Source organism: Lactuca sativa, chromosome 3, assembly GCF_002870075.4.
Source record: "Lactuca sativa cultivar Salinas chromosome 3, Lsat_Salinas_v11, whole genome shotgun sequence".
Classification (NCBI taxonomy): Eukaryota; Viridiplantae; Streptophyta; class Magnoliopsida; order Asterales; family Asteraceae; genus Lactuca; species Lactuca sativa.
In genome coordinates, this window is record NC_056625.2 from 179,240,199 (window position 1) to 179,312,287 (window position 72,089).

The 72,089-nt window shown below is 36.1% G+C and overlaps 5 protein-coding genes across 7 annotated transcripts; 4 read left to right on the forward strand and 1 right to left on the reverse strand.

Moving 5' to 3' along the window:
• Positions 1–4,775: 4,775 nt before the first annotated feature.
• LOC111909961 (uridine kinase-like protein 5) lies at positions 4,776–16,188 on the forward strand. The gene is made up of 16 exons (XM_023905753.3): positions 4,776–4,853; positions 4,946–4,951; positions 7,142–7,265; positions 7,394–7,485; positions 7,656–7,725; positions 7,815–7,930; positions 8,017–8,113; positions 8,391–8,470; positions 13,722–13,916; positions 14,008–14,091; positions 14,175–14,235; positions 14,358–14,418; positions 14,530–14,620; positions 14,775–14,847; positions 14,940–15,022; positions 15,875–16,188. The coding sequence occupies exons 1-16, from the start codon at positions 4,776–4,778 to the stop codon at positions 16,055–16,057; spliced, it is 1,494 nt and encodes a 497-aa protein (XP_023761521.3). The 3' UTR covers positions 16,058–16,188.
• A 5,071-nt stretch (positions 16,189–21,259) lies between these two features.
• On the forward strand, positions 21,260–23,194 carry LOC111909950 (GDSL esterase/lipase At5g14450). Its single transcript, XM_023905743.2, has 5 exons — positions 21,260–21,509; positions 21,620–21,829; positions 21,903–22,075; positions 22,481–22,754; positions 22,871–23,194. The coding sequence occupies exons 1-5, from the start codon at positions 21,275–21,277 to the stop codon at positions 23,128–23,130; spliced, it is 1,152 nt and encodes a 383-aa protein (XP_023761511.1). The 5' UTR covers positions 21,260–21,274; the 3' UTR covers positions 23,131–23,194.
• Positions 23,195–24,583: 1,389 nt separating this feature from the next.
• On the forward strand, positions 24,584–28,551 carry LOC111909949 (uncharacterized). 3 transcript variants are annotated; one of them, XM_052769449.1, is made up of 16 exons: positions 24,584–24,861; positions 24,957–25,064; positions 25,267–25,434; positions 25,502–25,613; positions 25,684–25,833; positions 25,915–26,019; positions 26,117–26,200; positions 26,317–26,432; positions 26,534–26,635; positions 26,724–26,837; positions 26,917–26,973; positions 27,082–27,148; positions 27,822–27,875; positions 27,988–28,062; positions 28,172–28,207; positions 28,298–28,551. In XM_052769449.1, the coding sequence occupies exons 3-16, from the start codon at positions 25,415–25,417 to the stop codon at positions 28,409–28,411; spliced, it is 1,206 nt and encodes a 401-aa protein (XP_052625409.1). In that variant the 5' UTR covers positions 24,584–24,861; positions 24,957–25,064; positions 25,267–25,414; the 3' UTR covers positions 28,412–28,551. The 3 variants fall into 3 exon arrangements, with proteins under 3 accessions (XP_052625409.1, XP_023761507.1, XP_023761510.1); XM_023905739.3 differs by lacking the exon at positions 24,957–25,064; XM_023905742.3 differs by lacking the exon at positions 24,957–25,064 and having other exon boundaries at positions 25,350–25,434.
• Positions 28,552–60,105: 31,554 nt separating this feature from the next.
• LOC111909948 (uncharacterized) lies at positions 60,106–61,316 on the forward strand. Its single transcript, XM_023905738.3, has 2 exons — positions 60,106–60,652; positions 60,839–61,316. The coding sequence occupies exons 1-2, from the start codon at positions 60,296–60,298 to the stop codon at positions 61,001–61,003; spliced, it is 522 nt and encodes a 173-aa protein (XP_023761506.1). The 5' UTR covers positions 60,106–60,295; the 3' UTR covers positions 61,004–61,316.
• A 966-nt stretch (positions 61,317–62,282) lies between these two features.
• LOC111909947 (glucuronokinase 1) lies at positions 62,283–65,567 on the reverse strand. Its single transcript, XM_023905737.3, has 6 exons — positions 65,097–65,567; positions 64,404–64,553; positions 64,094–64,282; positions 63,905–64,021; positions 63,665–63,825; positions 62,283–62,650 (listed from the first exon to the last, which is right to left on the reverse strand). The coding sequence occupies exons 1-6, from the start codon at positions 65,322–65,324 to the stop codon at positions 62,401–62,403; spliced, it is 1,095 nt and encodes a 364-aa protein (XP_023761505.1). The 5' UTR covers positions 65,325–65,567; the 3' UTR covers positions 62,283–62,400.
• Positions 65,568–72,089: the final 6,522 nt, after the last annotated feature.

The following is a 72,089-nucleotide window of genomic DNA, read 5'->3' on the forward strand; positions in this document are numbered from 1 at the left end:
CCGCCGTCTGGTTCAGGGGTGTGACACCACTTGACCTTTATTAATGACAGGTACAACTCCTATGCACTGTGCCCTAAGCCTTACATTGTCATTTTTTTAAAGAATAGATTCCTTCTTGTTTCTAGTGCATGCACATCAATTAGCTCCTTTAGATCTTTTTTACTTTTAAACTTTTGTCCAACTGAGAATGATTGTATATGTATTGACCCAAGGCTGGACCTTTTTTCTTTTCCCAAAATTTTTATAAGAGCTCTTCTTTCTCTGTCTTGTTTTGATCCTTCGTCCAATGATTTGAACTCATTGTTGATCACTTCCATATCTTCAGGTTCATGACCATGAATACCATTAATACATGCTCCTTCAACATCACTTTCAACATTTAGACAGAAGTTTGCCATGTCTACATCAACATCTTGTATATTGTTCTCCTCATCCATTATGTCATCCACTTGATCTTCACTTTCAGATTGTTTCCCATCCTCATCATCACCTTCATCCTTTTCATAATCTTCATCACTCTCTTGAGATTCATCATCTCCTTCATACTCTTTAGCATCCTCTCACTTCCAAGTAAATTGTCCATAAGGTTATCAAAAAAGCTCATTATATTGTTCATCATCATTAACAGGTGGGGTGTTGTAGCGTCCTTCAATATGGTCATTATCTTGAACCCCAATCATCCCATCCCCCACATTAGCAATATTTGAAGTAAATGGCTTGTAGCATCCTTCAACAACAGTTGCAGCCTCCTGAACCTCCTTAACACCCTCATCAGTGTTTTCCTTCTCTTTTAAATCATCAATATCCTCTAAATTAAGCCTCTTGCTACAAGAACCTTCACCTCTTTTTGAATTTCCAACTCTACCCCTTTTATACTCTGGTGAGAAAGCATCACTTTTACTCCCAAAAAGAATCAAAGACATGTACTCACCAATTGGCTCATCATTGACATGGTTCATATTTCTCAATGGAGATTCTACATGAACTTCAGCCTCAGCTTTAACCCCTTGATCATCATTTTCTGGTAATTCCTCAATGATAACTTTACCTTTTGCATTTAGAGACATGAAGTAAGCGAGTAGATTTGTCTTCCCATGTTCTGTGTACACCTCAATCAACTTGTTATTTTGAATAAATTTAGAAAGATTGATAACATCCTGATCATTCCCTAAAGCTCTAAGACCAAATTGAAAGTCACCATTAGGTATCCTGAAATCATAGTATATCACTGGGGATTCATCAGTCAATTCATCCATCCATGGGTCTGGGTAACCTAGGTCAAGCATTATGGCATCAAGTTCATGTAGAGAAAACTCATCTATGTCCACATAATCAACATAACACATTTCACCTCCAGTGTACTTTATATCAGGTAACTTAGTAAACCTCCCACCGTGATGAAGCTTAATACTAAACCATGTAGGTGTACCCACTACAAGTCAAAACTGTACATGATAACAAAATCAAAATTTTGCAGATTTTAGTATAAATCAAGGGGAAAATGCAAAATAGGAAAGTTAAAGAAAATAGAGCAACTTACCATATATGGATGATACGTCCATAACTTCATTTTTTTGGTCTAATCTGCCACATTACGTACACCATTTCGACTTTAACGTATGACCTAGTCTCCTTTTGCTTCGATTAGGTTCTTTGGATAACGAACGAGGTTTTTTTTACAGGTTTAATGGAGTAGAAGAAAGAAGGAGGGAGGTGGGGAGCTGACAGGTATTTGGGAATGTAAATGAGGGATAAAAGGTAAAAGGAAGCGTTGACATTCTTATGCGAAAATGGTCCCTAGAAGTAAAAAGACAGAAATACCCTCACGTGGAAGGCGCATGAGGGGTTAACGGATTCCTTTTAACGGGAGTTAAGTACAAGGACCATTTTCACAAACAAACCAGTTCAAGAGGACTACGAAACCAAAAAACTCGTGGTTTGGACCTAAACCCCAAAAAAATGCATACCACAGGGACCATTTTTGCAATTTTGTCTATGTAAATTCTGGAAAATACCAACAACTTAATGGAAAATGGATTTGGGGTAAGTCTACCAAGAACCAAAAGTTCAGGGACCAAAGTGAAAATTTTGGGAATTAGGTTTACATAAACATACAGGAACGTATCCTCCCAGAATAGGTCGTATTCTCTACGTATTCAAGCCTTGATCGCATCCTATTCCAACACAAATTCCACACCTTATATAAACAACCGATACCATCGATATATATTACGCATCGGGAATTAGAGAGAAAGAGAGATACGAACGAGAGAGATATGGGAAAGAGAATCGGGATGGTACGTGTTGAATTGAAGCAGTAACACCACGAGACTTCCTGGTAAGTTCTTAACCATCTTCTTCCTTCTCATGTTTGACGATGCCTTTCTGCTCAATCCACTTCTTTCAGCCTTGAAATCAGAAGCATATACATGTAATACACACTTGTCTCTGCTTTCTTTCCTTCTTTTTATTTGGTCCGGCCATGTATCAGACACACACACACTTTCTTTTGTTAAAAGATTTGCTGTTATATACGTGTTGCTTCATTCCCTTATGATTTAGAGGTGTACAATCCATCTATTCCCTTCTCCATTTGTGAATTATTTAATTGCTGACCAAATCCATACCCTTCATCAGGGCTTCATGGCATGAATTGTAACCCAAATTAAGTTCAAGTTAGTGTACAGATTAATTCCATATTGCCCATACTATTGCTGCCAATATACATCGAGTTAGCATTGAACTATCATGCATGTAATACCCGATTGATGCTTCCTCACGTGGCCAATACATAACCTTGAACTTGTGATACCCTAGTCCACTTTAACAAGTAATTACCACATAAAGGACTTGTTTTATGAAACTAATAGTGGCTGGAAATTTGTGGACAATAATAACCCTATAAACTACATGAAATTGAATAAGAATACACGCGATACATGTACGTAGGGGTGTACAAAGGAGTTTGCTAAATACCTATTAATATATCTATATATATATATATATATATATATATATATATATATATATATATATATATATATATATATATATGTAGAAGTGTGTGTTTATGAAAATGAGTAAACAATTGCTTGTTAATCTATATTGACATAAGTATGTGAGGGTGAAAAGAAGTAGCAAATCATTATTAAGGTATTTATACATATGTGGGTGTAAAAAGAGATCAACAAAACATCTATTTGTATTAAATCGTTTATAACAATGTACAAAACTACAAATGTATGTGAATGTGAGAAAAGAAGCCAACAAATATTAATAATACATATATATATATATATATATATATATATATATATATATATATATATATATATATATATATAAGCTTAGGTATAGAACATTTTAAACGACGTAGTTTTAAACAAAACAAATCTAATTTCATTTTCTCTTAGTTTTGTTTTAATAGAATATCATTGAATTAAGTTCAATTCTTGAATAAAAAATATCAATTATATATATTTTATTGCAAATAATTATTGAAGTTTATAGAGAAAATAGAAAACAAATATTTTTAACAAATATAACTCAAACGTTTTGTCTTTCAATTGAAAAATTATATCCAATGATTTTGTGAAAAGTTTGATTAAGTTATGACATGTTTTTCTTTTATCTTTTATTCTATTAGTTTTCATTTATAATTTAGTAGCGTTGATTAAATGGTCACGACTTTTAATGTTTTAAGTTCTTAGATACAATGAAGAAAAAAAATATAAATTTGATTGATTTAGTAAGTCACATGATTAAGGAAGAATAGTAAAAGAGATATCGTGATTAGTTTGGATATAAATAAATCAAAACTACATTGTTTGGAGGGTTATATATATAAGCTTAGGTATATATATATATATATATATATATATATATATATATATATATATATATATATATATATATATATATATATATAATGGTAAATGTAATATATCCAATTAAGTGTATAAATTAATAAACGAGAAAGTGAAGAACAATATATAGGTAAATGTATGTCTAAGTAAAGAGGAGCCACCGTAGGACCATAGTAGCCCACGTCTACCCTCACATTTTCATTTTTTTTTTAAAGTAAAATATCATTTAGGTATTTATGATATATGTTATATTTTTCCTCAAGCATTTTTCCTCATTTGTATTCTTTTTCCTCATGTTAAATTGAGGAACACCTTAATTTTTTTTTTTTGGCTTCGCACCTATGTGTAAGAGAATAACAAATATATAAGTATGTATAAGTATGTGTCAATATGTGTTTGAATAAGTTATAAAGGGAAGTTTAATGATCAAAAGCATAGGCTATAAAGTAAAACCATATAAGTCAACTAACTATGTAATACATACAAAAGAGTGGGCATTAAGATGTCAAAAACAAAAGCTTAGGAATTTAGTAAAAGTGTAATATAGTTGCACAAATCTAAGAGACATCAACTATCCTTGATCTTCCATGCGATATAGCTTAGCAGTATCCGGTGTTGCCCTTTCTTTGAGGTTGAAGATTCAAGTCCCGTTGTGAACATAGGTGGATTTAAGAAATGGTTTAGGAATAGGTTAGATTTGCCGATTCAGCAAAAAAAAAAATAAGGACTGAATTGAAAAAAATAAAAATAAATAAATAAAATCAAAGATAAGAGTTATAGAAAATGTTGTCTCTTTCCGGAGCCACCGGAATCAACTCAATCAAAGTTATGGTTTATGAGTTATAACTTAACATTGAAGAGGGTCGGGGTAGGGATATTGTGGAATCTCATAAATATTGCACGCAAACAATGCATAATGATAAAGCTCAAATTATATTCTTGTTACACCTAAAACCAATTGGAAATATGGTTGTGCTTGTTAATATGGTTATTAAACATTATTGTGTTATGTTTTACATTAGTTTTGGTTGATATGTCATCAACTGACGGTTTATATTGTGTTTACCATATTTTGTTAGTTCATGGTAAGTAAAGTTATGAACTTGCAATGGCGATTTCTTTTAATTGGTAAATGTATTGATGAACACAAAAATGTATAGTTTTAACAAAACAACTTTTCTCCATCAAACCAAAATATGCCAATATTATAATATTCTCCAAACTAAACCTTTACATTACAAAATATAAATGACTAGATTGAAGAAGAACAAGAACAACACTTAACAGAGAGAATGTCACATCCTATAAAAAATAAATTATGAAAAATAAAAACCTAACTTGCAATCAACATCATATACTTTTTTTCTTATGACGTAGCTTTAATAATAAGAACTTAAATCACATTCTTTTGGTAAGGGAACATCCCTAACAAGGGTTTTCAGGCCAGCTTCAGCGTACCGACTAATCTTCCGCTGTAAACATGAGGCTTTGCCTCATGCCCTGGAGTTACTGCAGGCGAACCTTCATGGCCACGAGGGCTGAGTAATGTCAGGACTTGAACATGGGTCAATAGGTTATCCACCATATCTCTCACATGTCCTACCAAGTCACTACAACCGAAGTGGTTTAAATCACATTTTTTGACCTCAACAAACATGGAATGATGTCGATGGATCTAGGGCACAATGACAGTTTGATCCAACCAATAAATAGGCATACGGAGTTGGTTTTAGAACATCCATAGAAACAAAAACTAAGGTTTTTGCTCATATGAGAAGTATGATCATAGATCAGCCACAACTAAAAATCACCATTTTTTTTCTTTGGAAATGAATATGGCAAACGAGAAAAAAGATGTGCATGGTTGAGGGAACAAGGCGTGAAGGAGAGAAAGAAAGAGAGAGAGAGAGAGAGAGAGAGAGAGAGAGAGATCTTTTACACATTATTGATTAGTAGGTATGAGTCATGTAATACATGGATTGATTAAAAAAAGTTATATACGAAGATATAAATATTAAATATTTTTTTAAAGGAAATGTTAAATATCAAGGTGTAAACATTAAGTATTTTTTAAAATAAAACTTCAAAATATATACAAACAAAATGATGAATAAACAAACCAATTTTTACTAATAAAACAAACTACAGAGAAATAATTACATTTTTTCCATATAACCTTTTTTTTAGTTTTATCAATGAAAAACAACAAAGTTCGATTATTTTTCTTATATAGACCATTTTGTCTAAAATGACAATAAATTTTGAAAGAAACATGCCAATTTTGAATTATATTCATTGAAGGATATATATTAAAATTTGAAAATATAAGGAAACAAATTAATGACATATTAATTATTTTAATTACTTTTTATAACTTAAAAATTAGAATAGTTAATTAAGAAAATTAAAAATTACCACTAAATGATAAGTGAAAATTAATCACAAACTTGCATTTGTTAAAATACATAAAAATATGACAAATGATAGAAATGATTTTTATTTATTAAAGTAGATTTATTTATTAGAATAGATATGTCAATACAAAGATTCACAACTCACAAGAAAGAAGTAAAAAAAGAAAGACAAAAATGTCCCTCACATGCATGTAGGACGGGAGATAAAGGTTATCAGGCTCTCATTAACTATGTATGTCCATAGGACTATCGAGTGATCGTGCATGAAAAACAAAGAATGAGTGGTGCAAGTTATTTGATCCGCCAAACCACGACAGCCATTTATGTAATTTATTCTTTAAATAACCAAAAATAATTAGAAAATACTAAAAAGGAACAAAATATGAAATAGTCAACTATGGACCAAAATCAAAACAAAAACAAAAACAAAAGACAAGATGGTCCAAGTTAAAAAAAATAAATAAATAATAGGTACTAAGTACGTAATATACCCCCAAACTACATATACCATTCACCCAATTTACTCTGAAAAGAAATTAAAAAGGAAATCATGATTTTCCATGTAATAATGGGCTACGTCATCAACTCAAAGAACTGTGATTTTCCCGCTTGCTCTCTTTTCTTCTAAAACAACGAGATTTTATTCGATCAAAATATGTCTTGATATGTTCATCTACTTGTATATTTTCTATATCATCGTTATGTTGATTATTGTTTCAAAACTTTAAATCTAATTGGGTTGAACTTATGTTTGTGTGGAATGGAGTTTGACTTCGTATTGAACTAAGTGAACTCCATTGTTTCAAATCAATTTCGTTTAGTGAATTTAGTTACACAACTAACTGTTTTTATCGATATCAGATTTCCACACTTGTGATGGATGCCAAAAAGTCGGATAAATCGAGTAACATTGTTAAAGATCAATCTTCTTCTCAACAAGACAGTGCATGTGCACAAAAGCCAAACAAAGTGCCTTTCATCATTGGTAAATAATCTGTCTCAGAGTCTTGGATACTTCAAAACTTCACTTTTTTTTCAGAAAGTTGTGTTCACGTTGTGATGTTAATGCTTAATATTAACAAATTACTTCATTTTTTTGAAATGTAAACGAAGGTGTTGCTGGTGGAACTGCATCTGGAAAAACAACTGTTTGCAATGTGATCATATCAAGACTCCATGATCAAAGGGTTGCTCTTATCAATCAAGTAAGACACAAGCTCTATTCACATTGAAACCCTACAAAAGGTTGTAAAGTAACATGCATTAGATGCTACAACTACAAGCTACATGGTTTTGTATGATTATTGATTGAACTCTAATTCTAGCAATGCTTAACTTTAGTTCAAGTACTTTAATCAAGTTCAACTCTTTATAGGATTCATTTTATCGTTCTTTGAGTGATGAGCAATCAGCAAATGTACAAGATTACAATTTTGATCACCCTGGTAATTAACTTATTCATCTCAAAATTCCTAATGCTACAAATTCTTTAAACATTTAGAAACTTTACACTATGTCATGATGATTTATACAGATTCTTTCAACACTGAGCTTCTTTTATCATGCATGGAAACGTTAAAAAAGGGACAACCAGCTAACATTCCAGATTATGATTATAAGATCCATAAGAGCAGTGGATCAGGTCGCATGGTATGTGAAGTTGAACTAATTATGATGATCATGAACAAATTTAGTGTATGACAAATGAATAATTTTGATCTTTGAACTAAATGTAGGTAAACCCTTCGGATGTCATTATTCTTGAAGGAATTCTTGTCCTTCATGATAGCAAAGTTCGAGATATGATGAGCATGAAAATCTTTGTTGATTCAGGTTCATTACTTATCATAATTTATTTACATTGATTTTCATGTACTTTTAACTAAATTAAATTAAACCATTTAAAAATTCTATAACGAATGTTGGATTTCATATAGAGAATAGAAAATCAATGTGGGAAAAATAATATAATGGAAAATGAAGTGAAACGTACATGGCTAGATACTATATCATCTTTCATTTTACTATATAACTTACTTTTTTTTGGATTCACATGTTTATTATTAAATTTTCCATTATTTAATAATAACTTTAGAATTCATGAATATAGATTCTGATGTGCGATTGGGAAGGAGGATAAAGCGTGACACCGTTGAGAGAGGCAGAAATATTCAGTACGTGCTTGACCAAGTTAGTAGAGCTCTCTTTTTGCTTAATGAACTTTTATGAAATAACATGATCTACTATCTTAAGAAACTTTTTTTTTGAAAGGGTACTCTCTTAATAAACTTTATGAAGTAACAAAATTAACTTTATGAAAAATTGCATGAATTTTACAAGTAGTCTGTATAATTAGCTTAAGAGCTAGAAGATACCAACTTAGTGATTCTAGCTAATGTCACATTTGTTTGTACCTTTTTCAAAAAATATAAGGTAACCATTTATCAAAGGATTAAATGCAATATACTTTTGTTGATTTGCTTATTATAGCATTCTACTTTCATTTCTTCTTATTAAAGCAATATACTTTCAAAAACATATCCAATTATAGCAATATCTTCCATGTTCAAAGCAAATTTCATTGTTATAATTTAAAAGATAATTCAAAATATAATGTCCTAATAAAAAAATTGGAATTGTCATGTTATAATTGGTTTGATTTTTCAAAGTACAATGTCTTCAACAAGCTTTAATGTTATAATTTACTAAAGTAGTGCTCTTTAGTTCTTTTTGAAAACAATATTGGAATTTTTAGTTGATTTTATCATTTTATTATAGTTTTTTTATGGGACTTGGATTCGAGTACAGGCAAACTCCAATAACCAAAGGTTAACTTTTTTATTTCTTCCCCTAAAATAACTATGGATCGTTATAACGTCCTACTACTAACTGATCCTAAATAGCTGGAAAAGATAACTCTAACAAATTGAATACTAGATAATAACTAATTTTGTAGATTAAACCCAACTCCACTAATCCACATTATCCCCTCCAGCCGTACACCAGGCCAAACCTCTTTGAATTATTCCCGGATATAACATCACTCTCCGTCCAATTTTGAACCTTGTCCTCAAGGTTAAAGTCAGGAAATTGCACATTCAACACTTCAAACTCTTCCCAAGTCGCTTCATAATCATGTAAGTCCTTCCAACGAATCAACACTTCATACCCTTGACACCCTCTCAAACTCATTCCATGTCATCTGGTTGTAAGATAACCTCCATGTCTTCAGTAAGGGTAGCTGGCAAATGAGGACCAGCAATAAGGTTCCCAATGGCCCTTTTTAATTGGGACACGTGAAAAACAGCATGAATGCGAGCTGTTTCTGGCAACAACAGGAGATGATACACCACATGTCCGATATTCTCAATGACCTCATAAGGCCCAAAATACCTAGGTGCAAGTTTCTTGTTAACCCTTCTCGCCACAGTGCGTTGTTGATATAGGGGAAGCTTTAAGTACACCTGATCTCCAATATCAAAACTTTCCTCTCTCCTATGCGCATCCACATTTTTCTTCATCTGCTGTTAAGCTTTGAGCATATGGACTTTAAGTTCTTTTAGCACTCGATCCCGCTCTTCCAAATATTGCTCGACCGTGCCTACCACCATTTTTGCTTTCCTGTAATATACCAAATGAGGCGGATCCCTACCATACAATACCCGAAAAGGTATCGTCTTTGTTGAAGTATGAAATGAAGTGTTATACCAGTATTCTACCTACGGTAGCCATGTGACCCATTGTGACCCACTTCTTTGGCGTTTCCGCCGCAAAACAACACAGATACGTCTCCAAACAATGGTTGACCACCTCGGTTTGATCATCGATTTGAGGGTGGTAAGTCGTACTCCTTCTTAACTTGATGTCCATTGCTTTAAACAATTCCTTCCAAAAATTACTAAGAAATACCTTGTCACGGTCAGAAATAATGGACTCCGGTATCTCGTGAAGCTTCACGACCTCCCTCATAAATACATTTGCCACCGAACTGGTTGTGTATCGGTGTTTAAGGGGTATAAAATGCGTGTATTTGCTGAGAAGATCCACAACAACAAAAATGATGGTATTACCCTCCGACTTTGGTAGCCCGTCAATAAAATCCATCGTAAGCTCGGACCAAACTGTAGATGGCAACTCGAGTGGCTGCAACAACCCACTTAGGGCCATCGTTGAGTACTTGTGTTGTTGACACGTGTCACACTCGACCACCCTCTTCGCCACGTCACCTTTCATTCCCGCCCAGTACACTTCACGAGCAAGGCGTTGATACTTTTTTTATACCCTTGAATTCCCGCCAACCACACCTTCATGAAACTCCGTAAAAAGAACCGATACCCAATGCAACCCCTTAGGAATTACGAGTCGGCCTTTAAACAACAGTCGTTGTTGGTTCCCTCTTTTACTTTTTCTTTCATGGAACAAATCTCTTGATTTGACTGCAGGTCAGCCCATAATGTCCCCCAATCAAACCGACAGGCTGGAGCCATGACAGTACCCAGCTGCGCCTCGGGAGTAATTCTTGATAACATATCAGCCACGCTATTCTCGTGACCCGGTTTATAAACAATGTCAAAGTGTACCCCATAATTTTCGAGATCCATTTCTGGTAGTCTTCCATGACACCCCGTTGCTCGATTAAAAATTTCAAACTCCGTTGGTTGGTTCGAACAACAAACCTCCGACCCAGCAAATATGGTCTCCATTTCTGAATGGCTAACATAATTGCCATTAACTCTTTTTCGTAAACCAACTTGAGACGTGCTCATGTTCCCAAAACATGACTAAAATAAGCCAACAGTCTACCATCTCGCATGAGCACCGCCCCCAAACCGTACCCGGACGCATCCGTTTCGAGTGCAAATTTCTTAGAAAAATCTGACAACGCCAACACGGGTACCTGAGTCATTGCCACCATCAATATTTTAAATGCTTTGGTTGCTTCCGAGGTCCACTTGAAATTATCTTTCTTTAATTGCTCTGTCAGGGGCACACTATTTTACCATAATCCTTCACAAACTTATGGTAGTAACTGGTCAAACCCAAAACCCCTGGAGTTCCTTCAAAGTCTTTGGTACCGGCCATTGCAACATGGTTGAAAGCTTGGTTGGGTCAGCCGACACCCCTTCTTTGGCTACGATGTGACCAAGGTACTGCACCTGCTCCTAACTAAAAAAAATATTTTTTCTTGTTTCCATATAAGTTATTTTTTCTCAGAACCATGAGAACCCTGTCTAGATGTTCCAGGTCTTCCCTCTCAAACTTACTGTATACTAAAATGTCATCAAAAAACACAAGTACAAACTTCCTTAAAAATGGTTGGAATACCTTGTTTATGAGGGACTGAAAAGTCGTGGGCGTGTTCAATAAGCCCAAATGGCATTACCAAAAATTCGTAGTGGCACTCGTGTGTTCGGAAAGCTGTTTTCTGCACATCCCCCACCTTCATACGTATTTGATGGTAACCGGACTTAAGATCAAGCTTAGAAAATACAACCACCCCATGAAGCTCATCCAACAATTCATCGATCACAGGTATGGGAAACTTATCTAGCACCATCTCCTTATTAAGTGTGCGGTAATCCACGCAGAACTGGAAACTTCCATCTTTCTTCTTAACTAACAATATCGGGATTGAGAAAGGACTCATGCTCGGTTGAATCACTCTTGCCTTGAGCATCTCACAAACTAGTCTCTCAATCTCATCTTTCTGTGCATTCGGGTACCGATAAGGTCTGACACTAATCAGTCCCATACCCTCCCAAAGATTGATGGCATGTTCATGGCTCCTTTGCGAAGGTAGGTCGGCTGGCATGTGAAAAACATCGTCAAATGACTCCAGAACAGTGTGAACCAAATGTGATGTTCTTCCTAGTTTCCATTCCCCTTCGATGGTTCCCACGTGGATCATGTATCCTTCCACCTCCTTTTGTAGCATCCTACATAGAGATTTACACGAAACCAAAGTTTTGGCTAGGCTAGGATCACCCCGGACAGTGACCAATCTTTCACCATCCCAAAATTGCATCCATAACTCTCGCCAATTAACTATCATATCTCCCAAGGTTTGAAGCCATGACATGCCCAATAATATCAGGTCCAATTAACTATCCCTTCAACTCATCTTTGTCCTCGTCTTCATCACCTAAAATTAAGACCTGCAATGTCTTGCTCGAGCAGCGATGACCGGGTAAGAATTTTTCGTCACACTGGAAACATATCCCTTTGGCCCGTTTTTCTGCCAACTCAGTTGTTGTCAAACGCTTAAACGTCCCACACCCACTTCCTTTCTTTTAACTAACTTATGTGTTAGAGACGAGATCCCCTTAGAATCTACCCCGCTGTTCCAACATGTCAATCTGGTCCCTGTACCAACTTTAACGCCACCAATAGCCCTGGTCTCATCAATTTTGATAGCCATACGGATTGCCTGAACTAGGGATTCCGGTTCCGCAATCCGGACGGCTGAATGTATCTCTGCTTTGAGCCCCTTGATGAAAGTACTTTCTTGAACCGACTCGGGTACGCTCGCCAATTGGCCCGCAAAACCTTCAAGCCGATCCACGTAGTCACGAACGGACCCTTTCTGTTGTATATCTAAAAATTGCTCCTTAAAACGCTACCCTCATGGGAGGATTGGAAACGCTCCAGTAATTTCCGCTTAAACTTCCTCTAAGAGCGGAACAGTGTTTTTGAGTCATGCCAACGGAACCACGAGAGAGGAGCCCCCTCTAAACAAATTGCCACCGCCTTTAACTGATCCTTTTGACTGAATTCTTGAACTTCAAACTACCTTTTCGACAACCCTTGAGTGCGTTTCTTTTCCTGTTTCCTTTTTTGATTTCTTTGAACTTTGCGCGTTTCGATCAGAATCATCGGAGTCATCATTTTCATTCCCACGATCAGTTTCTGAATCAGAGGACGAACCACTGTTTTTCTTGGTGGGTTTCTTGATCGGCAGGGTTAAATCAACAATTGCCCCAGTGAATTCTTCCATTTGCACTGCCACCTCCACCCTATGAGCTTCCATGGAATCAAGGATTCGGTTGACAGATGATTCCAACGCCGCCAAACGCTCTCCATTGGTTCCCTTTCCCTCTAGCTTTTCCGCCATCAAAACCGTACAACTTTGATACAAAAATGATAGGACCTGGATTTGAGTACAGACAAACTCCAATAACAAGGTTAACTTTTTTATTTCTTCCCCTAAAATAACTATGGAGCGTTATATTTATAACGTCCTGCTACTAACAAATCCTAAATAACTAGAAAATATAACTCTAACAAATTGAATACTAGATAATTACTATATAATAACTAATTTTATAGATTAAACCCAACTCCACTAATCCACATTATCCCCTCCTGCCGTACACCAGGCCAAACCTCTTTGAATTATTCCCAGATATAACATTTTTTAATACATTTAAACTTTGATTTGCAGTATGATAAACATGTGAAACCTAGTTTTGAAGAATTCATTCTTCCATCAAAGAAGCATGCAGATATTATTATCCCTAGAGGATCAGATAATGATGTGGCCATTGACTTGATAGTCCAACATATCCGTACAAAGCTTGGCCAACATGATCTTTGTAAAATTTATCAAAACCTTTTCGTTATCCCCTCAACATTCCAGGTAACAAATAAAAACATTCTATCAAAATTTTTATTAATATGTATCCTTTAATTTATTTCAAATAATTTTATTTCACTCGTTGTTCTTTTAGATCCGTGGAATGCACACACTCATACGTGATGTGAAAACAAGAAAGCATGACTTTGTTTTTTATGCGGATCGGCTGATTCGCTTGGTATGATGACAATTTAAAATATTTAAAATATGATTTAAGATTATGATCTTATATTCATTTAAAATGTCGGAAATAATTTTTAGGTTGTGGAGCATGGATTAGGTCATCTTCCTTTTACAGAAAAACAAATCATTACTCCAACAGGTAAGTTACACAGGACAAGACAAAACATAACACATAGTACTGGGTTGTGTGTATTGATGTAAATGGGATAAAAATATAATTTTTTTTTCTCTCACCGGTCAAGTTATTTTTACCTTTTACAGGATCCATCTACACAGGAGTGGTATTCTGCAAAAGGTTATGTGGGGTGTCAGTCATTCGAAGGTATTTTTTTTCAACAACGTATTTTTCCACACAAAAGAACACAAGTCTCTCACTCTTCTTCATTTCATATTTATAAAAAATATAAAAAGTCTGAATTTCACAAATTTTTAGTGGGGAAAGCATGGAAAATGCGTTAAGAGCTTGTTGTAAAGGAATCAAAATCGGTAAAGTCCTTATTCAACGCGAAGGGAATGATCGACAGGTATAATTTCTCCTACAAAAACCATTAAATAATAATAATAATAATAATAATGTATGTTGTTATTTATAGATAGAAATAAAAAAAATAAAAAAAACTCGTATTCTTTATACTTTTTTAAATATTCTTATTAATCAAATTAAAGTTTTTGGTGCAGTTAATTTATGAGAAGCTACCTAAAGATATTGCAAGCCGACAAGTTTTATTACTTGATCCGGTGCTTGCTTCAGGTTTTATACAATTGATACACTTGAACTTATCATCAATTTTTTTAATAAAAAATAATGTTTATTCTTTAAACCTTTTTTGTATAATTAATCAGGTGATTCTGCTGTGGAGGCAATTTCCTTGTTGCTCAACAAGGGTGTATCTGAATCCAACATCATTTTTCTTAACCTTATTGCAGTAAGCTCAATTCGGAGTATGTTGCTGTTATTTGTAATAAGTAAAGTTTTGTGTGTTGCTATTATTGGTAAAAAATCAAGTATGTTTCTATTATGGATAATAATTTAAGTACATTGTTATTATTTGTATTAAGTACCTTTTACCTATAATAACAATGTATATATTTTCATATCCATAATAGCAAAGTACTTGCATTTTGAATAAAACATTAAATATGTTGTTATTATTTGTAATAAGTAAGCTACCTTTTACCTATTATAGGTATGTGATCATATTTCTTAAAGTCAGATTCCATAAAAGCCATCTAGTTTTTTTTTTTTTTTTAATAACCATTCAGAGTATTTTTTTTTTCTGCTTTGATCTCTGAAAGTTTGTTTTTTTTAAGAAAAAACACTGAGTTTTTTGGGTTAATGAATTTCAAAAAACAATCAGAAGATCAATTTTATGGTTAAAGATGTTTTTCTTAAATTCAATGTTATAATTGTTAAATCACAATAATAATAATAATAATAATAATAATAATAATAAAATCTGGTTATATTAAAAATAATTCCAAATTATAGTGGTTTTTATATAATTTAAAGTTTCATGTAATACTTTTTTTTTGAAAAATAATATAAAATCTCAATATAAAAAAAAATCTTTCTATGTTTAAACAAAAAAATAAAAAACCAAAGTAGAGTCCTTTCATAAATTCATCTCAATAATGTCATGATAATATTTTTTTTAAATTTTAGCTAACAACCATAATTTATTTTATTTTAACATTATCTTAAAATAAAATAATATCATTATCAATAAAAAGATAAATATAATGATGATTGTATTTTTATTTGGTAATGATATGTGAAGGCACCAGAAGGAATACATACAGTTTGTGGACAATATCCAAGACTGAAAATAGTGACGTCAGAGATAGATTCCGGTCTAAACGAGCATTCAAGAGTAATTCCAGGAATGGGTGAATTTGGAGATCGTTATTTTGGTACTGGTGGTAATGACTCTACACCTTTCTTACCAAAAAATAACAAATAATAAATCAAAAAAAAAAAAAAATCCTTCATAGTTTTTGTACGACGTATTAGAATTGCATGTTACCTTTTTTTTTGGCGCAATCTTGATTGTTACATATTAATTGAAGAGATTATATTTATCTGATTTGTAGATGTTAATTTTCATAAAAGTGTGACTCATTATAACAACTCTAATTTGCAAAAATACACATTTTTAAAAGGTTATGATCTCTATGAGTTAAATGTGGCCTATTTGTGTTGAAGATTGGTGAAGCATAACGGCATGTATACGTCAACATGACGCCAGATGTGTGTTTTAAAAGTAAAGAAAAGAGATACAGTACATTTATTGGTTTTCCATTCTAAAAAGTTATCTTTTGAACATTTAATATGAAGTATAATACATTCGTGAAATCCTTCTTTTTTCCGTAAAATTGTTTTTATAGGTAATTGCCCCTTACTTCTTTTCTTTGTATGAAAGAAGTGTCATGAGTTTGAACATCTATTTTTGTTTTTTATTTGGTGTTAGAAAGAAAATGAGATAGTTATGTGAATAAAAGAAACGGCTTATCAATTTGCAGTCTCATTTCCTATATAGAAGAGTTGAAGAAAAGTAAACATGAATTACCCAAGATTAATTGATTATGATAACTTGACGTATTTTGCTACAATACAAAATCTTTTAAAACATTCGTGATTTTTTCTCATACGAAATGCCAACATCATTTTGCGATTAATGATGTCATTTTGTGTAAAAATATATTATGCGAACGTATTTTGCAAATATTTTTTAATAGATATTTTAAGAATTGGACAAAATTGTAAAAATGGTCCCTGTTGTTAGCAAAATTATGTGATTTTTGTCCAAAAAAGTTTGGTGATGCATCGGTGGTCCAATTTCGGATACCATGTGTGGTTTTGGTCCCTATGGTTGGTATTTTTATGTGGTTTTGGTCCACATTCATCCTAAAATGACCAATATACCCTTAAAACAGTTTTTTCTATTTATTTTAATTAAATTCTTTTTCCTTTAATTAAAAAAACCAAAAACATATCACCCTCTCTCTTTTTCTCTTCTAGACGACATCCTCCCAACAACACCATTGGAGTACCATTTTCTGATGGAGCACCACCACCAGAACCCTAACTATAGTTGTGTCCGCCTCCATTCCAGCACCCACACAACCTTATTCCATAAAAGGTTCAAACCTGCACTATAGTTTACTATCGAGGGTTCGAATCCCTCTCTCTCTCCTTTTTTGCTTGTTAAATAAATTTGTTTCTTTATTGGATTGGTTTTGATCGGATGGTTTCATTATCATAAAGAAAGGGGAGTGGCTCGGCTATCCCGCCTAGCCAAACCAGAAAAATGGATTAAATTAAATATAAATGAGTTGAAAAAAAAAAAGAATATTTTTTTATGACATGATCCCTATATGTATGAAGGAACCGAAGTGACTCCTAGTTCAAGTCTTTGATCTCCTATCTCAATTAAGAGGGGTCACGGAAAGAACAAGTTCAAAATCACGATCAATTCCTTTTTTAAATCCTCAATCCTCAGGCCACAACGAGATCTAGAAACTTTAGATCTGACGATAAGTCTGACAAGATTTGGGTTTCAGATCTAAGAAGAAGAGGCGTGGTTGAAAATGGATGGAGGCAAGCAGTGAACAGATGGTGTAGCGAGTAATGGATGGGTATGGTGGTGAACGATATCTTCGACGAGATTCGAGTCTTAGTTATGGATTTCAGAGCTTTTCTTCGGAATGAGTGTAGGTGGTGTTCTGACAAGGCGGAAGTGGCCGGAAAAGATTGTGGTAGTTGGAGGTTCTGATGAAGGACTTCTCGTAGGTGGGTCAAAGCTTTTCGCTGGAGAGAGAGAGAGAGAGAGAGAGAGAGAGAGAGAGAAAGAGAGAGAGAGGGAGAGAGATGTGTTTTTTTGGCATTGAGAAGTATAGAAGTTGAATCCAGCAGTAGGAAGGGTAGATGTGGAGGGAGGTGGTAGCTGTAAAGAGATGATGAAGGAGACACTGGTGACAGTCTCCCAAAGCAGGTAGGTGAGAAGGGCTCGGCTCCATGCAGGTCTTTCACCAACGACTGGCACTGAATTAGCGCGATGCGAAAGAGTCTGGGCTTAGTCAATGTTAATGGTGGCATACAGTGTCGATAATCGGTGGTGATGGTGACGACAGTCGCTGGTGATAGTGGCAACAATCGATGGAGATGGTTTTTGTGCTCTTTAGTTTTCATCAAATACAAAGAGAGAGAGAGAGAGAGAGAGAGAGAGAGGTGGGTCTTTTCTCATTTTAAATTAATTAAAAACATTTATATAAATATAAAAAAAATTTAAAAAAACAAATATAAGGATCATTAAGGTCATTTTAAGTGTATAGGGACCAAAAACAATAAAAATATCCAAATTTGGACCATTGGTGTACCACCAAAACTTTTTGGACCAAATCCACAAAATTTTGCCAACCACGGGGACTATTTTTGCAATTTTGCCTAAGAATGGTTCTTAGAATTACTATGCATTTTGAATATTTTAATAATTAGCCTTCCCTTTAACAGATTAATAAACCTTTTAGAAGGTCTGACAAATCTCGACACGACCTGCAACATGATACGAAATAAATGAGTTTAGGTTGAGTTTTTCAACCCGCCAACCTGTCAACATGTTTATTAAACAGGTCATATATGTGTTTCTCAAAAAATATACGGGTTGACCTGTCAATCTGTTTATAATTTTAATAAAAAAAATTATATATTTTTTAAATGTATTAAGTATTATACATTATATAGTTTATACTTCGGTTCAAAAATATAGTTTATACTTTGTACAAGGATAGGAAACCCGATACCATTGACCATTTGACATGTGGGTAACCATTTGTTGATTTGCATTGCAACACATTTGATGTTTGCCCTAAATAATCTCAGTATCTCACGAAAATAATCGAATAAGCTCTCTCCTAGTCTCCTATCTATGATGAACGATAAAATGAACTTACGAAAAACGATAACATGAATGATTGAATCATTATCGAATGATATCGACATGTGCGATTGAATTTATCTATGTTTGTATTAATGTTTTAGTTTGAACATGTTTCCATGAATGTTTTACTTTCTATTTGGATGTTTAAGACTTAAGTTTCTAAAATTCTGATATGTTTGCATCGAGAATTTTTTCATGTTTAATTATCAATTTTATTTATGAAATTTGACATATGAACGCACGAACCCAAATCTGACCCACGAACTTGCCAACCTGTGAACCCGTATAAATAAGTGGGTTGACGGGTCATATATGAGTTTATGTTCCAAACCTGTCAACCTGTGACATGTATAGTTAAATAGGTCGTGTTCGGATTTGTATATTTTGACCCGCCAACCCGCGATCTGTCAACCCGAATACGACACGATTGTCGAACTTATTTTAGATGCAAGGGCTATACATATTGTATTATTTTGTATATTAAAATAATATCTTGATAATGATACTTTAGTATTGTTGTTATTTATCCACACTAGAAGAGTATTCAAAATATATTAATTTTTCTAACTTATGTATATTTTTTAATAATACTTTAGTTATTTATTTTATGTACATTTTTTTGCAAAAAAAAAAAAAGAAAAGAAAAGAAAAAAGAAACTTATTAAATAACACAACTAGTCAACTGTATGTAATTAAAAATTGAAATTATTAAATGCGTTCATAAAATAAAAAAATTCAATATTTATCAAAAATTAATATCAATTTAGCATATAATATAATATTAAAGTAACATCATAACATGTATTATAGTTAAAATATCGTTAGATACTGGAAAAACTATATAATTAACACCCAAACTTGAATGATAAAACTGTACACAAAAATTATGCATAGTAAAGTGCTAGATTTAGGTGTTGTTTGTTTTTTTTTTTAAATCTCTTCAAACCACTTTTTGCTGCGGGGCGCAGTATACGCAGAGCACTTTTCCTTTCGCAACAGTTTGTTTTTTGGAAGACTTCAGACTCCAAAACCTCTGCGCGTGTGCTGCGTGGCGCAGCACTTGACTTGCCTCTTCAAACCTCTTCAGCTTTCATTTTTTTGAAGTGTTTTTTTAGAACTTTGGTATAACTTATTTTTTTAAACTTTTTTTTTTTAAAACTTAGATTTTTTTAAACTTTTATTTACGGATTTGATACAATTTCTTATTATTGTTTTCACAAAATTTTTTTAACTTGATTTTTTTAAAAAAAGCTTTAATTTTTTTAATTTTTTACCGTTTCTGTTAATAATATTTTCAGTTTCAATTTCATCTTTTTTAACGTGTGTAATTTTTTACGAACTTTGTAGACATCGTTTGCAATTCTTTCTTATTTTTTTATTTTTTCTTATGTTTTCTAAAATTAGTTTTTTTTTCTAGAATAAAGTTGTTAGCTTCTTTTATATTTTTGTAAGTTTTTTTAAAAAGTTTTATATTTTTGTTGTTTACATGTTTTTTTAGTATTCTTTCAATGTTTTAAGACTAGAAATATTTAAATTTTGGTGTTGAAAACTATTTTCAGTTTATAAAATTAGTTTATTTAAACTTCAGTTTACTGCAGCAGTCAGCAGATGTTAAAAAACAAACATATTTCTTATTATGGGCTGAAGCCGTTTGTTCCACCTCTTCTACAGAGAATTGCAGAGGTGGTCCGCAGACTTCACGAATTTTCGCTTCGAAAACAAACAACACCTTAGTTTTTTTTAATCATTTACATCAAAATGGTATAACAATTATGTTAGGTTTGATAGACAGAACATTTAATTTGGTATAAAAAATTAGTTTTAATGTTTAGTTGGAGATACTCTTACATAAATATAATTATCAATTTGTCATAGCCATTTTACATTTTTTATCACAAATGTTTTTAGTCAGTCAATTACACAATCTTATTAAATTTTGAAAAAAAATGTACAAAAAATACAACTAAAACAAGAAGACGAGCGGAAAGCAAGTTAACGGAGACAACTCTTAAATAATTTGATTAAAACTAAACAATAATGATTTAATTAATATTATAAAAAGCTTAAATGTATAATTATTAAACATCTTTTATTAAAATATACGTAATTTAAAAATTTTGGTTGTTCAATATTCAAAATAGTTGGTGAAAGTAGAGGGGCTAAAGTGACACTTAAGCAAAGTGAAGGAAATGGTGCTCGTGTATATACATAAAGGACCACCGGAGTTTGCTTGAACTCATCATGGCAGCTATCATATTCTTACTCTCAATGGCTGTCGGAGTAGTCACCAGTCAGCCATCTCCACCGCCTTCCGGTAACTGCCATATTCCAGCTATATACAATTTCGGTGATTCAAACTCTGACACTGGCGGCATAGCGGCGGCATTCTATCCTCCCGGGCCACCCTGTGGTGAAACCTTCTTCAAGAGGCCCGTCGGAAGAGCCAGCGATGGCCGCCTGATCATAGACTTCATTGGTAAACAAAAAATTATACGAATTACAAACAAATAATCGTGATTTTACGTTTTATTAATAAGAATTTATTAATTTATTAACAAAATTTATTGTTTTACGATATATAATTAGCCGAGAAACTTGGATTGTTGTATTTGAGCGCATATTTGGATTCAATCAAAGCAAATTACACGCATGGTGCGAATTTTGCAACGGGTGGTGCGACCATTAAACGTGTAAATGAGTCGTGGTTTGCAAATGGGGTTAGCCCATTTTCTTTGGATGTCCAAGTTGAACATTTTAATCAGTTTAAAGATAAAACGACTTATTTGTATAATCAAGGTAAATTCCTTAAAATAAATATCCGAGCTAAATTATCTGTTTTTACCTAACTAAAAAAATATATCTTTGGTAGCTAAGGAGGAGTCTCAAAGAAGTAATTTACCTAAACCCGATGATTTCGTGAAAGCTATATACACAATCGATATAGGCCAAAATGATATTGCATACGCTTTTAGGACATTGGGAGTTGAAGCGAGTCGAGTTGTAATCCCTGACCTTGTCAATCAATTTGTTTCTTGTGTTCAAGTAAGTTTTTTCTTTTTTACCTTTTAGATTGAAACTATGAATCATAAGTTAATAATATGTTATAAAATGTCCACATTTATGTCAAAGTGGGACGCACGTCATAGAATATTTCCATGAAAATAGCCATAGATGATAAAGATGAGAGTGAGACAAGATATTGTGTCCAAGTTGGCTACTAAGTCTTGTCAACCTATTTAAGGCAAAATATGGGTAGATGTTGCCTCATAAGTCATAACTCAATACACATGCGTGTTTTCATCATAAAGAGAAATAAAGAATGTGGCATCTATGTTAAGAGTTAAACCATATTTACACTTATTGCACTTGTTTTGAAGATACATTTTCTAAATATGATAAGGTTATATTAATTTCATAATAACATTTACCTAAAACATGAACATATAGCAATTATATGGAAAAGGGGCAAGGGCATTTTGGATACATAACACGGGACCCATAGGGTGCTTACCCGTAATATATGCAAAAAATCTTGATCCACCACCAGGTTCCCTTGATGAGGTTGGATGTGCAAAAGACCAAAACGCTATAGCCATTGAGTTCAACAAACAACTTAGAGCTAAAGTAATTCAGTTGAGATCAGATCTTCCAAAAGCTATATTGATTTATGTGGACATGTACTCTGCAAAGTATGAACTAATTAGCAATGCAAAGGACCTAGGTGTGTCACTTGGAGCTCAATTTGTTATAAAAGTTATTTTATCAATTACAATATTTGTTTTTGTTAATCATGTATGAATAAGTTCTTTGATATGTTGTTATATGGATTTATGATAGGATTTAAACAATGGTTCACGATATGTTGTGGGTATCATGATGTGGATGAAGACGTGTATTGTGGGAATCGAGGAAAGATTAATGGTAGTGAAGTGTTTGCTGATTCTTGTAAAGACCCAACTAAGGTCATTAGTTGGGATGGTGTACATTATTCTGATGCTGCAAACAATTGGATTGCGACCAAAATCACTAAAGGATTATTTTCAGATCCATCACTTTCAATTACTGAATTATGTCCTAAACATGTATCAATAATGTAATATAATAATAAGAATAATATCATTTGTTATGAATTTATACTAATTGAAAAAACTCATTTCTTAATTCTTGGTATTATCTTAGAGATTGTGAAACAAGTGTTTTTTTAATGTATAACTTATTCATTTATCAAAAAATACAACCAAGTTAACTGTTTGGGTCCTTTTTTGTTGTCCTCTTTAATATATTGTTCTCTTTTAGTAGATTTCTTGTCGGATTTATAATCTTTTTGACCTATTTAAAGATTTCTTATTTAATTATGACATAAAGTCGTATGTTGGATTTTCTTTATATCATGTCTTTAGCTTCAAAAATGATCTAGGCATCACTAATAGAAAACGTGATGATAAAATTACCTACAAACAATATTATTACTTTTTATATTTCTAAAATTGGTACTAATATCATGGTTCTAAAAAAAATAAAGCGTGTGATGTGGCCGTAAGGCTAAACTTTAAGTTTTATGAGTCATAATAAAGTCATGATGTTTTTCAAGATCTGATGTAAGATGACAATGTTGTATTAACCTATAACCATATTATAACATAATTATAGGTTTATATCTGATTTTTAGAATGTTATATCATAACTAATAACAAAAAATTAACAAAATTTATTAGTTGTATGTCCGATCAGAAAATGCATAAAAAATGTATACAAACAATAAAACTATTGTTATAACAAGCATGAAACGTCATATCATTTTGGTCTATGTTTAAATACACCGCCAAGACTAATACAACTTAATATTTTTAGTTATGGTTTAAAATTTTATCTAGTTTAATTTTATTTTTTATTTTATTTGAAACGACAAATTTAATCTACTCCTAAACCACTCCTTAAATCAACTTATATTTACAACGGGACTTGAACCCTCAATCTAAAAGAGAAAAGACAACAACGAATACCGCTAGGCTATAAATATATTTTTTTTTGTTGCAAGATGATACAACCTTTGCTTTAATATTTGTTTGAAAAATAACACTGTTTTGACTTTTTCTATTGCTCATAGAAATATATAGAAACATTAACCTCAAACTACAAACGAATTAATGCACATAATAACAACATTTTTTTTTTACTTTTTTATAAGCGAACCATTTTGTTTTTTTTTTTAAAAAAAAACTACATTTTTGAGATACGCTTAGTTTCAAGAGAAAATACCCAATAAAAAAAACTAATGTTTAAATCCAAAATTGAAAATCGAAAAATTGAAACTCCAAAAATGAACTCAAATGTAAACAAAAATAGTTAAATACATTTATATTTATGTATTTATCGATGCATTATATTTATTACTTTATGTATATGTACTTATTATATAACGTATAAAAAATGCGGGAAGAGTTTTGAATCATTATTGTCCGTACACGTTTCCAAACATAAACCATAACCAACGGTCAAGATCTTATTGTTTCTGACACAAATACAGAGTGGGGCAACACAGTGTCTTGCCCAACGATCTTCCACGCTCTCAAATAAACAATTCGCATCAATCATCATAGAATTTTGTCTGTTCAAAGATTCTTCGTGCAAGCTTTTACAATCAGCTTTCATGAATTTAATCGATCTCCCATGAAATCATTTCGTAATCTCTCCGTTTAGTTACTTCTATTTTGCTCCGTGGAACTTACTCAGGAGATTAGAAGCTGTAACTGGTGTTTGATAGAGTAGAAATTTGAGCACTGTTTTCGCCTCAAATCTAGGGTTTCTTCTGCTGTAGCTCATTTCAGGTAATTGAAACTTACGATAGCGCTATATCTGTGTATAGTTCATGTAAATTGATTACGAGAGTTGATTTGCATTTTGTTCTGGTTTATATTATCAGATTACGATCTAGGCTGAGTTGATTTGCATTATGTTTGCATTGGTTGATTTCGTTTTCTCCCGATTTCTCTCTCCACCTTGTTTGTTTCTGAATGCCGTATGTGGTTTGGTAATTTGGTAAATACAGTTGTCGGTTGGTAATAAATAGAAAAAATCTGTATTTCTGTAGCTACAAAAGAAATTAAACTGATCGATAACTTTTTATAGCTTCAGATCTGGATTTAAACAGCATAAACATTTCGAAGTAAATAGCAATAGTCAGTATCGAGTGTTTAGAACTGATTACGATTATGTTTTTCACATCTTATTAGGTGAAATAAATCAGATTTTGACGAACTAAAATCAATTGATCATCGTTCTTCAAGCCTCAATAATCGTTCACATTCAAACACAGGTTATGAATCACTCAACCTGATAGATTCACAAGAGTTCTAAAAGGGCATCCAGTTCAGAATAAACATGGGAACACCTATGCGCAGGTTCTTCACTCTTTCCTTACAATGAAAAATATCTGTTCATTGTCATTTACGATTACTTTTTATGCAGTGGAATGATAAGAAGACCAAATGAGACAATGAGGCTAATAGTAACAACTTTTATCAGTATTGTATTTGGATTCTTTTTAGGAGTATCCTTCCCAACAATTTCATTAACCAAGGTATGCTTTCAAGTTTCAACAGTTTTATCATTCTTTCATTCACATGAACCTAATTTTGTCTTTGAATCAGATGAACCTTCCATCTACTCTACTTCCATCCATTGATCTTGGTTACATAGAGGACAAATACTCAGGCCTCTCATCACAAGCCCTCTTGAATGTTTGGTCTTTAATAAGGCATCACAAGGGATTATCATCATATGAACCAGAGGACACAAAGGTAAATTTGCTTATTGTTTTTCCATTTTGTGTATCTCTATGTGTTTTCTTTCTATGTAAATCCTTGTAAATTGTAATGCAGATATGGGTGTCAACAAATCCTCAAGGTGCTCAAAGACTCCCACCAGGTATCGTTGCATCTGAGTCTGATCTCTACCTCAGAAGACTCTATGGTATACCCAGTGAGGTAGAATATCTTTTTCAAAAAATCCATTATTGTATTTACTTTAATTTAATATTGGTTATTACATTTATTTAAAAGGGTGAAATCTTGAATTTTTCAGGATTTGATTATCAAACCAAGGTACCTTGTAACATTTACAGTGGGTTATGAGCAGAAGGAAAACATTGATAAAGCTGTGAAGAAGGTTGGTGAATGATGATATGGTTATTTCACTTATTTCATATTTGTGTCCTTTTTATTCCAGTGTGTGTGTGTGTGTGTGTAAATAAAACAAAACCTATCTAATTATAGAAAGTTTAGTTCTCAGAGAACTTCTCAATTTTATTGTTTCACTATGATGGTCGAACAACTGAATGGGATGAATTTGAATGGTCAAAGAGAGCTATACATGTCAGTGTTCTCAAGCAAACTAAATGGTAATATTTAGCTATTTACAATTTACAAAATTACCCTTTTGCATAAATTCAAAAACTTAAACTGTTTGGTAGATAAAGAATGTTGAATGGAATTTTTTTAGGTGGTATGCAAAACGATTTTTGCATCCAGATATATTGGCGCCTTATGATTATATATTCATCTGGGATGAGGATCTTGGATTGGAGGATTTTGATGCTGAAAGGTGAACTTTTTTTTTTTTTAAAAATTTATCTTTTTGGTAAGTGAAAAGTAAATAATTTTTTTAAGACTTTGTAGCATTTGATACACAGGTATATAAGTTTGGTTAAGAAGCATGGATTAGAAATTTCTCAGCCAGGTTTATCAGCTAATAGTGGATTAACATGGCAAATGACAAGGAAAAGAGATGATAGTGAAGTGCACAAGTAAGAAAGAAAATTCATTTTCAATTGTTGGATGTAGGGGTAAATCCGTAAATTCACTTATCAACATTTGCATTCATAGAGAAGCTGAGGAAAGGGATGGGTGGTGCACGGATCCACATTTGCCACCATGTGCAGCGTATGTTATTATTATTTTTTTGTCACTTTACATATTTTTATAAAATCTCAATCTTAATATTTGCTTTATTGTTAAAACGTAATAAAAAATTTTTTTTATGAAACACAGATTTGTTGAGATTATGGCCCCTGTTTTCTCCCGGAATGCATGGCGTTGTGTTTGGCATATGATCCAGGTTTTTGACAACGATTTCTGTCTGTCTGAATAAATGATGTATAAAAGTTAACTGCTAGCTGAAAAACTAGCTGATAAAAAATGATGTTTGGTAAAAACTAGCTGATAAGCTAACTGAAATATATAAAATGGGCATTTAAAATAATAAGTTTCTATAATTATTAAGGGGTATATTTGGAAATTTTTAAAATAGCGTCTGAAAGCTAGTCTAAGTAGCATTTTCAAAAGCTAGCTTATAAGCTACTTTTTGGCTTGCCAAACATAACAGTTTAAAAAAGCTCGAAACATAAGCTTTAGGAAAATTAAAGGAAAAAAATAAATTAGGGAAAATATAGTAAATTTAGAATTTTATGTGAAAGAAACGATTAAATGTTATCTGGATAAATGATGTTTAAAAAAAAAATAATTAAACGTGCACATTTAGAGAAATTATATAGAAGGTTGGAACTTAATGAGAAAGGTGAAAAAAAAAATGATAGTAAAATGTTTTATGAATAACTAACGTTTAAAAAAAATATTTAATTAAAAAGACAACATGGGTAGGGAAATCAAAGGAAAAAATAAACGAGGGTAAATTATTAAAAAGTTATAAATGGATAAAGCCTCATTTCCTATTTTCTTTATATATTAGAAACATTGATATATAGCTTACCAGATTAAACCCTGATATACAGAACGACTTGGTCCATGGATGGGGTTTGGACTTTGCTCTTAGGAGATGTGCCGAGGTGATAATATATATTATATAAAATATCAAAATTATATTATTTTATTTTATTCCAAAAATATAATAAATTTGAATAAAAAGTTGGTTGTTTAAAATTTAAATTTTCAAAACAGCCCGCTCACGAAAAGATAGGAGTCGTAGACGCTCAGTGGATTGTTCATCAAACGGTTCCTTCACTCGGGAACCAGGTGACTCTTTTTCTCAAAATCCCATTTTTCAAAATATCAATCTACTTTATATAATATTTTTTCAACCTACTTTATTTTGTTAAAAATAAATAATTTTTTTTTCTCTTAGGGAAACTCCGAGAATGGAAAGGCACCATGGGAAGGGGTACGGTTGACTTTTTTGACTTTTTTTTTTCTTTAACATAAAAGAAAAATAATAAAGTAGGATGCTATTTTGAATTGTTTTTGGTTTTAGGTGAGAGAGAGGTGTCAAAAGGAGTGGGCAACGTTTCAATCACGGATGACATTAGCTGAAAGAGCGTATTTAAAGGAGAAGGGGATCGAATACAATACTTCAACAAATGGTTAGTGGGTTTTGGATTTTGTTTAAATTAAATAAATTTTATAAATTAATGTAAGTATAACTAATGGAGATATAGTTATGTAGTGTTTGGTAAAAAGGAAAACATTTTAATTCCATGAGTTTTATAGTTAAGTGTTTCTATCTTATCTGGTTTTTTGTTTAAATATATTTAATTCCAGTAATTGATTGCTAGAAATAAAAGTAATTTATTATTATAATTATTTTTTTTATAAAAAATAGTGGTTTTTATACTAGATATTCAAAGAAACTTAAATTTACGATATCTACTAGACACTCAAAGAAAAAAGACCGACAAACTTGTTTATCAAAACATATAGACAAAATTACAAAAATGGTCCTGTGATATGCATTTTTTTTGGGGTTTTAGTTCAAACCTCGATTTTTCTGGATTGGTGGTCATTTTGAGCTAGTTTCATTGCGGATTTGGTGCCTCAGTAAACTGAAATGACTGTAATACCCTTGGGGTATTTATTTTTTATTTTTCTTTGATTTTTTTAAATATAATATCTATTTATTTATTTTAATAATTATTTTAATAATAAAAAATGGCTCACTTTTCTCTCTCTCTCTCATACCTCATCGGACCAACCTTCCCCTTCCTTCTTCACTTACAACCAAGAACCACCGTTGTCGGCTACCGGAGCAGCTCCCTCCGCCACTCCATGCTGCCATGGTAAAAACCCACCACCACCGTGTTTATTTTGTCAAGTACAACAGCCCCAAACATCCCTGACCTTTACTCCTTCCTCCCGTCGTCTCTTACGAGTCGACCTCACCGGAAGAAATAAACAGAAGCAGCGGGAGTCGCCAAATCGAGCACCACCGGCTGCCATCGTCGTTCTCAACCCACTCTGCCCTCCCCTGTCGTGACCCACTGTTTCGACCGCCTTCCTTATTTCCACCAAGGTAAAGCACAGTAGCCGCCACCTCCTTCATTTGTGTCGGTTCTTAGTTCTTTCACAAGCTCCACCATTTGACACTTGTTGGAATCACTACCAAGATTTTCCAATAAACAACATTATATACAAAAAACAACTTCAAACCAACAAATTAAAGTCCATCCAATGTACCTGGAACGAAATCAGGGATGAGAGGGCCAAATCGGAGACCAAATATACAGATGTAGGTATACACAAAAACATACAGATGTAGGTACACCAAGAAATTAAAACCTAGAAATTGATAGAGATGCGGGAATGATAAACAATCATCAATCTGTAGAGCTAGGGTTGTGAGGTAAAGAATGATAGTTTCTCGGGCAGACACGGTGATTTCTTCTCTATTGATTTTCTTTCTGTTGAAACAAGGTCTGTTAAAAGAAAAATAGAAAAGGACGAAGGTGGAAGAAGGAAGAAGATGGTGGTTATGGGAATTGGGTGTGTTTCTTTTTCGAGAGAGAGAGAGAGAGAGAGAGAGAGAGAGAGAGAGAGAGACCGGTTTTTTTATTTAATAATAATAACTTTAAAAAGTGAAAGAAAAATGAAAACTAAATTCATTAAGGGTATAATAGTCTTTTTAGTTTGGACGGGGACCAAAACTGCATGTAAACTAGCTCAAAATGACTACAAATCCAAAAAAGTCGAGGTTTGGATTAAAACCCCAAAAAAATGCATATCACAGGGACCATTTTTGCAATTTTGTCAAACATATATTCATTCTTCTATAAAGATATATTCTTTTGTTTAGAAATGACAAATATATCCATGTTTTCATATGGTTTTTCATAAATATCCCCAAATTTTAAAATTTCTCAAAATAATCACAAATAGGTTTAGCGATTCGAAACCCTTAAAAATTATATAGGTTTTGAGCATAGTTTTTTTTTATTCTTTTACCCGTTAACAAATCGTACTCATTTAACTTTTTTATTAAAAGGGTCGGGTATGTATACCGTTTATAACCTGTCCCGTATAAATTTTAGAATCATATATTTGTATTTTATACTGTCTAAAGTTTAATTTCAATTTTAATCCAAAGTCCAAATGGCAAAAGCCAAAAGCCAAAAGCCAAACTATTTTTACATAGAACTCGAGGAGTCGACTTCTAGATGGTCTTTTACCAAGAATCATGGTATCATTTCATTAATATTTCATCAAGCAGTCACTAATTTCATTTATAAATCAATAAAGTCATTATCAACCGGAAAAAAGTATGCAATTGTTATTCTCTATCACCACATTCGATATTCAAAAATCAATCAAAGTTACTACAATAGTGAATTTAATTCCAATTGAAAGTCCTCAAGTATGTAATGCGTTTTCTAAATAAACATTTTTGTTTGATTATTCAAAAAAAACATACGGGTTATGGGACGAGTTTGGAGATCTGTTGATTCAGTGGATAAAGGTATGAGTTTGATTATTCAAAACCATGCGGCTTACAGAGCAAATTTGGATTGGATTTTGAAAATTTTTAAACAGGTTTAAATCAATGTTGATTTGCTCCAAACTCAACTCATTGTCAGGTCTAATCACAAATTTCACTGTGGGCTAATGTAAAATTGTTTTTTTCTTCTTTTAAAAAGCGATCTATCCTTTGTGTCATTAGGTTTCGTATAGCCAAATTGCTTATGTATAAAATAAAAAGCCGTGAAATTGTAATCTTTAGGTTAATATCCAAGTCTTCAAACATTCTTTTTACCCAAAAATGAGTTATTGAACTAGTTATTCATAGTTTTTGGGTAGGAGGTTTGTGGGAGACAATCAATATGTTATTACGTTAGGAAATATGATAAATTATGGTTTAGATATGTCATCATATATAAACCTATAAGAGTTTGGACAAACATCATCGACAACATTAATGTCAAGTTATTGTTGCTCCTTATGTTTGTCCAAATGTTTTATATCTATATCTTGTAAAATGGCGCCCCTATACATGTATCGGTTCATGTAATTAATCGACCGATAGTTGAAACCAATCGAATGGAAAAAGGGTTCGAAGGAAAGTTGTCATGTGTTGGATATAGTATGCAAGATCCAAGCAATGTTTTGTACTATAAATATATGAATCTATAGGATTACATATGAAAAGTTTGAAAAATGATATAGAAATAACTAATATACTTATAAATAATAAATTTATTTGTTATTAATTAAATAAAACATAATAAATATAATGTTTCATTTATTTTATTATTATTATTTGAAACGGCAAACTAATCTAGTTCTAATTATCATCACCTATGTCTCCAACAAGACTTGAACTCATAACTTCTCAAATGAAAAAGTCACTCATTACCGCTAGGACAATGGCTCTTTGATTAATGTTTTATTTATTAATAAAATAAAATAGCTTATTTAACAAAGGCAATTAATAAGTAATTAGTTAAATGGGATTGAACTACTTGATTAATGTTTTGAAAAAATTCCCATAAAGCCCACCTATTAATACAAGATAAATTAAATCTCCTACATTTTTTGTAACAACCCGAAAATTTCTATCCTGTACAGTCAAACACTTTATTGAAAGTCAAACTCATTTCTATTATCTTTTAGCACAATTAGGAGTTTATTTGAGCGTTTTGAGCCTTGTGCACTTAATGTAACATCCCCTTCTGGCACGTATCACAATATTGTCCGCTTTGGGCCACTCGGCACGAGGACTTCCCAGTGGGTCACCCATCCTGGTACTACTCCCGCCCGAGCACGCTTAACTGCAGAGTTCTTATGGGATCTGCTGCCCTCACGGCTTTAAAACGCGTTATGATAGGGAAGGTATCCACACCCCTTATAAGGAATGCTTAGTTCTCCTTACCAGCCAATGTGGGATCAGATCTAACCCACTTTCAATTGTAACGACCCGTGTCCGGTATGGTAATTCCTTGGTATTTATTTTGAAGTTTTGCAAGAGGGACTCGGCGAGTTCATAGCCTGACTCGCCGAGTAGGGTCGCGACTTCGAGCACGTGTGAGCCGGGGACTCGGCGAGTCCATATCCCTGACTCGGCGAGTCCATCCGTCTGGGTGAAACCCTAAATCCCCGGGTTGCCCACTATTTAAGTCACCTTATAGCCCCATTCTCGCCTCCCTCACCCTGAGAACACTGTGAGAAAGAACCCTAATCCACCCTTGTGTGAGCTAAGTGTTTTGTGCCATTTTGTGAAGGTTTGAAGAAGGAGAAGAAGAAAGGAGCAAGGAGAAGAGGTGTAGTGCAAAGATCCAAGGGCAAATCTGAGTTATTTGAGGTATTTTCGGATTTTCCCTCTTGTTATATGCTTTAAACCTCCATTAGAGCTCTCCTAGGATCTAGTTGATGCTTGTTCCAAGCCTTATGTTTGCATGAATGCCTTAATAAGTCGAGATATCTTTAGATCTGAATGATTGGGTGTTGTAGAGCCCAGATCTACTGCCTTTTTGGAGTTACTTTGCATATTAACCATAGATCTACCCATTTTGTGCATCTTTTAGCCTTATTTCCCTTATTCATGAGGTTGTACACGTAAAGTTGGAAACTTTACGTGGTAAATCAGCTTATTGGACTCAGATCTATCAATTGTATGTGTTGGATTCAAACAAAATCGAGTAAAAATCAGTTGCATGGCGGCAACTCGGCGAGTCGGGAAGAACGACTCGGCGAGTTGGGTCGCGAGTTCCCGATTCCTTCATTTTTATCAGTGTCGAGTGGATCCAGTGAGTTAGAGAGTGGACTCAGCGAGTTGAGAGTAGACTCAGTGATGGAGGGACTCGGCGAGTTGTTCATACAACTCGGCGAGTCCAAGGCAATCTTCTTAAGCTCAAGAACAACTCGTCGAGTTGTTCATAGGACTCGGCGAGTCGGATGAAGATTGTCTGAGTTCTTGGATCGGGAGAGTACTCGTCGAGTCGATGCCATACTCGACGAGTAGCAGCGAGTTGAGTCGAGGAGTGAGAATAGGGACTCGGCGAGTTGGCGGCCCAACTCGGCGAGTCAGGTCAACTATGGGTTGACTTTGACCGAGAGTTGACTTTGTCTGAGAGTTGACTTTGACCAAGGGTAAAAGAGTCATTTTACCCAGTGCAGTGTTTAGTATTTGATTGAGTGTGTTTATGGACTTGTAGCCGGGGAGATACCGGAGCAGCAGCAGCTAGCTTCCAGAGCCATACACTCAGCAGCCAGTTCACGAGGTGAGTTTCCCTTCAGTAGGAACGGGTCTACGGCCACAATTCCGGCCCGTGTAATTATCAGTAGTTCCGGTCTTTAGTTTGATGTAGTAGCTAGCTGGCTTGACGTCTTTGTGATTCAAGCATATTTGTGTTATGTGTTCCAGACTTCGGTCCGATGCAGTTAGTTCCGGACTTCGGTCCGATGCAGTCAGTTCCGGACTTCGGTCCGATGCAGTCAGTTCCGGACTCTGGTCCGATGCAGGGGACAAGGTCCCGGTCAGTTCCGGACTTCGGTCCGATGCAGCTAGTTCCAGACCTCGGTCTGATGCAGTGGGCAAGGCCCAGTATGTGATTTATATGTATTGTATGGTATGTGGTAGTTTGGGGGAGCTCACTAAGCTTCGTGCTTACAGTTTCAGTTTTGGTTTCAGGTACTTCCGCTTGTAGAGGGAAGAGCTCGGGATGATGGCATCGCACACACCACAGCTTCAGCTTTTACCCTGGGAGTTGATTTGGTTCTTGATTTTTATATGACATGGATATGATACAGTTTTCCGCACAGTGTTTTTATTATTATTTTGAGATACATCATGTATGGTTTATGATATGACACTCAGATTATGGTTTTTACTTGAAGGATTATCTGATCTTCGTCACATGTGATGGTGTTCAGGTGGTGGTTAATTAGCATTATAAGGAGACCTGCAGCAGCTGAGGACTAGTTGAGTTGAGTTTGAGGTTTCCCTGGGGCAAGCCTAGGATGAGAGTAGCAGAGATCAGTAGTAGTAAAAGTGACTTGGGGGAGTCAGGGCAGTTCTTGAAGAAAGTACGGATAGATGTGGAAGGTAGTATGGGCCCGTACTACTGGAAGCAGAGGACCCGTACTCGAATCAAGAAAGGATGAGACAAGACCAGGAAGCTAGTTGTAGTATCAATGATCCCTTGAGATATTTCTGTTTTCTGATGTAGTTGTGATGTGTTTCAGAATGGTGGTTTTACGTTCGAGACCAGCAGCCGGCAGCGGAGGTGCCGGGGAGGGATCAGGTTCAGGTTCGGGGGATGAGCGCATGGATGAGCAGACCCGAGAGTTTCTTTCTTCGGAGATTACGCGCATCATTATAGAGCAGACTCCTGTGATCTTCGGTTCGATCAAGGAGGGGATTCTAGAGCTGATGGATGAGAGATTGGGCACCTTCCGTGCCGAGGTGGCGGCCATGATGGGGTCGCGCACCCTTACTTTCAGGGAGTTCAGGGCATGTGGAGCTCCGGACTATCATGGGGCGCGAGACCCCATAGCGAGCACCAGATGGTTGGCGGATGTGGCCAACGCTTTCCGTACTAGCAGATGTCCCGAGGGGGACAAGGTCAGATTGGCGTCCTGTCTTCTGAAGGACAGGGCACGAGATTGGTGGGAGGAGGTCGGGCATGCCATTGGGGATGACGCAGCATTGGACGCCATGACTTGGGCTGATTTCTCTGCCAGGTTTAGGGCGGAGTTCGCACCGGTTATTGAGGTGCAGCAGTTGGCTAGGGAGTTTCAGGACCTCACCCAGACTACAGAGTCAGTGGCGGAGATCACCGCCAAGTTCAGGGAGAGGGCTCTTCTCGTTCCTCAGTACGTGGCTGATGAGGAAATGAAGAAGGCCCGTTATCATTAGATGTTGCGGAGCGATATCCGCCAGTTTGTGAGCCGGTCCAGCTGTAAAACGCTGGAAGATATGATTGCTAGGGCTCGGGAGAGGGAGATTGATCTCGAGATGGAGAAGAAGAGGAAACCGGAGGCGGTTTCGGGTCCAGGCGGTTCGGACAAAAAGCCCAAGGTTTCGGATCACAGATCTAGGAGTCAGCAGAGCCACGGTCGATGTGGCAAGTGTGGGAGATTGCACGAGGGAGCGTGCAAGGCAGGGAGTTCCGGCTGCTACAAGTGCGGTCGGATTGGGCATTTGAGTAGGGATTGTACGGCCCCCGCTACTGCCGTCGCAGCATCAGATCTGTTTTGCTTTCAGTGCAATCAGAGGGGACATAAAAAGTCCCAGTGTCCGAGTTTAGCTGCAGCAGGGAAGGTGGCTGCACCTGCCCCTGCTACCTTGAGGATTACAGATGGCCGGCAGGGCCGAGCTGATGCGCCAGTGGCGAAGAGTAGGGCGTTTCAGATGACAGCAGAGGAGGCGCGAGCGACTCCTGATGTGGTGACGGGTATGTATCTTCCCTTTATCTCTTTATTATTATTGATTGAATATTGCTTATGATTGTATGTTTTATTCAGGGTCGTTCTCTGTGAACGGCATTTCTGCTTTGGTATTATTCGATTCGGGGGCTACCCGATCATTCGTATCACTTGCGCTTAGCAAGAGATTCAGTAGAGCTCCAGGGGAGCTGGATTGTCCATTAGAGGTTGAGATAGCGGATGATAGGACCGTGAGGGTCGGCAGAGTGCATAGAGGGTGTTCTCTTCAGTTATTTGATGAGCAGTTTTCAGTGGATTTGGTACCTATTCCCCTGCGAGGGAATAAGGTTATTGTGGGTATGGATTGGCTAAGCCCCAATGGGGCGGTGATTGATTGTGAGCTTCAGCTAGTGAGGGTTCGCACTCCCAGTGGGGGAGAGTTGGTGATTCAGGGCGAGAGGCCACAGCGAGGACCAACCTTTTGTTCCGCCGCAAGGGCGAGGCGCTATGTTCAGCAGGGTTGCGCCGGTTTTGTAGCTTACGTTTTGGATGCCCGGGAGAAAGGTAAGTCGACAGTTGATGATGCTCCTATTGTTCGAGACTACCCGGACGTGTTTCCCGAGGATTTGCCGGGGATACCTCCTGAGAGACAGGTTGAGTTCAGGATCGACCTCATTCCTGGTGCGACTCCGATAGCCAAGGAACCGTATCGACTAGCTCCCCCTGAGATGCAGGAGTTGTCTACACAGCTGCAGGAGCTGTTAGACAAGGGTTTCATTCGGCCGAGCAGTTCGCCTTGGGGAGCGCCGATCCTGTTTGTGAGGAAGAAGGATGGGTCACATCGTATATGTATAGATTACCGGGAGTTGAATAAGGTAACGGTGAAGAACCGTTGCCCACTCCCGAGGATAGATGATTTGTTTGATCAGCTTCAGGGAGCGTCTTGGTTCTCCAAGATCGATCTACGCTCCGGATATCATCAGATGCGGGTTAGAGATGAGGATGTTCAGAAGACTGCTTTCAGGACCAGGTATGGTCATTACGAGTTTGTGGTGATGCCATTTGGGCTCACCAATGCTCCAGCCGCGTTCATGGATCTCATGAACCGCGTGTGTAGGCCGATGCTGGATCGGTCAATGATAGTGTTCATAGATGACATCTTGGTATATTCCAAGACGCAGGAGCAGCACGAGGAGCACCTGCGGGAGGTGCTGGAGGTTTTGAGGAGGGAGAGACTTTTCGCAAAGTTCTCCAAGTGTGAGTTCTGGTTGCGCGAGGTGCAGTTCCTTGGTCACCTCGTCAACCAGCAGGGTATTCTGGTAGATCCGGCCAAAATAGAGGCCGTGATGCAGTGGGAGGTCCCGAAGTCTCCATCTGAGATTCGGAGCTTCCTGGGGTTGGCAGGGTATTATCGGAGATTTATTCAGGATTTCTCCAAGATAGCAGTGCCACTCACCCGACTGACCAGGAAGTCAGTGGTATTTCGTTGGGGTCTTGAGCAGCAGTCAGCGTTTGAGACCCTCAGGCAGAGATTATGCGAGGCTCCGATCCTTACCTTGCCAGAGGGAGTAGAGGACTTTGTAGTCTATTGTGATGCCTCGATCACAGGTATGGGAGCAGTTTTGATGCAACGAGGCCATGTGATAGCTTATGCCTCGAGACAGTTGAAGCCTCACGAGGCTAATTATCCTACCCATGATTTGGAGCTGGGGGCAGTTGTGTTTGCCCTCAAGATTTGGAGGCATTACCTTTATGGGGTTCGTTGTACTATTTACACGGATCACAAGAGTTTGAGGTATCTTATGGATCAGCCGAGTCTGAATATGAGGCAGAGGAGGTGGTTGGATGTGCTAAAGGATTACGACTGTGAGATCCTATACCATCCAGGGAAGGCCAATGTGGTGGCCGATGCCCTGAGCCGCAAGGTGTCAGCGGCCCCTATCAGGGATCTATGTTTGAGGATGACAGTGATCACTCCGTTGTTGGAGCGGATCAAGGAGGCTCAGGTAGAGGGTCTCAAGGAGGAGAGACAGAAGTGTGAGAGGATCGTGGGCCGAGTAGCCTCGTTTGATTATGATAGTCGTGGTTTGCTGACGCTTCACGGGAGAGTGTGGGTACCGTACTGGGGTGGAGTACGGAAAGTGTTGATGGATGAGGCTCATAAGTCTCGGTTTTCTATCCACCCAGGGGCGACGAAGATGTACCGAGATCTTCGACCTGATTATTGGTGGCCCTGCATGAAGCGGGACGTCGCCTGGTACGTCGAGAGATGCCTGACCTGCCGGAAGGTCAAGGCGGAGCACCAGAGACCTCACGGCAGGATGCAGCCGTTAGACATTCCCGTGTGGAAATGGGAGGACATTACCATGGATTTTGTCACCAAGCTTCCCCGGACCGCACGTGGAGTGGATTCGATATGGGTAGTAGTGGATCGGTTGACGAAGAGTGCCCATTTTATCCCGATCCAGGAGAGTATATCGGCGGAGAAGTTAGCCGATATCTATGTGCGTGAGATTGTGGCACGTAATGGAGTGCCGGTATCGGTGGTGTCAGACCGAGATGTCCGTTTCACATCCAGATTTTGGAAGCGGTTCCACGACGAGATGGGTACTCGTCTCCATTGCAGCACCGCTTTCCACCCTCAGACGGACGGGCAGAGCGAGAGGACGATCCAGACTCTCGAGGACATGCTTAGGGCATGTGTCCTAGATTTCGGTGGCAGTTGGGATACGTATCTTCCGCTAGCGAAATTCTCGTATAACAACAGCTATCATGCGAGCATTGATCGACCTCCCTTTGAGATGCTATATGGGAGGAAGTGTAGGATCCCGATTTGTTGGGGCGAGGTCGGTCAGCGGGTCATCGGGAGCACGAAGGTGGTGCTCAAGACGACTGAGTTGATCCAGCAGGTCCGTTGTAGACTGCAGACTGCTCAGAGTCGGCAGAAGAGCTACGCCGATAGGAGGCGTTCGGATTTGGAGTTCCAGGTGGGGGATATGGTCCTTCTGAAGGTCTCACCTTGGAAGGGTGTCATCAGGTTCCGGAAGAGGGGAAAGTTGGGCCCCAGATTTATTGGTCCTTTCAGGGTTTTGGCCCGGGTGGGTCGGGTTGCTTATCGGTTAGATCTTCCTGAGGAGCTTAGTCAGATCCACAACACTTTCCATGTGTCTCAGTTGAGAAAGTGTCTGGTGGATGAGTCAGCAGTCGTTCCCCTAGAGGATATTCAGGTTGATAGCAGCCTGAATTATATTGAGAGACCGGTCGCAATTCTGGACCGGAAGACCAAGACCTTGAGGAACAAGGAAATTCAGTTAGTAAAGGTGCAGTGGCAGCACCGGAAGGGGTCTGAGTGGACGTGGGAGGCTGAAGAGGAGATGAGGGAGCACTACCCAGAGTTATTTGCAGATTCAGCCGTAGCAGACTTCGAGGACGAAGTCTAAGATAAGTGGGGGAGAATTGTAACGACCCGTGTCCGGTATGGTAATTCCTTGGTATTTATTTTGAAGTTTTGCAAGAGGGACTCGGCGAGTTCATAGCCTGACTCGCCGAGTAGGGTCGCGACTTCGAGCACGTGTGAGCCGGGGACTCGGCGAGTCCATATCCCTGACTCGGCGAGTCCATCCGTCTGGGTGAAACCCTAAATCCCCGGGTTGCCCACTATTTAAGTCACCTTATAGCCCCATTCTCGCCTCCCTCACCCTGAGAACACTGTGAGAAAGAACCCTAATCCACCCTTGTGTGAGCTAAGTGTTTTGTGCCATTTTGTGAAGGTTTGAAGAAGGAGAAGAAGAAAGGAGCAAGGAGAAGAGGTGTAGTGCAAAGATCCAAGGGCAAATCTGAGTTATTTGAGGTATTTTCGGATTTTCCCTCTTGTTATATGCTTTAAACCTCCATTAGAGCTCTCCTAGGATCTAGTTGATGCTTGTTCCAAGCCTTATGTTTGCATGAATGCCTTAATAAGTCGAGATATCTTTAGATCTGAATGATTGGGTGTTGTAGAGCCCAGATCTACTGCCTTTTTGGAGTTACTTTGCATATTAACCATAGATCTACCCATTTTGTGCATCTTTTAGCCTTATTTCCCTTATTCATGAGGTTGTACACGTAAAGTTGGAAACTTTACGTGGTAAATCAGCTTATTGGACTCAGATCTATCAATTGTATGTGTTGGATTCAAACAAAATCGAGTAAAAATCAGTTGCATGGCGGCAACTCGGCGAGTCGGGAAGAACGACTCGGCGAGTTGGGTCGCGAGTTCCCGATTCCTTCATTTTTATCAGTGTCGAGTGGATCCAGTGAGTTAGAGAGTGGACTCAGCGAGTTGAGAGTAGACTCAGTGATGGAGGGACTCGGCGAGTTGTTCATACAACTCGGCGAGTCCAAGGCAATCTTCTTAAGCTCAAGAACAACTCGTCGAGTTGTTCATAGGACTCGGCGAGTCGGATGAAGATTGTCTGAGTTCTTGGATCGGGAGAGTACTCGTCGAGTCGATGCCATACTCGACGAGTAGCAGCGAGTTGAGTCGAGGAGTGAGAATAGGGACTCGGCGAGTTGGCGGCCCAACTCGGCGAGTCAGGTCAACTATGGGTTGACTTTGACCGAGAGTTGACTTTGTCTGAGAGTTGACTTTGACCAAGGGTAAAAGAGTCATTTTACCCAGTGCAGTGTTTAGTATTTGATTGAGTGTGTTTATGGACTTGTAGCCGGGGAGATACCGGAGCAGCAGCAGCTAGCTTCCAGAGCCATACACTCAGCAGCCAGTTCACGAGGTGAGTTTCCCTTCAGTAGGAACGGGTCTACGGCCACAATTCCGGCCCGTGTAATTATCAGTAGTTCCGGTCTTTAGTTTGATGTAGTAGCTAGCTGGCTTGACGTCTTTGTGATTCAAGCATATTTGTGTTATGTGTTCCGGACTTCGGTCCGATGCAGTCAGTTCCGGACTTCGGTCCGATGCAGTCAGTTCCGGACTCCGGTCCGATGCAGTTAGTTCCGGACTCCGGTTCGATGCAGTTAGTTCCGGACTCCGGTCTGATGCAGGGGACAAGGTCCCGGTCAGTTCCGGACTTCGGTCCGATGCAGCTAGTTCCAGACCTCGGTCTGATGCAGTGGGCAAGGCCCAGTATGTGATTTATATGTATTGTATGGTATGTGGTAGTTTGGGGGAGCTCAGTAAGCTTCGTGCTTACAGTTTCAGTTTTGGTTTCAGGTACTTCCGCTTGTAAAGGGAAGAGCTCGGGATGATGGCATCGCACACACCACAGCTTCAGCTTTTACCCTGGGAGTTGATTTGGTTCTTGATTTTTATATGACATGGATATGATACAGCTTTCCTCATAGTGTTTTTATTATTATTTTGAGATACATCATGTATGGTTTATGATATGACACTCAGATTATGGTTTTTGGTTATGTTGAAAAACGAAATTTTTGGGTCGTATTTTTGGGACGTTTCACTTAAGGGATAAGTGACGGGGTTTATCTATTGAAGTTATAGCTCAAAGAAACGACCTTAAACACCCTTACAAGGAGTTCACGGCTACCACATGGGAGTTTACGGCCATAAACTCCATGTGGGCCGTAAACTCCATCTTATATGATGAAAGGGTGGCCATTAGTTCACTCCCTTCTTTCCCTTGGCTGAAATCCTCTCAAGTATCATCCCGATCTTCGTCCCCGATCTTCAAAACTCGTAAGTTTCTTGTCCTAACTAATTGATATCTTACTTAATCTAGTGATCTTACACAATTCCATCCGTGAAATCATTCCAGTTGTGTTGATCTTCAAGTGTTCTTAGTTTCACCAAGAACACACACTAGTGTTCTTGGCCAAAAAGCGATCATTCAAGCTCCTAGATCGTAAGTACTCTTGTTCTAACTCGTTGTACACTAGGTTTAACATGTTTAGGGATTAGAAAACATAAAGAATCACATGATCCAAGGAGTTTACGGCCAAGACATGTTCTTGGGCCGTAAACCCCTTTAAGTGGGGCAAAATGCACCCTAACACCTTGCCAAGCCTTGGATCTTAGTCTAGAACCTTACACCATTGAACTAGGGACTTCAAGAAACGATATGGTACTCCTTACCATGATTTTATGGCCGTAAACTCATGGGGAAGTGGTCTCCAGGCCGCAAACTCAATACAAGGTCATTCTTGGACCTTAAACCCACCTAGCATCTTGTTAAAGCCTTGGAACACTTAACCACATAAGACACCTTACCTTTAAGCCTCATTTGGTGACCCATTTGAGAGTTTACTTCCAGAAGTAAACTCCCCTGGGCTGTAAACTCCAACAAGTATGTTCTATGGACCATAAACTCACTTACAATGCCTTGCACTCCTTTGTTGCAACCCAATGGCCTCCTAACACTTTGACCGAAGTGTTTTCCACGCCTTAGAATGTTTATACTTGTCTAATTAGTGATATAATCACTAATTATATATATACATATGTCTTTATATGTTATTAGGATCATTGTGTGTGTTTAAGTCTTCACTTGACACCAAGCATTTGTCCGACACTTCCATCCGATCCACTCACTGCAGGTGAGTTCATACCCCTTAATTAACCTTTTAAATGTTTTTAAATGTTTATAAATGCTTTATGGGGGGGGGGGGGAATACAAGTTAAATCATGCTAGTTATTATATCAATCACATGTGATTAATAACTAGCATACAAATGGATTTAATATATTGTTAGCTGTTTTACCAAACAGATTACTTCAAACGACTTTCTCAAACGTTTTCACATGTTAAAACTCTTTATCAAACTGCTTTACATACTATATGTTTCCTTTCAAACTCTGTTACAATTGTGTTTCAAACAAAGATTTTCCTTATACTTAAAACTGTCTTTTCAAACAAACTACTTTCAAATCATTTTATAAACTGACATCAAGTCATCATTTCTTAGTTATTAAACTTTTCAAAGGTTTTACAAACTTCTTTTATACTTTAATATTGTCAAATGCATGCCTAGATAAGTATAGTTATATAAGTAATGTTTAAAGGACTAGGACGGCTAGCTCGCTTTATTTCCTTTTCCTCGTTGGGATGTGGCCTTAGGGCATCGGTTACTCGTTCGAATGTCGTCTAAATATGAGTTATATATCATGTATACATATATAGACATAAAAGTTCCAGCAGTCAGTTCAATACCTTTGGGTAGCAAAGACATACTTTCGGTTATACACGTACATTACTAGTAACTATAATAGGTATAGTTAGGAGATATTACTTACTATTCTAAGTACAAGGAATCACACAAAAGTCAGTTCATTCATGAGTCTATACTAATAGATTACATACAATATGAAGAGATATGTTTACATAGATACGTTTACATAGATACATTTACAGAGATACGCTTACATGAATACGTTTACATGAATACGTTAACATAGATACGCTTACATGAATACGTTTACATAGATACGCTTACATGAATACGCTTACATGAATACGTTTACATAGATACGCTTACATGAATACGTTTACATAGATACGCTTACATAAATACGCTTACATGAACACGTTTACATTAATACGTTTAATAGATACTATTACATAGAATCTTTTACAAACATTTCGGGACTTACCATTCCACACCCAAGGCTGTTAGCTACAGTAGGGAAAATGCTCATCGACGGGTGTCTACGGTTGTACTGTTCGGCGAGTTTCCACGCCGTGAATATCCTAGTTCAAAAGGATACAATTTCAGTTATTATATTATTTTCTTCTTACCTTTACTTTGTGACACATTCACATGAACGACGAGGTAGACTATGTTTTATAATAATAGTTAAATAGGGAAAAACTGTCACATTTATAGTGATGCTTACTTACAAAACAGTCAAGTCTTGGTAGAAGACTACTTTCAAAACAGTCGGGCCTTGGTAGAAGACTACTTTCAAAACAGTCGAGTCTTGGTAGAAGACTACTTTTTATACTAGTAGGAAATATGAGATTTTCTAGGGTTGTCAAACGCTTACAATTACTTACAAACATGTTCATTGATACAAACTTTTCTTCAAACATTTACAAGTCTTTCTATACAGTTTTACAAATCAAAGACACATTAATACTTATGAATTCACCAGCTTTATTGCTGATACTCGCTTTCAAAATAACTTGTATTCTCAGGTCACAAATAGACAGGTACGACGACCAGGTTTTGTGAAGACAGAGCAGTCAAGACTCGTCTTTTATTTTGATTATTCATTATGTTGTTTTCTACTATGAAAGAACACACTTGTAATTAAAATTATACTATTAATGTAATGGATGATGTTGTTGCTTGTTTACTACTTTGCATTGTTGTGATACTTTACATGACGTCCTTCGCCCTATAACGTTTCCACCGTTCTCGGTTTTGGGGTGTGACAGATTGGTATCAGAGCATTGTTTATAGTGAATTAAGTATATCAACCCATAAAAGATACACTAACTACAAATATAATGGGTTTAAAAATACTCTGACCAAGATTTTATACTTTTAAATAATAAAATATTTAACTAAGTATACATACCTGCATTTATACTAAAATCCGTGTCACAATGACAAGAACATAAGTATTACGATTGTTGAATATCACAAGTAAGCTCGGGGATGTATGGTCAGTCTTGGGAGTGGCATAGCCTGATCAACTATGTTGGTCCGAGGAGTGATTAACACATGCCCAAGAATGGTTGTGATGTGACAACAAGTCTAAAAACTTACCAACACTACCACAATGAAAACATTATAACAGAACCTAAGTTTAAAATACTATATGAGTATTTTGTGTTACTATAATTACTTACTTGAGAACTAAAAAGATCTTCATTACTAGGTCAATGGTTGCTAAGTGGATACACTGAGTTTATATGTAACTAGGATGACATAGACTTAGAATCTGTGAATTTTTGCTTTACCCCTATTCCTTGTGAATTGGAGTTAAGGTCACTTATTTGAAGGCCTATCCTGTTTTGATTTCATATAATTGGTATGCACTTTACAAATAGTGATGTAACTAATGAAGATTATCTAATAATTATCTAGATAGTTCGTCTAATAATTATTTTCTTACCCCAATTCTCGCGTAGATAACATGGCTGGACTCCATCCCCACGACAATCTGTACCTTCCGAACGAACACAATGCGGGATGGTTTGGAGAAGAACCCGAGAATGATCATCCAATCCTTTTGAATGCTCACCATGCTGAAGAACTTTTGGATGATGATAACTCCAAACCCAAGGTTGATAACCTACCTCCGGTAGCTCCCATTCCAAATCCTAACCCTCGTTCGGCTTTTCATGGCCCGACGCCTCCTTGGGTAGAATGTTTGGAGACATGGAGCGAAGAGCAAGATCAGCCTATGCCGTTTAATGGAGACCGAAGCTTCTACAACGTAAACTAAGGGAGCTCAGCAGATAGAGTTCTACCAATCCTGATCCGTAGGGTTGCCCGAAACGAGATTCAGGGCAGGACAACTCTCCATCATATCGCAGAGGTTGATGTCAATGTAGGAATGCATACCATCCGCACCAATCGCCTTGAACACACTCATGAGAGATCTGAGAGAGACCATGAGACCCTGCTACAAGCACTAGCTGAAACACGAGCCAAAATCATAGAGCTTCGAGTACGCTAGAGGGTGTACGAGAGCCACCTGCTTGATATGGAACGTCAACTAGTTGAACTAAGGGTTCACCATAGGGGTGACCGTCACCAGTAGGAGATGCTTTACTTTCCTTCTTTGTTTTAAGGAACCGTGTTCCTGTCTATGTTCTATGTAGCACTTTTCTATGTGACTACCTTGTACTGTAAGTACTTTTAGTTAGGTCTTTATGTTGTCAAAGACTTTTCTACTCCAAATATGATGTAAGACCTACTACAAGGTCAATTTTCCCGAACTTATTACATCTTAAACATCGATGATATTGACAGTCGGATAACTTCTGTGTCACTCTTCGTTCAAATACTTTCATCATACCTTCATTGGAGTCTATTTGAAACTCGTTTTAGTCAAGTCATTGGACTATAGTAATTTAACTCCAGAAACATTTTCAAGTCTCTCTCAAAGGTTGGATCATATTATCCACCAACCTATAATACCTTGGATTGAACGACAAACATCTTGAGACCATCCTACGAATTTACTTCTACTCTTTACTAGGTGTAACATCCCAAAAATACAGGCCAAAAATTTCATTTTTAAGTACGTCATTATAAAACCAACAGTGTAATAAAACATTTGTAATATCATGTCATGTCAAAACCAAAGTAGAAATAATCAAAGATGTTATCATAAAACAATATCAGAGTGTAATCCCAAAGATCTCATGTGCGGAAAACCATAGTGTGATGCACTGCGATCAAGCCGGCTCCTTTCCTTTAAACACGAAATACCTGAAACCAAAACTGAAAACCATAAGCATGAAGCTTAGTGAGTTCCCCCCCCCCCCATCATACCACATACCGTATAAACACATAATGCCTAGCATATCTGGGTGCTGGCCTCCCCTTTGGTATCTTTCAACCGGTAACTGCCTAGCATATCTGGGTGCTAGCCTCCCCTTCGGTCTCTTTCAACCGGATAACTGCCTAGCATATATGGGTGTTGGCCTCCCATTCGGTCTCTTTCAACTGGATAACTGCCTAGCATATCTGGGTGCTGGCCTCCCCTTCGGTATCTTTCAACCGGTAACCGGGGACTATTTCACCCCTACCACTACCACATAAAAGCATAGCATAAACACATAAATCACATACTACCTAGCATATCTGGGTACTGGCCTACCCCTTCGGTCCTGTCGACCGGTAACTGGGGACTATTTCACCCCTACTACTACCACATAATATCATATCACATATATCATAATTTGTCTAACACATAAACATAACATGTAGTAGTAAACTATCACACCCCAAAACCGAGAACAGCGGAATACGTTCTGGGGTGGAGGACGTCATGTCAAGTATCACAACATATGCAGTATAGTAATCAAAGTACAACAACCATTGCATTAATAGTAATAATTTTACATAGGTTACATTTCATAGCAACATCAAAGTAAATACAGAACATAACATAGATGCAGCTTGGTTCTAGGCTGACTTCGCAAAAGCTCCCGGGATGTACCTGTCTATCGATGACCTGAGAATACAAGTTATTTTGAAAGCGAGTATCAGCATTTTTTTATAATGCTGGTGAATTCATAAGTATTTAATGACATTAGTATAAATACACATTTTTATTCGAAATAACCTCATGAAAGATGGTAGTTTAGAATCTACAGAGTATTAGAATTCTTTCCAGAAAATCCTATATTTTCTAAATAAAAGTAGTCTTCTACCAAGACCCAATTGTTTTGTGTTTAAACCAAGGAGTATCTCTATTAAAAGCAGTCTTGTACCAAGACCCAACGGTTTTATGTTTAAGGAGTAATTTCCCCAAAAGTACTAACATTATCAAAATATAGTTTTTACTTTAAAGGAATTGTGAGAAAAGTCACAAGTAAAAATAATAGGGAAAAATAATATTTTACCTCAGCAGAAACACTGCTGGCTAAAAGTAAATAAAACCTAGACTCCAGGCAGGACGCCTCGCAAAGCTTAAAGGTAAATAAATCATAGACTTCAGGTGGGACGCCTTGCAAGGTCTAAAAAGGTAAATAAATACATAGACTCCAGGAAAGTATCGAATGGACAATACGCCTGGCCCATTCTAAAGGAGAATAATACATAGACTCCAGGAGGGTATCAAATGAACAATACGCCTGGATCAGTCTAAAGGAGAATAAAACGGTGAATGTGAACTTGTATGTAACCATGCTGATTGACGATCGAATCCTTGATGACCCTCCAGGTCACGCGTAGAGTTAGTAACATTATGTCACCCATGGGCCTTACCGGCTCGGACTGTAGCTAGTAGTCAGGATGCGGGAGTGTCTGTCCCGTATAGATCTATACACATGATGTCCGATCTCCCTCCAAGAGACTCTGGTTACATGGCGATGGCGCTATGAAGCGTCGTATCAGGAAATAGTGCGTCACATTCCATTTAAAGTATTATAATAATAGTATAGACTCACGAATGAACATGACTCCTGAGTAATTCATCATACTAGAGAGAGTGTGTGTGTGTGTGTGAGTGAGAGAGAGTGAGAGTGAGAGAGAGTGAGAGTGAGATAGTAAATAGAATCTCCTAACTATTCCTATAATAGTTACTAGTGTTCTAGAAATATGAATAATGGAAGGATGCTTTTGCTACCCAAAGGAGATGAACTGGCTGAGAGATCTTTTATGACCATACATGTATACATGATATATAACTAATATTTAGACGACCTTCGGACGGATAACCGATACCCTAGAGCCACATCTAAACAAGGAAAAGGAGGTAGGGCGAGCTGGCCTTCCTAAGTCCTTTAAATATTACTTATATAACTATACATAAACGGGCATGCATTTTATAATATAAAAGCATAAAAGAAAATTTGGTAAAAACCTTTGGAAAACTTATGAATAAGAATTTATAACTTGATGTCCTTTTATAAAGCAAGATTTGAAAACCTTTGGAAAATCTTTAATAATATAAAAAAGGATATTCATACTTTAACGAGACTCGAAAACATGATTTGGAAACCTTTAGCTAGATAAAGCAGTTTAACATGCAAAAATCTATTTTGCTATACAGTTATTAATCACATGTGATTGATCTAATAACTGTATAGTTCAACTTGTATTCAAAAGGTTAATTCAGGGGTATGAACTCACCTGACGTGGGTGATTTGGATGAACGGACGGTATAGGATGCTAAGTGTCAAGTGAGGACTTGAACACACACGCGAATCCTATTTAACATGTAATGATACATTTAAGTATCCAATTAGTCATTTAATAACTAATTATGCAATTAAGGACATCCTAAAGCACGAAAACACTTTGCTACAAGTGCTAGGAGTACCAAGGGTTGCATATAAAGAGAGTATGGCCTCACATTGGAGTTTAGTCTTCAAATGATGGCCCTTAGGGGTGTTTACGGTTTTTGGACCATAACCCCCATGAGTTTATGGCTGTAAACTCATGGTAGTGGTGCCATGGGGTGTTTAAAGGTCTTATCTCACTCAAGGAATTATGCTAGACTCGAATCAAGGGCTATGGAAGTGACTAGGGCTCAAAATGGACACTTTATGGAGTTTACAGTCCTTGGACCACTCCCTTGGGTGTTTACGGTCGTAAACACATGGGTTTACGGTCGTAAACCCATGTGTTGTCCATTTCTCTTGTGCTTTGGTGGTTCTAACTCATGCATGCAAGGTTCTAGTCACTTATACAAGCATAGGAAGGTGTTAAGAGCACTTAAACACCCTTTGGAAAGGTGTTTACAGTTTTGGGAGGTCCCCAAACCGTAAACTCATGTTTCTTGGTGTTCTTCAAGGCTTTGACATGAATTCTAAGCAATCAACTAGCTAGGAGAAGTATACTTACATATAGGAAGCTTGAATGGGTGTTTGGAGCCCAAGAACACTAGTGTGTTCTTCGTGTTCTTGATGAACACTTGAAGATCTAAGCAAAATCGAAAATTCATGGATGAAGTGTTGTAAAAACACTAGATTAAGTGTTATATGAACAAATCTAGGCAAGAAACACTTACGTTTTGGCGGATTTGACGGAAAAGAAATATGATACTTGAGAGGATTTCTTGAGTGTTCTTGAGGTGGAAGTTGGAAAAATGAGAGAAAATGACTAAATGTCATATTTATACTCTCGAGGGTTTGCGGTCGTAAACTCTGAGTTTTCTCCCGTAAACTCCAAAATTTTGGAGTTTCGCGACTTACATTAAACACGGAAACTCTAAATTTATACTTCCTTATTTTTTTTGGTTCGCTTGACGAATATTATTTAAAATATTCCAACGGGATTAAATCCGGCCAAAAATGTTTTGAGATGAATTTGGCTAATTTTTGAAGTGCCTAAATGCGGAGTTTATACAAATAAAAATTTCGGGTTCTCACACAAACATAGACGATTATCACAAAGACAATCATCTAACAACAACTCCTACTAGTGGGCCGGCATTGTGGCCTTAGACCACCCCTACTGGAAGGTAACTCACCTCACACTGCTGAAGTCTTGCAGACACAATCCCACACTGCTGAAGTCTCGCAGACTCAACCCCAGCTGCTGGATGACAGATTCCCGATCTGTCAATATCTAAACATAACCCAATTAATAATTGGGTCCCACTACATAACCATAAACACTTACTTTGGATAATTACTACATTACCCCACGCTTGGCTTATTTAAGCCCAAGGCCCAATCTGTAGGCCCAAATTCAACTAGGAATCAAAGCCCAACACATGGCCCAATTTTCCAAATTGGGCCTAGGCCTATACATGGTCTCATTCTAAGGCCCAACATCATATAATTATTAAGGCCCAAACTATCGCCCATCTATGGCCCAATTTTCCAAATTGGGCCCAAGACCCTTACATGGGCCTTACCCTAGGCCCATTAAATTACTCTAGACCATTTGCTTGATCTTGGATATCCCATTTAATAACCCAATCATCAAGGCCCAATAGAAAGGCCCAACAATAAACCCAAGTGAAATTAGGGTTTCACATAAAATGATGATTAGGGTTAAGTTTCCTACTTAACACGTCTGGCGACAGCGCTGTGGCGGTATCAAGCGGTTGACGACCTCAACGGAGGTGCTTGTGCGGCGCCGGAGGTTGAGTAAGTGGGAGTGGCGGCTGGAGGTTTCACTTGGCGGTTGAAACATAACAACTAGGTTTAGGGTTTGGCATGGAGGAGGTAATGGGTTTAATACCCGTGTCCCATACAACTTCGTGAGTATTGAAACTTCCAGCCCCTCCTATCTCAATCTTTACAATCGAAATCTAAATTTTACTCTTTTAACCCCTGCCTTCAAAACTCTTTACAAATTGAATCCAAAATTTACCATTTAGCCCTTAGCTCCCAACATCTCTTCATATTAAGTCCCAATAATTACCCAATAGTCCCTGCCTTCATAAATATTTATAAAATGAGTCCCGAACTCACACTTTTAACCCCCGACTTCTAAAAATGTTGCAATTAACTCCTCGAACCCAACACCATGCATATATAATTATTTATTTTAGGGCTACAATTTGTTCATTAATTAATTTATTTATTTAATAAATAAACGGGTGTTACAACTCTCCCCCACTTAAATAAGATTTCGTCCTCGAAATCATTCCTTATCCTTCCTTACACACCCAACCACTCTAATAACATGGTCACCATCCCAGGGCATACCCTTGCCTTCCCAGGGTAGCCATGTCCAATCTCCGCAAGGCCCTAAAATCTATATGTGAACGGATCCCTCGCAACAAGCTCTCATTTACCCCGTCTGGAATATGTTGTCTCGAGATGATCTGAATCCCTGACATACCACTCTTACTGAATCATCATCGTCGAATCTAGCCCACTTATCTTTCATCTGATTACTCAGTCCCTGATAACTCGAGGTTCCCACTGAAAATCGGGACCACAAGCCCAATTACCTTTGCAGGTCACTTATACTCGGCTAAGGCTCAAATAACCCCGATGTGAGTGACTTGCCACTTCCCAATCAACCAGCTATTTCGTACGTATTTGCAACCTGAAACGCAAATAATAACACTGCCCAAACGCAGAAACTACCCGAACACTGAACTGCCTGAAGCAGTATGCTGCTACCTAGTTGCTTCCCAAAATCTATCGAGACCTGCCTGGTCTCGATTCATTCACCAATGATCTGAAATGTAGGGTTCAGGCCTGGCTGCGAAGCCAAAGGACTCCCCACTTAGTTGCCTCACACGAATTCTGAATAAAATACTTCCCTGGAACTAGTTGCCACTAGTTATCATGCCACAATGGCTCAAACAACTTTCTGATCTAACCGATCGGCTCCATGCGTCGAATCCTGACGTCACCCAATCCAAAACTAAAAGTGATTGCTACCTAACCAATGGTAGTCCTCATCACAAACGACCTTAAGCAGTCCATTGCTTCCCTGATCTCATATCTGTAGTGACGTCCCTACCATCTCATTACTGGCTTAACCAGATCTAATCCATTTGGGTAAGTCCGAAATCCAATCCGTGGATTTCCATATCCTCACTGCTGCACCCGAACTGGTGTGTACTATTGCTCCTTTCGCGTCCTAACAACGCACTCATGCTACCTACCAACCTAGTGAATGCTACGACTACACTCGCAGACTTACAACACTCTATTGCTATCTGGCTACTAGTGAATGCTACGGCTACACCTGCAGACTTACAACACTCTATTACTATCTGAATGCTTGTGAATGCTACGGCTACCCCCGTAGTCTTACAACACTTTCCAAACTATCTGACTGCTAGTGAATGCTACTAGGGGTGTTTACGGGGCGGTTCAGATCGGATAGTAAAAAAATTATAAACCGTGACAACGGGGCGGGTACCTTGCTAGCACTAATCGTAACCGAACCGAATTGCTAAAAAACCCGAACCGAACCGAACCGTATAAAGGCGGGTAACCACGGTTTGGTTCACGGGTATCTGTTAAATATAAAAAATAATAATCAATCAAAACTACAAACTCCATTTTAAACAATTCTTTTCTAAAAATAACAAACTCACAAAATTAAGAAAAAAATCAATGCTTGCTAATAAACCAACTCTTTAATATTATAAAACCAATCATCAATTCTTTGATATATTGATATTTGATATTTATTAATTCTTGTTTTTTTGCATGTGGCGTCAAACTAATTCTTTGGTTACGGAGGATAATTAATTTGATATCATAAAACCAACTTCACTTCTAGATTTTCTAGATTTACGCATAACAAAACACAATATATTCGAATTATAGTAAAAAAGAGTTAATTCTTTGATGTTTAAATTACAATCAAATATATTAATATAACCGAATCTATATATATATATATATATATATATATATATATATATATATATATATATATATATATAACGGTTCGGTTCGGGTATCCGCGGATATCTAAATATCCAAACCAAAACCGACCTGTAGGTACTTGGTTTTTTCGGTTTCGGTTTTTTCGGATTCACCTTAACACTAACAAAGTGAATGTTAGCGATAATTCCAATCCAAGTAATAATCAAGTACCTCAGCGAGTAATGAACTACCACGACACTCCAAATCTCAAGCCCAAGAATAAGAAACAAAAGTTCTGGGCTAAATTTAAAGGCAAATCACCCTAAGGGGCGAGCAAAAGACAACAACCTGTGGCAACCTTCGCAGCCACAACATTTGTACCTCCTACTACCATCCCTTCAGGTATCCCAATTGCCCCTAACCCAGCCAGAAAGTATGTTGGAAACCTACCAAAGTGCAATAAGTGCGGCTTGCATCACCTAGGTAGTTGTCATCAGTTACACTGCTATAACTGCAACAAGAACGGACATACTACCAGCTGCTGCAGGACTCGGATCCAACACATTTCTTCAACCACAAATGTCGAAATCTCTCGAATATGCCATCTATGTGACGTAATGGGACACTTCAAGAGGGACTGCCCAATAGAGAAAAACGATGGTGGAACAGGAGGAGTTTGACCTCAGAATGGAAAAAGGCAGCGAAGGACCCTACTATAGTATAGGTTCACTTCCAATCGTCAGTATTATGTATGATTTTAAACTGTTTTAAAACTAGTGCAACTCGAGTCTTATCTTTTGCGATATCTCGTCAGTAAAGGGACCCTCGTGCTGCGTATACTTGCCTTTTGTAGTATACCTTGTTCGTAGCAATAGTCTTGTAGTAAATCTCAAGTACTGTAACTCTGTTAAAAGTTGCACTATTGTATTTTGTCTGTAATGCCTTTATGTTCAAATCTAATGTCTTTACTTCCAAGTAAGTCCGACATTATCATACAACTTGAGTCAATTCGATCCGCACAATACCAGTTTCGTGCGCACATCTCTTTCTCTGAAATCGCCTTTCTAGCAAAGCCGTCATTCCAGAACTCCGAAGCACTTATGCATAGAGTACCTCATACTTTTATCCTTTCCGAAGAAAACTCAACAAACCTCCCCGAAGTACCACTCGTACAGTACGTCAAGTTCAAACCAAGGACCTTTACGTTTAGAATTGATGATTCCACTTTAACTTCTTTTCCTCATTGGGATGTGAGCTTAAAGAAGAATCATTTATTCGACTACCTTTTCAATCTTAATTATATACGACTCGTATACACGAGACTATGATTGATGAACTATGTGTGGCTTCTAATATGAACTTCAGGAAGGAGATTGCCCAAGACTACGAGTAATCGCATCGTCATGAGAACAAACTTAGAGCCCAATATTGCTCCTGTAACTAGATCGCCCTACGGTCTAACGCCCACGGAGATACAAGAACCATCCGGAAAACTTAACGAACTACTCAACAATGGAATGAAAAGACCAAGCTTCTCACCCTGGAGAGCTCCAGTCTTGTTCTTCAAGAAGAAAGACGAATTGTTTCGTAGGTCCATCGACTTCAGAGACCTCGACAAGATTTCGATTAGAAATCATTACCCTCTACCCCGCATAGAAGAATTGGTTGACCAACCGCAAGGAACTATTTACCTTTCAGAAATAGACCTGAGATCCGAATATCGCCAGTTACGAGTGTTAATGAAGGATGTCCCGAGGACAATCTTCCAAACTCGATACGGACACTACGAACCCGTAGTGATACCCCTCGGATAAGACCAATACGTCTGTAGTATTCATGAACTTAATGAATAGCGTACACCATTCTTACTTGGATCAGTTCGTCATCCTCCTTATAGATGACCTATGTATCTACTCATGTAGTAAGAAAAAGCAAAGAAACATCCACGACTTAACTTACCTCGCGAACTCAGTAACGTACATTTTAACCTCCATGACTCAAACTTGAAAAAGTACCTTTCTGTCAGGACTCTTGTAATCCTACTCGACGAGATCGAGATCAACAAGAACCTCACCTTCGTGAAAGAACCGTAGTGACCATGGACCGAGAGGTCAGGCGAACAAGGAAAAGCCGCCTCCCATTAATGAAGGTTCACTGGAATGCCAACCGAGGACCTGAATTCACTTGGGAGCACGAGAATCAATCGAATAGGAAGTGTCCCCACCTCCTTGATCGATTATTCATGCCTACTCCTTTACCTAAATTCTAATTTCGGGACGAAATTCCCTCTAACAGGGGGATGATGTGACAACCCGAAAATTTCTATCCTGTATAGTCAAACACTTCATTGAAAGTCAAACTCATTGCTGTTATCTTTTAGCACAATTAGGAGTTTATTTGAGTGTTTTGAGCCTTGTGCACTTAAGGGATAAGTGTCGGGGTTTATCTGCTGAAGTTATAGCTCAAAGAAACGACCTTAAACACCCTTACAAGGAGTTCACGGCCACCACATGGGAGTTTACGGCCATAAAATCCATGTGGGCCGTAAACTCCATCTTATATGATGAAAGGGTGGCCATTAGTTCACTTCCTTCTTTCCCTTGGCTGAAAATCCTCTCAAGTATCATCCCGATCTTCGTCCCCGATCTTCAAAACTCGTAAGTTTCTTGTCCTAACTAGTTGGTATCTTACTTAATCTAGTGATCTTACACAATTCCATCTGTGAAATCATTCCAGTTGTGTTGATCTTCAAGTGTTCTTAGTTTCACCAAGAACACATACTAGTGTTCTTGGCCAAAAAGCGACCATTCAAGCTCCTAGATCGTAAGTACTCTTGTTCTAACTCGTTGTACACTAGGTTTAACATGTTTAGGGCTTAGAAAACATAAATAATCACAGGATCCAAGGAGTTTATGGCCAATACATGTTCTTAGGCCGTAAACCCCTTTAAGTGGGGGCAAAATGCACCCTAACACCTTGCCAAGCCTTGGATCTTAGTCTAGAACCTTACACCATTGAACTAGGGACTTCAAGAAACGATATGGTAATCCATACCATGAGTTTACGGCCGTAAACTCATGGGGAAGTGGTCCCCAGGCCGCAAACTCAATACAAGGTCATTCTTGGACCTTAAACCCACCTAGCATCTTGTTTAAGCCTTGGAACACTTAACCACATAGGACACCTTACCTTTAAGCCTCATTTGGTGACCCATTTGAGAGTTTACGGCCAGGAGTAAACTCCCCTGAGCCGTAAACTCCAAAAAGAATGGTCTATAGACCATAAACTCACTTACAATGCCTTGCACTCCTTTGTTGAAACCCAATGGCCTCCTAACATTTTGACCAAAGTGTTTTCCACGCCTTAGAATGTTTATACTTGTCTAATTAGTGTTATAGTCACTAATTATATATATATATATATATATATATATATATATATATATATATATATATATATATATATATATATATGTCTTTATATGTTATTAGGATCATTATGCGTGTTTAAGTCTTCACTTGACACCAAGCACTTGTCCGACACTTCCATCCGATCCACTCACTGCAGGTGAGTTCATACCCCTTAATTAACCTTTTAAATGTTTTTAAATGTTTATAAATGCTTTATGGGGGGGGGGGGAATACAAGTTGAATCATGCTAGTTATTATATCAATCACATGTGATTAATAACTAGCATACAAATGGATTTACTATACTGTTAGCTGTTAACGACTTTCTCAAACCTTTTCACATGTTAAAACTCTTCATCAAACTGCTTTACATATTGTATGTTTCCTTTCAAACTATGTTACAATTGTGTTTCAAACAAAGGTTTTCCTTATACTTAAAACTGTCTTATCAAACAAACTACTTTCAAATCATTTTATAAACTGACATCAAGTCATCATTTCTTAGTTATTAAACTTTTCAAAGGTTTTACAAACTTCTTTTATACTTTTATATTGTCAAATGCATGCCTAGATAAGTATAGTTATATAAGTAATGTTTAAAGGACTTAGGACGGCTAGCTCGCTTTATTTCCTTTTCCTCGTTGGGATGTGGCCTTAGTTCATTGGTTACTCGTCCGAATGTCGTCTAAATATTAGTTATATATCATGTATACATATATAGACATAAAAGTTCCAGCGGTCAGTTCAGTACCTTTGGGTAGCAAAGGCATACTTTCGGTTAAACACGTACATTACTAGTAACTATAATAGGTATAGTTAGGAGATATTACTTACTATTCTAAGTACAAGGAATCACACAAGAGTCAGTTCATTCATGAGTCTATACTAATACATTACATACAATATGAAGAGATACGTTTACAGAGATACGCTTATATGAATACGTTTACATAGATACGCTTACATGAATACGTTTATATAGATATGCTTACATGAAGACGCTTACATGAATACGTTTACATAGATATGCTTACATGAATACGTTTACATAGATACACTTACATGAATACGCTTACATGAACACGTCTACATCAATATGTTTAATAGATACTATTACATAGAATTTGTTACAAATGTTTCGGGACTTACCATTCCACACCCAAGGCTGTTAGCTACAGTAGGGAAAATGCTCATCGACGGGTGTCTACGGTTGTACTGTTCGGCGAGTTTCCACGCGGTGAATATCCTTGTTTAAAAGGATACAATTTTAGTTATTGTATTATTTTCTTCTTACCTTCACTTTGTGACACATTCACATGAACGACGAGGTAGGATATATTTGATATAGATAGACTATTTTCCTTATTACCTTATATTGTGACTCATACACATAAACGATGAGGTAGACTAAGGTTTTATAATAATAGTTAAATAGGGAAAAACCGTCACATTTACAGTGATGCTTACTTACAAAACAGTCGGATCTTGGTAGAAGACTACTTTCAAAACAGTCGAATCTTGATAGAAGACTACTTTTTATACTAGTAGGAAATATGGGATTTTCTAGGGTTGTCTTACGCTTACAATTACTTACAAACATGTTCATTGATACAAACTTTTCTTCAAACATTTACAAGTCTTTTTTTACAGTTTTACAAATCAAAGACACATTAATACTTATGAATTCACCAACTTTATTGCTGATACTCGCTTTTAAAATAACTTGTATTCTCAGGTCACAAATAGACAGGTACGACGACCAGGTTTTGTGAAGACGGAGCAGTCAAGACTCGTCTTTTATTTTGATTATTCATTATGTTGTTTTATACTATGAAAGAACACACTTGTAATTAAAATTATACTATTAATGCAGTGGATGATGTTGTTGCTTGTTTACTACTTTGCATTGTTGTGATATTTTACATAACGTCCTCCGCCCCAGAACGTTTCCGTCGTTCTCGGTTTTGGGGTGTGACATTTTTTTCCTAGATATCGTTCTAACCATCTTAACTAATAACACATGTCATATTTAATAAAAAAAATATATTTTTTAATATAATTTTGTGATACATGTATAAATTTACTATTACATGAGTATAAAAACAATTTTACAACTAATGTACTGCATTTTGGAAACTTATTTACAAATTCGAATTTAACGCAAACCAATTAACAAATAGACCAATACTTGACAAACTGGTTTAAAATTTCAAGGATTTATGAAATTACAAAATCCTAATTACACATGGATTCAGTCAATTTGGCAATTTTCAAAACGGCAAACCATTTAAATTTTAACATAAAGGAAATTATCATCAAATGTAGCAAAAATAAATCACTATGTGTAAATTTCATCCAAACTTGAAATCGTGAAATTACATCAATGCCCCAAGGGTCATCGTCCTTAAGTTATCAAAAATCCAAATACTTCAATTTAAAATCGAAAATCAATGATAATTACTATAATTTCAATCAAAATCAGAAATCACGAAGATAATCATTAATTAGAATCATAAACTACAAGACTCAAGAAACTGAAAAGGTAAGCATCATAAATTTCAAAATTGTTAACTTCTGATTTCCGACTCAAAGCACTACTCACAAGTTCAAGCTCATATAGGCTACAGTTCTACTCTTGAAGCAAACCACAACTCTAAAATCAGAAGAATATGAGGATATATGTGAAATCAAAGATGTATATTTTGAATAAAACTGATAGATTTCAAATAAAAAGGAAATCTGAAATAGGATAATAGGAAAAATTAGAAATTAGTTTTAGAACAGTCAGACTCCTCGATTTCTATAGAGTTCTTTTTTTAGGCATCGGCAATCAAATCACAAATGCCGACAACATCTCTAGCGTCAATCCATTGTTGGTGATTTGTTATCATCAAAGTTATTTAAGTGTAACCAAAGGGCTTCTAGCTCAGCGGTATCCGGTGTTGCCCTCCCTCCTTGAGGTTGAGGTTTCAAGTCTCGTCGTTTACTTAGGTGGATTTAAGGTGTAGTTTAAGAGTATGTTAGATTTGGCGTTTAAAAAAAAGTTATTTAAGTGTAATAAGATTAATTTGTTGACCAAAAGTGATATTGATAAATATTAAACAAGGGAGGTGTAGAGTACACACTTGTTTAAGTTTGATCAAGTTTCAAAGTATACTGTCATTTAGGGGAGAAGTCCCTGAACGAATAGGGGTTTGGGGGCAGCGCTCCTGGGAGCGGGGTCCAAGGGGCGACAACCCCTGGCTGAGGTTGAAATACTCGTTTTTCAGAGATTCGTTTTTTTCAAAAAATTGACCATTGTTTTGACCCTTATCCAAATACTCGTTTTTATGTCAGTTTTGGTAGTCTTATGACATTTTGAAACTGTCATATGACAGTTTTTAGACAGAGATCATAAAGCAGGTTTTGGTCTATTTTATGGTACATTCGAAATTCATAACAATCACATTCTCTGTTCTTGCTTTCATATTCTGAGTCTTATTTGATTAAAGATTGAGAGTATCACCCATATACTTTAATCTGAAAGTGATATCACAATTCTTAGATTTTTCAAGCTTTTTTATACCCTAATTTCTAACATCCACTATGTTGTTTGTGTCGAGAAAATAGAAATCCTCTATACTTGGCTAAATTGTTTGGGCCGAACTGATATATACATTATTACTTACCAGACTAAATAGATGCCCTACATATTTTGTTGTCATGGGTTTTGGCCCATCTTGCGTAAGTATTGAGTCGGGCCTGCAGCCTCGACGCCGAAGGTCTTGGACTTGCATAAAAGGAAGAGATAGAGATTGTTGAGGACGATGGGGGAGTTGATGGCTAGGACATATTTTCACTGTAACATAATTGATCCATGAAGTTTATAGTAATTTCAAAAAAACCGAAAAGATAAAAAGATTGATATAATTGTATTTACAGGTGTTTAACAGATGTGAATTTACGGAGTTAGTCTCAAGGCCATGTGCGCAACTTTTGGAAACTACAAGGACTATACATGTCTAAAATTCAAAAACGAAACTAAAATTGCATATGGGTGTAAACAACAAGGGCCAAAACTGTAGTTTACTCGTATATCTATCTTAAAATTTTAAGTTTTTCATAGAGCCACGAACAGATGCGATCTTGTGTGACGTGTATCACTGTATTGGCACACTTTCTTCTTCCATATACTTCCGAAACTCCCTCCGCTCCACTTTTTCAAATTTCATTCCCCATTTTCGATTCAATCCACCCGTGGAGTTTTTGCTAACGTCATCAGATTTCAAACCCTGAAAAAACTCCATGGAACTTCATGACGAAGATTGGGAGCTCATCAACGACGACGGCTTCGTTTACAAGCGTCTCAAGCGCCTCCGCGTTGATCCCACCGTCTCCACCTCCGTCACACCGCCGCCGGATCCTGCTGTCGAAGAGAGAAATCGCAAGGAAAGAAAGAAGACAATACTTTTAAAACTCAAAACAAGGTATCAGCAGGAGATTCACCAATGGGAACATTTGTCGAACACCTTGAAGGCATTGCAAGAGCGTACCCAAACACAACCACTACTCACGGCGTTACCAGATCCGTATGTCTCCCAATCAACACATCATTCGACGAATTCCACGTATCATGAACTCGCTCAAACCCTCCTGATTCAGGTGTCGAATCGCATTTTCAAATTTCAGTTCGTTTGTGTTTGTAACCCTAAACAATGCCCTCTTTTAACTCAAAATTATCATCAATATCATTGTCAATTTTCGAAAAAAGAGGGAGTTTTCCACTTTTCCCAAGGCATTGAATCAGGAAACCCGTATTAATCTCTAATTTGGGGGTAATTTGATTAGGTTGAAGCTCAAGAAGCCTCCATAAACCAAGTTTCAAGATTATGTGATGTTGCTGAAGCCCTATGTAGTGCTCAAGAGCAATTGTTGAAGCAACCATTTGTGTATCTACCAATTTGGGAATCATCCCCACGAAAACTAATCACATCATTATTATGTGAAGAATGAGATTTCTTCCATGAAAGTAAGCCAAGTCGGAATCATTAAAGAAATCTTGATCTCAACCAAGAATCTGTTGTGCCATATTGACATAGATGCATAGGATTACAGCTGATGATATTGATACTAACCATGAATGTAGGAGAGTTAGTTGATGTTGACATGTTGTATAAGTAATTATTGTAGTACAGATTATGAAATGTTTGAGGTTTTTGTGAGTATTGAAAGTTGTGATTTGTTTTGAAGCATTTGTTAAGAAAATTGAAGGTTGTAATGTTTGTACATAAGTTGTTATTAGTTAAAAACTTTCAAATGTTTTACTTGTTTTTTGCTTCTTGTTGACTTTGTTGATTTTGGTGGAATAGGACGGAATTGGAATATGGGATTCCATTCCATGGCTCATATGATTTGCCAAATAGATGGAATTTATAATTCCTTCAAGTTCCATGTTTGATGAATGCAATTTGCATATTTAGAAATTTTGGATACTAGATTTTGATATACAAATATGAATACATGGAAATTCCAAACAAAAATCCTATGATACTTTCTTGTAAACAATCTATTGCATATTGGATTATCTAAAATTATCGACAAAATACTATCTTAAAATTATCTAATTTTTTCTAGACAAAACTACCGAAATAAATGATAACAAATTAGTAAAATTTCATAAAAACTATTGTATTTTGTTGTTTAATCATTAAAAGATTTGTTTTTTTGGATTAACCATTAAAAGTTTGATATTTTTTACTCAAAAAAACCAACGATTTTTTTGGAGTAATGAACAGAAGAATTATCAGAAGAGAGCTCTTCAAGTTAAGGGTTTTTTTTTTTTATTTTTTATTTTTTTTTATTAATTTTTTTTTGTTATAACTCAATTTTAATTTTTTTAATTCATTGGTTAAAACCGTTCAAAATTTTCTTTGAATAGTTAAACCGAACAAATTCCAAGGTTCTTTTATAGAATTTGAAATTTTATGTAATGTTTTTATTTTGAGAAGTGCTTAAACAAAAACAAAAAAATCTTTAATTAATTAAACCGAAAAAACCAAATTAAAATGGGTTTTTTTATGAAATTTAGCCTAACAAATTTTCAATTACAAGTGAAAATTCAAATTTATTCAAATATTAATATTGAATTTTCATTTCAAACCAACCACCGATTCCTTCCATTTCAATTTCAATTTCCTCCATTTCATTCTTTTCAAAATCATTATTGTAAAACTCCTTCATGTTTCAATTTCCTAATTCGACAAAATCCATTCCTAAATATTACACCAAAACGAACATAGAACATAGAACATAAAAACTTCATAATGTCACAATTTCTACACAATAAACCAATAAATAAAAACACCTTACACATAGCATTTAGCAACACTCTTTCAAGTCTATTCATTTTTTCATTTTTTTGATGATAGAGTTCTAATATCGATTTCATTAAGAAGAGAAGGCACAACTTTCACACTTTGAATAAAGAACCCACTCTTCTTACAAGCTTCTTCTAGAAGCTCAATTTGTGATGCTCCATCCGGGCAGAATGCCACAACTGCCCCACCACTGCCCGTGAATTTTGTAGCTGCCCCAACTCTTCTCCCCACCTCCACCATTTCTATGTTTAAACCACCAAGCGCCGCATCCCCAAACATCCTCCTGAAATACCTTTCTACTCTCAATTTTCTTTTCTTATTATCAAATTACACTTTTTATTTGCATGATATTGCTATAGGAAAAGTTCTTATATATATATATATATATATATATATATATATATATATATATATATATATTTTATTCAATTACATCCATAAAATCGGCAACTGTATTCATTTTGACCATTTTAACCTGTAAACTTGTCATCTCTCCTTCAAAGTTTACATTTTTGGCCCAAATTTTAAATTGGGAAATTTTCGATAAGTCCTAATATTTTAGGCCAGTTTATGGTTTAATGCCAATTTTTATTTTTTGAACAAAAAAGACATGATTATTTTATATTTTGCCAAAATTAACGAAACAATCCTAATTTTTTTCAACAGAATATGATAGATTATTGTATAAGATTAGATAACCAGGATTTTTCTGATCAAAAAATAAATGTTGAGATTAAACCATAAACTGACCCAAAATATTGGGATTTTATTGGAGATTTCCCATTTAAATTTTATTACAAATTTGGTCAAAAATTTACACTTTTGGCCGAGATTGCAAAATTTTGTTACAAATTCACCTTAAACTTAGGGTAAATTCGTAACAATGCACTCTAACTTCAAAAAAAAATTGTAAAAAACTAAGTTTAGGGTGAATTCATAACAAAAGTTTGCAATCTGGGCCGAAAGTGTAAATTTTTGACCAAATTTATAATAAATTTTAAAATCTAGGTCAAAAGTGTGAACTTTGAAAGAGGGATGACCTGTTTAACGGGTAAAAAGGTCAAAATGAATACAATTGTCAGTTTTAGAGACTTAATTGAATAAAAAAATACATATATAAGGACAAAAATCGATTATGAGGCCAAAATATAAGAATTCTTATGGAGATTTCCCTATTGCTATAAATTATAATTAGGTAGATTTTTTTTTCAAAGTATAATGTTATAATATGAAGAAATAAAAATAGGATGCAATAACAAACAAATCAATGAAAGTACATTTCCATTTCTTGTTTTACCTTCTTAGATCAAAGTTTTGATTCATAAGGGTAGCAAGTTTAGAATAATCTTTTTCAAGTAAAGCTGTTTTTCCTTCAAGAGCTAAGTTTGCCACTTCCTCCATTGACGATATTATAAACTTGTCTCCATCTAACCATCTTTTCCGAACTGTGCTATGCACCTAAAGTCATGAAAACTTTATTTTATAAACAAATTAATAGAAGTAATTTGCTATTTCTTGTATTTAACTATTTAAATACCTTTCCAGAATCACTTGGATTTTCAGCATAGATGAGATAAAGAGGTGGAAGAAGACTTGTATCCAACTCTGTGTAATTTCCATGCCCATATTTATCCATCTTCTCCTTATCAAAATCCTGCAAATAGATTTCATTATATTATTATACTTTAAAAACTATAAGAAAAACTATATTATTTATGTCAAATACCATGTATACAAGGCCTCCATAAACTTGAGCTACTCTGTCTTGTAAACCTGCAACAATTCCAAGTTCTTTTTCTGCATTGAGGATAAGTTGAGGTCTAATCTCCACTCCTATTTTGTCTCTGACATTGTAGAAGTCAAGAAGACAGCTAAAGGCAGCACATACAATGGCACTAGAACCAGATAACCCTGTCTGAGAGATGAAAAGGGTAAGATAGAATTTCCAAAATGATAACACGAGATTTGGGATCAAGGATCATTGGATATACAATGAAGAAGAGATAACAGAAATGGTTGAAACTTGAAAGATTTACCTGACGAGGGATGTTGGTTTCATATGAAATAGAAAAGTTGTTGTTGTGAAGATCGATCCCCTGTTCTTTGCAGTATTTGGTAAAGATTTTACAAGTTGCCATGAGGAGGCGTACACCTCCATAGTAACCTTCATTCTCCAATCGATTTGTCTGTAACACAAATGTGTGAGAATACGATTCTAGTTCTCAGTAGGAATTTCATTTCAGGAGTAAGAACAAAATATAGCAGATCGAATTGAATGATGTAAGTGTAACTACAGTTTAATGGCAGAAAACAGCCTACATTTTGACCTTTTGGATCAAGCAGAGTACCTTCCGAATTGAATACGGAATATGAAATTCGTTAAAATTCAACTTCTGAAATTCTATACTTGTAAAAAATAGATGAGAACTTTCATTGGATTTGACTCCTACAAGTTAAAATGCACCAACAGTATAATTTCGAGAAGCATCGATTCACTGTTCTCAATCTTAGCAACATTGAAGTACATCAAATCCGTCGTTTATATTCATCACCGAATCGAATTAAAATACAACAACACAGATCGAGAACCACAAAGTTCGAAAGTCCGAAAACGTAATTAACATGAAAAATGGCGAGTGAGATAGGGAAATGGATCGTAAAATAATAGATCAGGAATCAAAGGATAAACGATGCAATTAAGAAGAAGCGGAAAGCGAATTGAGGAGTACCAAGTGAGAGAGTGAAGTGAATTTAACGAGATCGTGAGTTGGGTGAGGGACGATGACGAGATCTGAAGATGGTTCCAAACGAACAGAAGCCCAAAAATTGGAGATGTTTAAGGAGATCGTACGTCCGTAATACACGTCGCTGGGATTACCGAGGAGTCCAATTCGAGCATACGCCTTGTGCTCGATTATCGCCGCCGATGGTGGTGGTGGTGCTCCATTTCCTTCCATTTTGATTTTTACTTCTTCTGTTTGTCAAAATCTTCGCACAATTTGAAGTGATTTTCAGTAGCGAAATTTGTTGAAATCAAAGATGTATCTATCTCAACGGATAGATGGATATACATGCATCTGTCATCCCCTCTCTCTCCGTCTGGAACCTACAAGGAGCCTACAAGGATTCTTGATTTCGTGACATAACCGTCGTAGTTTCGATATCGCCCACCATGCGTTCGCTTATTTTTCACTTTTTTTTTTTTGGAGTAAATTGCAAAATTGGTCATTTAGGTTTACCAAAAAAGTTATGGTCACACTTAGAATTGGTCTTTCGACTTAATTGGTCCTTCGACTTAATTGTATTTATCTTTCATCGGTTAAGTTGGTTACATGCTTATCATGTGAGGGTATATTTATTATTTTATAAGTTTTCTCAAATTATACTATTATTTATTGTTTTTATTAATCTCTCTCTCTCTCATCACCACCAACCTTTTGCCATCAACACCACCCTCAGAAGCCTTCACCAATCGTCTTCGCATTTACCCTCCTTCATATCTCTCTGCCTCAGAAAACCCACCTCTTAGTTCCACTTTTGAAACTCGTGAAACAAAACAGTCGTGATTCTTGATTTTATTTGGGATTTGGTTTCAAATATAAGAATGAATACATACTTGTAATCCGGAAAAGAACGAGGGAGATGGAGACGATGGCACACACATACTCTCTATCCTCAGACCTTAGCATAAGGGTGAGCAAAAACCGCACTGCAACTAAAATTAACCGCAAAAACCACATAAAAACCACAACCGCAATAAAAACCGATGGTGTAGTTTTCTGTTTTTCAAAAACCGCAAATTTGTGGTGCGGTGCGGTTATTAATTTTAAAAAACCGCAAAAAACCGCACCGCACCGCATATATTATACTCAACTTTTTTATTAATTATTTATATGTTAAATATAAAAAATAAGACAAGTTTGATGAATGAAAGTTGAATAAAATACTAGAAGACAAAAGTGTTGTTGTTGTTGTTGTTTTTTTTTTTTTTTTTTTTTTTTTTTTTTTTAACTTTGAAAAATGGTGAAACAATTTTAAGAAATTTATTGTTAATTACTATTGATTTGACGTTTTTAAGATATTAATTATTTGTGATTTAAGTTAATTGTCTTATACGTTATGGTTTTTTATTACACATAATATATTTGAACTCTTAAAACCGTTTGAGCTCTAAACTGTGGTTAAAAATCACACAAAATAACCGCACCAAATCCATGCGGTTAATAACCGCAACACAGAAAAAACAAAACCGCACTACAAAAATAACCGCCTAACCGCTCCAAACGGTTTTGAAAATTGATTAACCGCATTTGCGGTTAGTGGTGATGTTTTGGCTAATAACCGCACCGCACCGCGCTCACCCCTACCTCAGCATATCTCCACCCTTCATCTTCGATAAGCCTATTCATCTTTGGAAGCTTCACCATCCATTAATTACATCGTTGTCTTCGTTTGAAGACTAACACTAGGTCGTCAAATTTCATCAATATCTCTCTCTTTTGATTGCCTTCAAGGCTTCCACCCGAATCTCAATTGCAACCATTTTCTTATCAACAAGCTCTGCAACTCCACAGTGGCGAGTCTAGAACGTAAAATCATGTGGTTCACTATTTAAGTGAAACCGAAAAAAATGGTAAAAAAAATACTAGTTGCAAGTTCGGGTCGGGTTGTATAACCAAAAAAGAAATTTCAAGTATTTATAATTGTATTAAATGAGGTCTTGTATCTTGATATTAGTTGTGGGGTCAGGGCCGACGGACGGCGAGGAATTTTCGATTTGTGTAATTGTGTATCACGGTATCAACGTATACCTTGAAGCAGGAGAAGAACGACGTGTTGAGAACAAATTTTTTTTATTGTTTGTTTTTTTTTCTTTTTTCTTGTATTTATCTTATTATCTTTAACTTGTATTGGAATATTTTTTTTATTGGATTATACCTTAAATGACTTCGGTGCCTATTAAAACATAAAATGTGAGCTTTTGAAATTTTGATTTATATATATTTTGTTGCCAAAAACATTTAGGTGGTTCACTCGAAGTTTTTAAGATGAGTCACAATTTATAATTATTTATAATCTCTTATAAAAGATGGGAAAAAAGGTGGGTCAAGTGACCCACCTTCTATACACATAGACTCGCCAATGACTCCACCTGCCTTTCTAGTTCCACCTCCATATGGGGTTTCTAGATATTATGGTTGTTGTAGGAGATGAACACAGTGATACCGATATATATTCAATTTTTAGATCCACAAATTTACCCTCACCGAAGATAGGATTTGGTGATTTATATCTTCTATTTGGGGATCTACTTACTCTCCTTCCGTTCTTCTCTTTGGTACGATGAAATCATCAACATAATCAACAAGCATAACCCTTAAACTATCGTCACCACCGTTACGATTATCATCAACTTAAATAGGAAAACTTAACCCTAAACCAAAGTCTATCTCCAAGTTATTCGCATCCAGCTCCAAATCGACATTCCAATCGACATATATTGTAAATGGAGATTAACGATTTAAAGCAAGAAATCATCACATAGAGAGTTCAAGTGTTGGGTGGTGGCCTATCTTTGTCTTCTCTATCACCATAAAGACTATCATCGACCACCATACCTAAAAATCCTACACTTGTCATCATCCCAACCATACCCCACCACTATTATCCTTTTTCATAGTCGGATATCACCACCTTCATGTACAAAAAGAACCAACATCACCATCCCTATACTAGACCTTCTATCCAGATTTTAGGGAGAGAGAGGTAAGGGATGCAAACATAGAAAAGGATGGAGGTAGAGACGGAGAGGATATAGATGGACTAGGAAATAAATAAATAAATAAATAAAATAACTAAAAAGACGAAATGCCCCTAACTTTTAACGAGACCTTAGACTTAACATATGTTTTAGATGGCCATTTAAGTCAAGGAACCAATTCTACATCAAAGTTTAAGTTTTGGACCATCCGTACGTGAAAAAAAATTGGCTTGAAACTGCACTTTTTGGTAAACCACAGGGGCCAATTTTGCAATTTACTATTTTTTTCTTTGAGAATTCCATATATACCCTTCCTAAATATACAAATATAATATTTGTTCAACCAAATTTTTTAAGACTTATGGTGTTTTTGTTAGGTGCATTTTATGATGAGTTTTGATACAAAATATAATTAGTTTTTCACAAAAAAACGCAATGGAAGCTTTTAAATAACAAGTTTATTTTTGAGTTTATAACAAAACCAAACAATCTAGGATCCATTATAGAGGTTAGAATGATATTAAAGAAATAACCAAAGAGTGTTTTATAATGACAACCTTTGAAGCCATTTGAGAACACTTGAATTTGTGGTGTTGATGAAGATAGACAACTCAAAAAGTATGATTTTCTATACAAGTATCCACCATCAAGATTAAGACACTTAGAATGCTATTTTCTTCTTATATTCTTGAGTGTCTCAATCCTTTAAGTACTTAACTCAAATAAGTACTAAATTATTGGTAGCCTTTTAGAACCATGGGGAGCAAAGGAGAGAGGTTGACAAGCAACCTCCCATACTCTAAGAACTTTCAGCCATGTCCTCCAAGAGGACAAAAAATATGTAGCTATTTTATTAACCATGGTATGTTAACTTATTAACTTGATCATGGTTGACCAAAGCGTCCAATACTTTGTACATGACTTATTAAGTCATATTATATGATATAGTAACTAGTTATACTCTTTGTTAATTGTTATTTTCACAAACCAATAAGTATTCTCCAATTAAATACAAGAATTGATATTATTTATTAATAATCATATTGATAATAAATATACAAAATGTGCCAACTTGATAAATGTGTGACCCTATAGGATCATATGTTATTAGAAATATCACTCAATAATGATTCTTGGGCATTTAAATTCAGCATTTTATGCTCCTATTTTGCACTTTTATTTCATATTATTGCATTTCATTTAGGCTTAAACTCATGCATTTTTCATGTTTTTTGGGACATTCATGATATTATTTCACTAGCTCACTTATGTGATATTTTAGGGACTTTTGGAGGTGAGATCTCGCTACGGGAGGTGATTAGACGATGCATACAATATTTCATGACCATCGGAGTATCAAGGAGGAAGCTATGGAAAATTTGAAGAATGTAGCCATCCAGGGACTTCCACGACCGTGGAAATTAAAGCACGACTTTCCACAGGCCGTGTATTTGAATTCATACCATCAATGTAATTTGAAGCTTTGATCAGTTTGAGCATTCTACTTTGTTGATTTTCCACGGGTCATGTTTTCTCTAATAAAAAGTTTCACGAGCCATGGAAAAGTAGACGTGTGTTTAGTGGCAGTTTCTTACCTTTCGTAAAATCAGGTCACTGACATCAGTTCACCATACATCTTAATTTCAATTCATCTAATTATATTTATCAACTTAATTCAACCAAATATTACATATAATTCAGTTCACCCTTTATTGGACATAATTTCTTTTAACTGATTATCATATACAAGTTCATTTCAGATAATTATTGCATATAAGCACCTTTGAACCGATTATCTACTTTGGGGTTTCTTAATGACAGACTACCCAACAACTTAACCTCGTTCACTACTCTTGTGCTCAACTAGTTTATTGCTCTAAGTGACTCATTACTTCCACCCAAATTCACCAACCCCAAGACTTCCACTTTCGCTACTCCGACCTGCAAAGTACAAGTACTTCATGGTGTCGTTCAGGATCGGTACAAACAGTGTCAACTCTATCAATATGACTCCCGATTCCCATGTGATGCTTTATCCGACCACACCATAACTCCAACACTACTCCAACTCTCGTACACCGGGGTGCACGCCAACCACTTGTCACACGACATCTAGAAAGACCATGTAACTAATCACCGTTATGGATTAAGCTGTTTCAACCAAATAGACTTGTAAGGTTCTACCCATACAACCACTATACCCCGCAAAACAACCATACATCAACATAGTCATGTTAATCATACAAACTTCACGAGAAATGAAGCATGTAATAAAATTCATCATATTATCACCATGTTATAAAATAAGTCTACCAATTCATTACAACTTTAATTCAAAATGAGCATGCTAGATGAACAACCAATTCAAGCAATATAGCATGTAACAAAATGACATACCATCAATCAAGCATAACTTATGACTATGGATTTTATTAGGCATAATCATCGCAAACGAATTCAACTGGCACATATCAATCATAGCATCATATCAACAAATAGCAACACATAACCATACACAATGTGCACATAATAAGATTTACCAAAGAAGCATTAGAAATTCTAGTATGACCCTAATTTGCATCAATAATCCACTTATGAGATATAGTTTTCGGTTATGCACTAAAGTTAAGAAAATTATTGACTCATACCCAAAATTAGCGTGTCGTATCAAATTCATTAGAGTGAAAGCATCACAACAAATACATCATAGTATGGCAATAGCATAAAGCATACAATAGCATCACAAATATCATACCATCATCAAGCCCAAGTAATGAAAATGTCATCCTAATGTGAATCAAATCACCATTTACGAAATGCATGTTTCAGTTATGCACCTTAGTGAGTTAAAACTATGAACTCACCTTTATATTTGATGAGACTCCCCTTTAACTGCAAGTCTTGACTTAGTTGAAGTTCTCAAGGCTTCACCTAAAAACCATACATAACAAGAAATTAACAAATAAAGTACATGCTTCAAAAATACAGCTTCAATACTAACTTATATATATATATATATATATATATATATATATATATATATATATATATATATATATATATATATATATATATATATACTAGTGGTGTACCCGCACAAAGCGGCGACAACGCATAATTTCTTCCGGCGATAAATTTCCTTTTGAAAACATGTTATGTTCCAAGGAAAATATATTGCTAATTATTTCATTTTTAGACCAAATCCAATAACATGAAATTGGAACCAAAAACATGTCATTGGTTTGAGATAATGAGAGATACATATAAGGGGGCGATTGGCTCAACGTGTTCATAAAAAGTGAGTAAGAGTTATGTTTGTGTCTTTGTGATCATTTGATCTTAACTGTCTAAAGCCTCCATAAGGTATCTACACTTAAACAAACATTACTTTAAAAAATGTCAAAAGTTTTAACTGATATAAAATATGAACTTTATCAAAAATGTTTTCAAGGTGTAAAATCCTAACCGACGATCATTAGGTGACCACAAATATTAATGGGAAATTGGAACAAATAGCAACATACTATGTAGAAACATAGAATGGCTAACAATAATGAATCTTTTAATTTTCATATTTTTAAATCCATGAAACCTAAAAGAAGAGAATGGAAAAAAAAGTTGCACCATATCGACTGAGTTTTATACATACACAAAGTCACATACATATACAAACACACACAATCGCATGCACTTATAGTCGATGCATACAAACTTATATATGAAAATTTTCCCTTTAGCTTATTAACGATCTACATTTGTGAAATTTGCGATAAGATGGCTATTATTATTATAATTAATGTCCAGGTTACTATAACTCGATGATCTCTAGGTTCCAATAACTTGATGGTTTACCTTTTTTTAACATTTTTAAAAAAACTTAAGCACAAATGCTTTAGGATCAAAAATATCTTTATGTTTTGCAGGTGTATGATAATTCACATGAGATCTACATGCTATATTT

What these genes read in the sequence shown, in the direction of transcription:
- LOC111909947 (XM_023905737.3), bottom strand. Translation starts at nt 65,324, where the DNA reads ATGGAAGGAAATGGAGCACCACCACCACCATCGGCGGCGATAATCGAG. An exon ending in TCACTTCACTCTCTCACTTG is followed by an intron (nt 64,554 to 65,096) that starts GTACTCCTCAAT and finishes TTTGTGTTACAG; the next exon opens with ACAAATCGATTGGAGAATGA. An exon ending in ATGGAGGCCTTGTATACATG is followed by an intron (nt 64,022 to 64,093) that starts GTATTTGACATA and finishes ATCTATTTGCAG; the next exon opens with GATTTTGATAAGGAGAAGAT.
- LOC111909950 (XM_023905743.2), top strand. Translation starts at nt 21,275, where the DNA reads ATGGCAGCTATCATATTCTTACTCTCAATGGCTGTCGGAGTAGTCACC. An exon ending in CCTGATCATAGACTTCATTG is followed by an intron (nt 21,510 to 21,619) that starts GTAAACAAAAAA and finishes ATATATAATTAG; the next exon opens with CCGAGAAACTTGGATTGTTG. An exon ending in AATTTGTTTCTTGTGTTCAA is followed by an intron (nt 22,076 to 22,480) that starts GTAAGTTTTTTC and finishes ATGAACATATAG; the next exon opens with CAATTATATGGAAAAGGGGC.
- LOC111909949 (XM_052769449.1), top strand. Translation starts at nt 25,415, where the DNA reads ATGGGAACACCTATGCGCAG. An exon ending in GATGATAGTGAAGTGCACAA is followed by an intron (nt 26,838 to 26,916) that starts GTAAGAAAGAAA and finishes TTGCATTCATAG; the next exon opens with AGAAGCTGAGGAAAGGGATG. An exon ending in CATTTGCCACCATGTGCAGC is followed by an intron (nt 26,974 to 27,081) that starts GTATGTTATTAT and finishes TATGAAACACAG; the next exon opens with ATTTGTTGAGATTATGGCCC.
- LOC111909948 (XM_023905738.3), top strand. Translation starts at nt 60,296, where the DNA reads ATGGAACTTCATGACGAAGATTGGGAGCTCATCAACGACGACGGCTTC. An exon ending in CTCAAACCCTCCTGATTCAG is followed by an intron (nt 60,653 to 60,838) that starts GTGTCGAATCGC and finishes TAATTTGATTAG; the next exon opens with GTTGAAGCTCAAGAAGCCTC.
- LOC111909961 (XM_023905753.3), top strand. Translation starts at nt 4,776, where the DNA reads ATGCATAATGATAAAGCTCAAATTATATTCTTGTTACACCTAAAACCA. An exon ending in TTATCCCCTCAACATTCCAG is followed by an intron (nt 13,917 to 14,007) that starts GTAACAAATAAA and finishes TTGTTCTTTTAG; the next exon opens with ATCCGTGGAATGCACACACT. An exon ending in GCGAAGGGAATGATCGACAG is followed by an intron (nt 14,621 to 14,774) that starts GTATAATTTCTC and finishes TTTTTGGTGCAG; the next exon opens with TTAATTTATGAGAAGCTACC.